The 65,968-nt window shown below is 39.7% G+C and overlaps 5 protein-coding genes across 7 annotated transcripts; 4 read left to right on the top strand and 1 right to left on the bottom strand.

The window, feature by feature from the left end:
• Positions 1-9,590: 9,590 nt before the first annotated feature.
• On the top strand, positions 9,591-16,085 carry LOC136367865 (parvalbumin, thymic). The gene is made up of 5 exons (XM_066329684.1): positions 9,591-9,659; positions 11,375-11,442; positions 12,211-12,343; positions 12,561-12,670; positions 13,945-16,085. Exons 2-5 carry the CDS (start codon positions 11,382-11,384, stop codon positions 13,968-13,970), a joined length of 330 nt encoding a protein of 109 aa, XP_066185781.1. The 5' UTR covers positions 9,591-9,659; positions 11,375-11,381; the 3' UTR covers positions 13,971-16,085.
• Positions 16,086-19,814: 3,729 nt separating this feature from the next.
• LOC136367781 (parvalbumin beta-like) lies at positions 19,815-22,933 on the top strand. The gene is made up of 5 exons (XM_066329576.1): positions 19,815-19,970; positions 20,290-20,360; positions 20,920-21,052; positions 21,805-21,914; positions 22,466-22,933. The coding sequence occupies exons 2-5, from the start codon at positions 20,300-20,302 to the stop codon at positions 22,489-22,491; spliced, it is 330 nt and encodes a 109-aa protein (XP_066185673.1). The 5' UTR covers positions 19,815-19,970; positions 20,290-20,299; the 3' UTR covers positions 22,492-22,933.
• Positions 22,934-28,121: 5,188 nt separating this feature from the next.
• On the top strand, positions 28,122-33,207 carry LOC136367780 (parvalbumin, thymic CPV3). Of its 2 annotated transcripts, none has more exons than XM_066329575.1 (5): positions 28,122-28,213; positions 30,270-30,337; positions 30,739-30,836; positions 31,318-31,427; positions 32,939-33,207. In XM_066329575.1, exons 3-5 carry the CDS (start codon positions 30,748-30,750, stop codon positions 32,962-32,964), a joined length of 225 nt encoding a protein of 74 aa, XP_066185672.1. In that variant the 5' UTR covers positions 28,122-28,213; positions 30,270-30,337; positions 30,739-30,747; the 3' UTR covers positions 32,965-33,207. The 2 variants fall into 2 exon arrangements, with proteins under 2 accessions (XP_066185672.1, XP_066185671.1); XM_066329574.1 differs by having other exon boundaries at positions 30,704-30,836.
• Positions 33,208-40,868: 7,661 nt separating this feature from the next.
• Positions 40,869-52,994, top strand: CCZ1 (CCZ1 homolog, vacuolar protein trafficking and biogenesis associated). 2 transcript variants are annotated; one of them, XM_066329679.1, is made up of 15 exons: positions 40,869-41,090; positions 42,653-42,750; positions 42,869-42,962; positions 43,060-43,134; positions 44,141-44,188; positions 44,451-44,534; positions 46,499-46,674; positions 46,897-46,978; positions 47,134-47,195; positions 47,702-47,813; positions 48,375-48,408; positions 48,761-48,878; positions 50,382-50,540; positions 51,425-51,552; positions 52,649-52,994. In XM_066329679.1, the coding sequence occupies exons 1-15, from the start codon at positions 40,992-40,994 to the stop codon at positions 52,702-52,704; spliced, it is 1,425 nt and encodes a 474-aa protein (XP_066185776.1). In that variant the 5' UTR covers positions 40,869-40,991; the 3' UTR covers positions 52,705-52,994. The 2 variants fall into 2 exon arrangements, with proteins under 2 accessions (XP_066185776.1, XP_066185777.1); XM_066329680.1 differs by lacking the exon at positions 40,869-41,090 and adding an exon at positions 41,927-42,453.
• Positions 52,995-53,042: 48 nt separating this feature from the next.
• LOC136367863 (radial spoke head 10 homolog B-like) lies at positions 53,043-65,541 on the bottom strand. The gene is made up of 19 exons (XM_066329681.1): positions 65,115-65,541; positions 64,283-64,358; positions 64,003-64,071; positions 63,626-63,799; positions 62,998-63,083; positions 62,255-62,375; positions 61,358-61,534; positions 60,557-60,698; positions 59,983-60,104; positions 59,329-59,515; positions 58,518-58,626; positions 58,352-58,431; positions 58,106-58,254; positions 57,217-57,324; positions 55,918-56,166; positions 55,725-55,776; positions 55,133-55,234; positions 53,884-54,076; positions 53,043-53,502 (listed from the first exon to the last, which is right to left on the bottom strand). The coding sequence occupies exons 1-19, from the start codon at positions 65,357-65,359 to the stop codon at positions 53,301-53,303; spliced, it is 2,643 nt and encodes an 880-aa protein (XP_066185778.1). The 5' UTR covers positions 65,360-65,541; the 3' UTR covers positions 53,043-53,300.
• Between the last annotated feature and the right edge of the window lie 427 nt (positions 65,542-65,968).

Raw genomic sequence — 65,968 nt, 5'->3', positions numbered from 1 at the left:
TCCAATTCACCACTAAGCAAATGTTGCCTGCAGAAATGTCAGATAATACAAACTATCTCAGAAAGACCTGGAAAGTGTTCCATGCTCCCCAGAACAGAAATAGCCATTACCACCAGGGAAAGATTCCTGTCACATATGATTCAAAGAGATGGACTTTATAATATTAATTGCAAATATGTAGAAGTTGATAAAATGCAGGCAGCACATTTGTTTGGGGAGGGAACCTAATTTTCAGTATTAAGAAGAGTCACTCTGCCCAGGTTTTTCAGCGTACCAGGAGTTATACTATGATATTTACAGAGAGATTTGTAAAACTCAGCATTTGGTCTTCAGCTCCTTCAAAAACATAACTCTAGAAGTCTAATGTTATCAGCTGTGAGAGAAAGGCAGAAATAGCTCTGTGCAGAGATGTGCTCTAGGCAACATCAGAAAATATGTCCTTCTCCTGAGCTTGTCAAGACTGCACGTTTTCCCTTCCATGAAAAGGAAATCCAAGGCTGCATTTTTAGCAGCACTATGGATAAAAGACACTAACTCCTCGAGAGTTAAAAATTGGATGCATTTTAAAAACCTATCTTCCATGTATTTACCTCAAAAACATACCTCTTTCCCTAAACAGGCACAATCTATTCAACCAATGCGTGGGATATGATCAACAGGAGAAGCTGGAGAGAATTTGGATTCTGGTGACTCTTCTGGGTACAGAAAGAGAGTGTATTCCCCAAACACAGAACTCAGTGTTTTTGTTAAATATAGCCCTAAACTCTCACTGTGCTGAAAATACGTGTCAGCTTTATCTGCATTGACCAGTTTGTAATTTTACACCCTGTCAAGGATCTGAAAAAACCATCTTAACAAAAACTAGGCTGAGAGCCTGTGCTTTTAGAAAACCCTGGGGCTGGAGTAAAATTCGTGGTCTTTTTTAATCTTGTGCTCTTGCTTTTGCACCAAGATCACATCACGAGGCTTGTGAGCAGCAGCACAAGCACAAGTTCTTGCTGCAGCATTATTCAGCTTTGCTCAGTTATGAGCACAGTGGGAGGAACATACATGAACCTTAGAAAATAGAATTTAGAAAAAAAGCTTTTAAGGGTCATAGAAAGATATTTACTTCATTATTTGGGTGGAGAGACTTCCCCACCAACATGAAGGAACTATTAAACTTCTTTTGTTTTCTACTGAATTGTTACTAATAAATTGTGCTACTAGCAGCAAAAATAAAGAATATTGGATACATCATCCTTTAATTCTGAGTTTTTTAATACCGATGCCAATATCCTTTAAACTAAATGCTCTGCCATATTCAGGTAAACAAGTCTGTTATTCACTAAGTCTGCACGGTTCTCTTAAGAATGGTGCTAAAACCATCATGGGGATTTTGGGTCAGCTGAGACACAAGATATCTGATCTAGCAGTTCCTTAGTTGGAATTTCCTTAGTAGCTGAAACAGTAGAGGACAAGCTGAATTATCAGATTCATCAGACAACTTAAAATGTTCTAAATTAAGTGGTGGTATTAAACACATTGATTTTCCTCTGCTAGGCTGGAGTGAATGGAACAAAGATAATTTTGAACAGCATTTTTGAGTCAAATTAATTTGATTGTAAATGTAGTTAACACTAGTTTTTGTATGTCAAGCCTTTTTCACCTGAACACCTTTCAAAATAACCGGGAAAGTGTCTACAGAGAAATCTCTTGTTTGTTGCTTTAATTGTAAACATTTCTCTTCTCTAATTCTATGTTTTTTTAATCTCTTCCATCTGCTCTGCATGTGTTCAGCGTTCCCTGGACACAAACAGACAGTTCAGTAACTATATTAGCTCAATTCTGTATTTCTTACACCCAGCACATGTCATGCCAAGCCAGCAGGTTGGGACACTCAGCCTTACTCCTGCTGCTTATGGCAGGGCTGGAAATCTGTTGTAGGGACTGAGCCACAGGCACAGCTCAACTTGGACAGCATCAGATCTCCTCAGGGGAACAAATGGCTGCTCTATTGCAGTGGGGCTTACCCAGATTATTTTAAATAAGCCAGAAAAATCTCCAGCTCTGCCCAGTCACGAGGCACTGTTTCCAAAGGGGTTTTGCTCTTTTGGGAGAGCTGAATTTCAGGCTGTTTTCCTCCCCAGAGGCACAGTTGAGCAGGTTGTGCAGTGCTGGCTCTGAGCTGCCCAGGGACGGCTGTGACTTTCCTGAGCCATGGGCTTCAACTGGGCTCAATGGAGAACCTGAGATAACACGAGCCAAAGCACCACGGCCTCATTCCCAAGTCTGTACTCTCAAATCCCACCTCTCTGGCAATGTCCTTACACAGGTGATACCCCACAGACTGCAGCCTCCAGGAGGTTTATGGAGGTTCCTTTTGTGGGAAGGTTGTTACAGCATTTTAACCTCTAAAGGTTGCATCTTTATTCTCCGTTTTATTAATTGTGTTTGTTTCTCTAAGAGCAGCCTTGCTATTTTTGCCCTTGTTGTTGTTTATGCAGTTTTCCTTGGAAAACTCTAGGGGGTTGCTAAAGAACTGGCAGAATTAGGACACCAAGATGCAAGTGCTGCCTGATTATCAGATCATGTTTTTCATACCTCTAGTTTGAAAACTGGGTGAAATCCAATTCCACTCACTCAAAGGAAATCCTCCTCTTGGAAGACGACCTGGTGGCCATATCAGCAGGAGATAAGTTTCCATATTTTCCTTTTGTTAATAACACTGAGCTGTCCATATACTCACAGTCTAAATAGAAATGTATTCTGCAAAAAAAGGTGATTATAGAACATGCCCCAGCAAATGCCCCCGAGCAGTGGCTCACACTGTGCAGTGAGTCACTGTCCCTCAGACCCAGCAGAGTCACTGCCCTGAAACCTCCCACCACTGCCTCTGTCAACAGGGAACAAATTGATAAAGACCAGGCTGATCATTTCAGTTGCTTGCATCAATAAAGGCACTGACATAACTCCTCATAGAGAATTTATTTTAAGAATGGTGGCCTTATGTATCAACTTTCAAACCTTATTCAATGGATACTTCTCTGTTTTGTAATACCTACATATTTAACAGAAAAATCTGTTTGTTAGCCAAATATTCATGAATGTTAAACCATGCCTAACTGTACTTTTCTCCAAAGCATGACTTGAATTCTTCTACTAGTTCTAATAATGCACACTCTTTAATGCCTATGCCAAAAAAATCCATCATTCATAACCAGAAGCATTCATAATTTAAATGACTGTCTCTGCTGTTGATGGCACCATCAATTACAGGGTGAGGTGATGGGGAAGATCTGCACTGATTAACATGCATTTTTGCATTTTTCAACATCACTGTTCAGTAAGGTTTTATATAGCTGCAACTTTCAGGAAGTAGCTGGGATCTGGTATTCTGAAATTACCTTGCCATGGTATTCTGAGATAACATCTTTGGAGCATTTCTTAGTAAAGGCTTCACACTTCATTTAATAACCAAATTTCAGTAACATCATATTGGCCACAGAAGTAATTAACTTTCCAGAAAAAATTCTACGTGACAAATTGTGCCCAGAACTGCAGCTTGTACAGCCCAGCTCAGCACAGTGTAAGACATAGAATACATTTGCAAAGTGTACTTACTTCTCAAAATCAGCAAAGTACTTATACATTTCTTTCCTCCTTATCTCCTGATTTCATCTACCTCTACTCAGAAAAGGACAAGCCAACATGGAGAATTTGGGAGTCACCAAGACACCTTCTGCTCTTACCATTTGGATTTTCAAATCTGGATGTTGCTGTATGATATATCCAAATGCAAAAGTCAAATAAAGTAATAAATCAAACTTTCAAAAATTTCGAGGTTGATGTAAGAACCTCAATATATTTTTGCACCTACTTGTTGTCTCTGTATTATAAAGTTACTCTGTGAGTTATCTTGGAGAATCAAAAGTGCATCAAGCACCTCCCCATTTACCTCCTGTGTGAGCAGGAGCTCGAGCTCAATTCCTTTGCAATTCAAGGGCATTTTCTGCTCTAACGATGAACCAGGCACAGCCAGGCTGGAATTCCTGTTCCAAAGGAGACAGGCCTCCTGCTCTAGAGATTCACCTAGACTTTTTCTCCTTAGGCTTCCCGTTTAGTAAAATTCCTTTTTAAATGTATCCTTTTTAGCAAGGTGCAGTCACTGCTACAATTCAGCTCAGATGGAGGCCATTACGATTCAAGGAAAGACTGTAAGGTGAATTTACTATTTGAATATAATAAATTTAATTTTTCATCCAGAGCAACAGATTTGAAGTAAAAGCCTGACTGGAGCATTTTGCCCATAAAATCCACAGTGAATATAATGTGGTTTGTCCATAAATAGAAAAGGTGAACTTACATTTGCTGTCTGGGCTGTCCTATGCTATACAGTAAAGCTTGAAATCACTGGACTATCTGGATACTGATATCACTCAGGAGCTACAGCACAAATGCAGCACTGTATGGGGAGAACAATGCACGCCTCTGTCTTTTCATCCCACTGATCCTTCAAATATTTGAACAGTGGAATCACTTCATTGATGCTCCATTTGATTAAACCAGGCTTAGCTCTCAAATGCTCAATGGATTCTTGTTTGTAAAGACTTAATGCTCTCATATCCGATGCTGTTATGTCTCTAGTACCAATTTCCATATTCATTCAGCTGACTTTTCTCTAGTTCTCATTCGAATTATTGTCAGTGTTGTTGGCAACGTCTAATGAGGGACGAAGGAATGTTTCTGAGCTCCTGGGTGGGGGTGCTGTGCCCCGGAGATGTGAACTCCACATTTGGACAATGCCCAAACACACATCAGCCCCTTATTATGCTCTAGTTCGCATAGAAAAGGAGCCCTGCACACCAGGCTGGAAGGAGCTGGGACAAGGCCCAACCACTTCCCAAACTCCCAAATGAAGGAGAAGGGAATTAAGTTACACCTTGCTGGGCACCTCTAAGTCAGACTGGGTCTGGGCTTTGTGCACAGAGGAAACATCTCTCAGAGTCAGCATCTCAGGATTTTGAAACCTGTATATCCTTGGAAAATATATATATATATATATACACACACATCTCCTTTAAAAGCAACTCTGGCAGCAGAATCAGAGGTCCTGCTTTATTCAGCAGCCTCGGTACTAGATCAGCACAAACACAGATAATGACCCTGTTCTTACTTTGTGCTCCTGCAATCATACAGCCCGAGGAGCTGTCTCTGTTTATAGTGGGACCCACTGTTTACACGGTGGGATGAGGACTACAGGAGAACACACAGACAGGCAGAAAACATCTGAGTTCAGTTCAGACACATCTATATGTGAAAGCTTGCTGCAACTGAGGATTATTTATAGTGCTTATAAACCACAGTCACGGAGCAGGACTGCACCAGGCTACACAGTATAAACACACAGACTAAAGTTACAATTGCTGTGACAAGGATCCCCTTGAGGGATTTTACCACACGGGATTTGAAGAACACAGCTCAAGAACAGAATACGGTAGATCAAATATTGAATAGAAGTTCTGTTTTCAGCATGTGTCTTTGCTTCCAACTTAGCCAAAGCAGATTGCCTTGCAGAATTGATTTTATTTTCTACTTAAAAACCATTATAATCCCCCACATACCTTGTTATTGCCATTTTTATTGCCATTTTTATTTGAACTCTTTCAATATAGTAAGCTTTTTGCTTCAGAATTAAGGCAAGAAAATTGATTCTATATGTTTTTTGACACTGCAAGTAATTTCAGACCTATGGAAGGAGTCATCTGGAGGTTTAAGTAACTTGTCTGTTTATGAATGATTGTATCAGATTTAACAGACCCAAGAATCTACCATTTCAAAAATCAGTCTATGATAATATCTTTCTTTAAAAAAAAAAAAAGCCTTTTTATTTCTGCATCACTGGATGAACATTTTTAGAAAGAAACATAAATAAAAGTGAACTGGAAAGGTTCAGGAATAAAAGTTTTGAGCTACAGCTTCAGAAATCACATGAAATTTACATCTGGCCCATAGTCCTTTCAAATTTTGGAATCAAGATTAAAATTCCCATTTCAGATGTGCAGGACCAGAAATTGTCAGATTTATGTACATAATCTGCTAGGCTTAAAAATTATGTTTATGCATGTAAGAAAAATATTACTAAAAAGGTTTTGTATGTTACCATTTTACAGGGCATTAGGAACTGAAAAGCTGCATTGTAAATGTTTAGAATCTATGGAAACCTACCTCAGATGTTGAGCCCATGTGACATTAGAATGATAGCTGGTGAAAAATAAACTATTTAAATTCTGTGATTCATTCAAGTTTGCAAAAACAAACCAGATGTTGTTTGGTCTATTTTCCCTATACAGCCTCCTCGCCCCAGAGCAACCCTCCCAGCATATTTCTTTATTCACCATTTTCCTGGGGGTAGGTATGAGTGTCTACAGATAGTAGGTTAAGTAATATAAACCTAAAACCACTCACAAATGTCCCCAGATCACTGCAGGAGTTACATTCCTCAAATGACTGGAGCATGATGCATTATTACAATTACACTAAATTACATCTCTGCAATTTCTTTCATCTAATATATTCCCAAAGCAAATTACAAGTTGCATGAATATTCCACTCTCACTACTCACATGTCATTTAACAATAGGTTAAACACATTTTGTCAGGTGATTCCTGTTCCCTGACTTGTGACCATGGATACCCCAACCAGAAGCATTCATCTCATTCATCTGAAAATGATCTCAGGCATGTACAAGGCACTAAATCACACTTATTTAAATTAAAGCAGACACTCACATAACTCTTCGCTGCTCTTTTGTTACTCTCTTGCACATGATTCACATCAGCACTCTAAGAAGAATGACAAGAATAGATTACAGAACAACCACAGAACTTATGATGATCCAAAATGCAGCTTTTCTACCTGGGGAGGTAGCTTCAGATGTTAAAAGAATTAAGGTTAAAAATGGGAAGAATAAAACAACTCCGTGCCTCAATAAGGCAAAGAGCCTTTCGCAAAGATAAATGCTCAAGCCCAAGGGTTCAAAACTGCTTTTAGTGGTAACCTGACAGCCTGAAAGGGATATATTTTCCTTACTTTTTCATACTTCCCCAGTTCTTCCCCCGCCAATTTGGATGGCAGCGGCAAAGTTCCTAACAGTATTTGGTTTAAGAAAGTAAAAATGACCAGACAGATGTTTATGCAATCTCTAATGTAAGGCTTGCAAAGAAAATGGTTGTTGGAGGGTTGTAAATAGTTACATGATCCCCGTGCATTTAATCAGTGCACATGTTCTGGATCTCTAGCGCCTCCAATCCTACTGCAAAAGTGACTCCAAAATTTGCTGGAGTCTGAATACAGCTGAACAGACCAGAGCCATAAATCATTTGACTACATGCTTTTCCCTTAAAATCATGGGGCACAAAAGGAATTACCTTGTCAAAGCCTCTTAGAAAACAGAGCACACTTTTAAAGACTGCATCCTTATGTGCTTCACATAAAGTTCAAACTAATGGCAGCAGCCCACAGGCATTAAGGGAAATAACAGCAATCAATGCTATTTTTAAAGGGAAGAGTGGGGGCGAGGGGTTAACATATGTGGAATTAGCTCTGGGCAAAATGAGAAGCCATTGCATCTAAAATCAAATGCATTCTCTGAAATAGACACCAGGGATGAAATTCCCATGCAGACTCCTGCAGTCCAAGAGTTTAAGCAGAATTTGGCCTTACTCTTAACTTAGCTTCATTAGGTCTTATCATGCCATCAGTTTTTATGTCGGACACCCTACGTAGTCCACATCAGTTGTTGGCACTATGTAGACAATTTTCCAAATTGGAGGGGGAGAATAGGGTGGTGTGTGTAAAAGGGAGAAGCATTTTTTCCCATTTAGAATAAAAATCTTTTCTCAGAAGAGTTTGAGGGGGGGAAAATGGTATTTGTGCCCCTTCTACCAGATGTCACCAGTGACAACAAGACCCGGTATTAAATATCTCTCCATCAAATTCTTCTTGAAATTTTTCAGCGTCAGCTGGTCAAGAACTCATTCAGAAAAAAGGGAAAGCTGAAATCTTCCAAACCCATTATTAACCAATGGTTCTTCTCTGTAAAAGAATTATCTGTGTCTGAAACTGTTCCATGGAGGACAGACTCGCAGAATTTTTAATATGAAAAAGCTTGTAACAATAATTTTTCTTATGCTTATATGCTGCAAATAAAATAACACCTCCTCCACAGAGAGAATCTTTTGCAATGGTCTTTTGCTGCCTTTTGATCAGCTGCCGTCAGTGCTGGATGCACTAAGGTCTCATAGGTACCCTCCATTTGTCCCTTTTCCGCCTGGCACCCCGATTTATTAGTGGCTGGATTCAGTGACTGGCTGCATCTGTCTTCCATCTTAGAGGGAAATGCTTTGGAAAAAAGATGCTGTCTCTGACATTAAAACAGTCTCTGCACCGTCACCTCTCACTGAGGCACCACCTCAAGCTGTGATAGCAATTGCACTGTCATCCCTTGCCATCCCTTAATCCTGGCCATAATGATACCTTGTGCTGTCATCCATATGACTTGTCTTTCACTGTTCTGCTACCTCAAGGCACAAGTGAGATCCAAGCTGACAGGCTACTCACCCAGTTAGGCTACAACATTCGTGAAAGAAAATTGAGATGATCAAATTATATCCATGAAAAAAGTAACTAGCACAAAGGAACACTGGGAAATAGCACTGGCCAAACAATCCTAGAAAATAATCACTTCTCTGGAAGAGACTGAAGAGAAGCTGAAAACTGAAAAGACACTCTTCAGATATTGTTATAGCGATGATGTTGCTAATGAAATTGTTCTCTGCATTCTGAAAGCGAAGATCCTTCATGTAGGGCTCAGGGACTTTTGTCTCAGAGACAGCTGGGCAGATCACAACCCCTTTGCCTCATACACACCCAACGAAACAGGTTGTCAGAATCTTGCAGAATTGTAAGATTTTCTCTGGAAACAGAGCGGATGAAACACCCTCCCCCAACCAACTGTTCCGATGGATTGACATAATATTATTTTACCTCCTATAGCAACGAATTCACTGTGTGGTTTGGGTTTTTTTTCCAAACAACAGCAGATCAGACATTCTGAAGACAACATGGCTATTATTTCCCCTGATTGGTTGCTATGCAAACAATACCTGAACAGGATACTTTTAATTTTTTCTTTTTGTTCAGTGCTCCAATGATGAAATTGTATCACACAGAGATCTACAGATAACAAGTTATCACATTTAAACAGTCATTAAAGACACCTCTTCAGAAGTTATTGTGCTTCATTTCATCTGACTCCTCAGATCAAGCATATCAGATAGTGGGGGTTTTTGTCTTGCCCTACATCACATCAAGAAGCTGGTGTTTTCTGCTTAAATCAGAGGAAATTTTACATGACTCTGTTCTTTTTGCCTATCTGGCCACTTATCTTGTTTCATTTGCAAATATCATGTATTCTCTTGAGATAAAAATAGTGCAAGATGATTAGTTAGGCAAGTTCATTTGACACCATTCCCCCTTCGTGACGCTGAAATCTAAAATCTGTATATGGTATACAACTTAAAGTATATATATGCAAGCTCAGCTCTGCTGGAGACACACAGCAAGTCCCTTCCTCCCAACCTGACTGCTTCCTTATCCAGTCAAGAAGACCACAAAGGTAAGCTGATTAGATCTTCTGCTTTCAAAGAAACACAAAAGCAAAATGCTCCCTAAACGGAAAGCAATTAAAGTATCTATTCTTATCTCAGCTTCCAGTATGCTTTATCTTGATAAGCTTACACAATAGAATCAGCATTTGGATCATAGGATGGAACAAGACAGGAATGATAGCTCTTGTAAAAAATGCTGTAATTTTTAGCTTTTCCTTCGACTCTACCCCTTTTTAATCCTGTCAGCAGTGCGAATTAGGTGAACGGCGGAGCTCAAAGTTGTCTTGCCTAATGCTGAGAGGGGGAAGTATTTTGTACAAGAACCCACTGGGAAAAAATAACTTCTAGTAAAAGAAAAGTAACCCAGCTGCCTGAGGCAAGGAAGGATCCCTCGCCATCAGTGGGAATTTATGCCATCACTTTCTTAACCATTTCTGAGATACTCAGAAAGGAACTAAAATGGCTGATAATTTCTTCTGCTGAAAATCAACAGAGGTACAGAGGCAGCCCTTTCATGTTTTAGAGGAAATCCAAACCTGTGTTTAGATCTCAAATCAGTACACAGACTATAAAACCACCAGTTGATTCCTTCTCAGCTGTGCTTAGACAGGAAAAATGATGTTGTTGAAGACCAGTTAGGGATTAATGAAAAGATATTTCTTTTCTCTTGTGGCTTTCAAGAATAACTTTTCTATGCCTTAGCCCCCTTCTTTCACTAACATGAATTAAGAGCAATGTTTCAAGTTTTAAACTGTATCCTGTCTGCCCTGGTGTGTGCAGTTTACCAAACTTTAAATGCATCAATGCACTAATAATCGATTAGAAATCCAGGCATTATAGCATTTTGTTAAGTGATACACATTGCACTGGTAAACTATTGCAGCTGTTGGTGGCTGAATTGAAAAAATAGAGTATTTTTTCTCAAATGAAATGCTGCTGTGTCAGAAGAAAACACCTCCTCCACTCGACTAAGAATGAATATTAAGTCATTATACTTCTGTTCTAAAGACAACAACCTACTGAAATGCCAATATCTGGGCAAAAATATGGTTTATGATAACCTGTATGGAATGCAAAAAGAAAAGAATCTCAGAAAATACTGACAAAAACTTTTTTGCGAAGCTCTCATGAAATGTAGTCTTTCTGTGATGCAGCAGCCCAGCAAGACACATTTATTGTTGCAACTAAATGGGGAGGAACTTTCCCTCCAAATTTACATGAGTAAAATTACTATTACTACTTCTACACTAATATTTTCATTCTTTGTGAAGGCCACTACATCTATTGATAATAATACTAGATTTTTCACATTCCAATTACACTTACTCCAGACACAGTTCTAGGGACATACCAGCCCCATCTCTCATGTGTGCTGTAAATACACTCTGGGTTTTACTGAGCGATAATCCACCTCCAGGCAAACCCACACAGAAGTCATGAAGTTCTGTGGTGCTGGACACCTTGGATTTGCTCTCCCAGCACAAGCAGAGGCAGCAGATATTCCTGAAGCCCCACGCTCCCGCGGGCAGAATTCCTCCCTCATTCCCAGCTTTCAGTGGAAGCACCTGCTGCAGACATCTGTTCCAGCGTGCTCCACTTGCCATCAGATGAATAATGTCTCCCCTATCACACACTGTCACTGCAGCAACTTCAAATAGAGCCATGAAAGTAGGAGAGAAGTCATTTTAATGACTAAGTAGCTCACATTTAATTTATTTTACAGTTCAACAATGGCCATCACTGACATCCTCTCTGCTAAAGATATTGAATCTGCTCTCTCCAGCTGCCAGGGTAAGGAATGGTCGTTCTGCAGACAGAAGATGCATATCATTTTTATGTCTTAAGATGACATGCCTATCATTTTCCTCTTAGATTCCTTCCCTGTGAGATCTTTCTAAGCTACATTACAGTATAGCCCCTTCAATTCAAAAGGTCTAACAAATGGTGAGCAGCACTTAAAGAGCACACTTTCAGTTAGGGCTGGCTTGACACTAAGCTGTCAGTGCCTAAACCTGTAAAAACTTAAATTTGAAGTTAACTTTGTCCTTCAAAATTTCAGAAAAAGCCTCAGCTTGCAGAATGAGAGCATCGTTTGTGAAGCAATGATCAGTCTCACTTCTCTTAAGAGCTGTTCAATAAGATCAAGCCGATTTTCCAAATACTCAGAGATCTGTGAATTACTTACTCCTCCATCAAATTCTTCACCTAAGTAAGGACTCCATGAAAATGAATTAAGAATTACAGGAGTTGTTTGTAAGTCACAGTAGCACCCTCTCAATATTTATTATCAATTTCATGTGACACATTGCATAAATCCTGATTTAGCAGAATGTGCATTGTAGTGGAAAACTTCAAACTGGCTGAAAGGAGATATGACCACAGGCACAGAGTGATTAAAAAGGGAAATGGTTATCCACTGTATCTGCTCTTTTGCTACACCAGGGAACAAGAGAAAGGGAAGCAGGCTCATGCTCAAGAAAAGACATACATATTCACAAGGAATACACACAGTAGTAGCGACTTCAAGTGAGAATATTTAACAACTTCTGTTTCTTCCAGCTGATGATTCCTTCAACTACAAGTCTTTCTTCTCCATGGTTGGTTTATCCAGCAAAACTCCTGATCAGATAAAGAAAGTTTTTGGAATCCTTGATCAGGACAAGAGTGGTTTCATTGAAGAAGAGGAGCTGCAGTAAGTACTGTTCAGCTGCTCTATTCCTTTAAACAACAAAAGCCTTTGGACTTGCTTCATGTCCTTGAAGAAACCCTCGATGTTATTTTTAAAATAAAACACAAATCCTTGTCTTTCCTTGAATCTGTGTGGATTCCCTCAGATAATAAGAGCAGATGTTACTTTATGGGACATTTCAGAGAGCAAAACTCAAGCATAGCACCCTGTTCTATTTCAGGCTGTTCCTGAAGAATTTCTCTTCAAATGCCAGAGCCCTCACCTCAGCAGAGACCAAGGCTTTTCTGGCTGCAGGAGACACTGATGGTGATGGCAAAATTGGAGTGGAAGGTAAGACTTCAGAAAATTTATAGAAATTGTGGTTTACAGTGCACACATTTTGGGCTGCATTTAAAGTAGGGCATGAAGAACACACAGGAGTACTTTCTGCCTGATACTTTCTGCCACAATTTTGAGATAAACAAATACTGCTTTATTTCATAGCTTTATTCCCATTTGGTCTCTGTGGCAGCAACAGAATATTTAGGCCCAGGGTAGAGTCTGGTCTTCCAGACAATGGCAATAGCTTTGGGGTTAATCTTGCTGTGTGTCTTATCCATAGACTTAATGTGCCAGGTTCTTAAAACACAGAACACCTGAATTTCTCTGAATTTCCGTTTCAGCAGTTGATGCTCTGCACTTCTGGCCATACAACACTTCATTTTTAAACATATTTCTACCTAAAGAAACTTATTTCTTCATTTCCCACTATCAAACATTGGCCACTATTACTGGGTACTTAATTCACTGATGTCAAATATGCCTGGTATTAAGGCTGCAACTGCAGCAGTGCAGCAGGATTTTGTGCTGGAAAATTATCTGATACGCACTTCACTGGGCAGTCCTGTGAGAAACTCAATCGAATTCTTGAAGAAAACCTCACAAGGATGATGTGAACTAGTCAGGATATTTCTTTTAGAAACTGCAGCACAGAAAAATAGGACATTATGCATCATGTATTAGAGATGAAGTCACTGAAAACAGGGCTGTCTCAGCTGAACTAGGACAGGTGCAATAACTCAACAGACACACGTGCTAATCTTAGCCAGATTTGGGAGCAGAGAGAGATATACTGTTGGAGGAATTTGCTTTAGCAGCAGCTTTTGGAGCTTCTGTTTATGAGCCCCAAATAGGGCATTATATTATGCAGATCTTGGCCCTTAACCATTGAATCTCTCATTCTGGAATTACTTCACTGCAGATATTTTTCATTTGGAATATCAAAACTCAAAAAAATTCCTCTCACTGAGAGCTACAGGCTTTTCTTCCTTGGCTATAATCAGAGTCTGTAATGGGGTAAAGATGGTTTACCTTTAAGTCAGGATTTCCCACAAATACGAATTTACAGACACTTCTCCTTTCTGCACTTACTCTTTTTAAGGAGTGAAAAATCTGTTACGCCCCCAGAATCTCAGTTTAGCAGTAGTTTGTGCAGTGTTATTATAACTTTGGGAGCCCTCCATGCCTAGGAGTTTTAGTAATTTTTATCTGTCTTTTTAAAGATGTCAAAAAAACTACTTTCAACGAGTTTTATTCCCTGCTTTTCTCACTTTCTTCTTTGACAGAATTCCAGTCTCTGGTGAAGGCATAAACAGCATTAGACCAAAGACAACCTTGGACTGACTCTGCCAATTACCTCGTCCAGCAAGCACTTGGCACTCAGCATGTGTTTGTACATTTTTATATTGTTTCAGGCATTAACAGTTCCCCACACATGAAGTTCACACACCTGATTGCTGAGAAATCTTGCAATGTTTTGGTCACATGGCATTGTTACATTTCCATTGTAAAGAAGGCACTTTGTGATTTTCCATCACTGTTAATGTTGAAATTGTGGCTGGGAGAGGGGAGAAAACAATTAAAAAATCAACTAAACAAAAAGACCCTTTGGGGGGAAAAGCTGCTTTTACAAATTTTGTTTAGGTTCTCCATTCTCATACCTGAGCATGCTGACTCGCTAGACACAGTTCTGATGATCTTAAACCATATGATATCTTCTCAGGCTTAATTGTACTCATTTAATGCAGATTTATTTCTGATTAATTCTTTGATACTTGAGGAAAAGCAATGCTGAAAAGATAGCTAAAAATAATTCATATGAAGTCCCAGCCCTGCGAATATGAGAAAAAAACTAAGACATTTAAGAGGCGTTCACACATAGCTCAAAGCACAGAATAAGTTTGTAGGTAATTTTACAAAATAAAGTAGTAGATTACAGTGTAATTGTATTGTCAGAAAGTGTTTATGGCCTAAAATGTGACTCTCCCTTAAGAAGATTTATCTCTCATGAAATCTAAGGCAGCTGTGAGATAGAGGAGAAGGGTCTAATCCTACTCTGACACTGTCACAAGTCCTGGTTCCCTGACAACCTGGGCCACAGGCCTGGAGGTTTTTCCATGAATTATGAGCCTGTTGCTTACTGTCTCATTACATGTACAAAACAATAATATTTGCCACATCTCTGAATTTTTGTGTTTTTTACAGATGAAACTACAGCCAGTCGTGCTGTTTGATTACCCTAAAGCTCTTACATTGTTAAATAATGGCCATTACTCCATTCCTTCATTTATTATATGAATTATTATTTCTATGTTCCATAATATCAGCAGGTTTCTTCAGTCAGAAAACTAAGAACTAGTCTTCCCTTTGATAAGCGCCTTACAGGATTTATAACTGGTTATAGTATTGTCTTCATTAAAGGAAGAAGGAAATAATGTTCATGGCTAAATGCAGACACCAGCAGGCTGAGTAGATGTTGTGCATCTCTGGCTGAGTGTATCAGAAATTTCCCCACACCAGTTTTGCTTTTTTCTTCCCCATGTCCTATGCTGTGGCTTCAGCACACAAGCAGACTGTCATTTTAATACTCTGCTGAAACTGAATGATAATTATGATTTGGCAGCTGTTTTGAAGAAGACCAGAAACGAAACCTTCTGGAGCTTTTATGTAACATCCAGTGTTGGCATATCCATTAATTGCAAGATGATCATGTGAGGTGACCACACTCCCTCATTCCCAGCAGTGTAAGAGAGCTGGTCGACAGGTTTAAGATGGCTAAGGCAAAAGAGGAATTCTAGCAATCAGAATCACTGAAGCCTTGACAGAATTAAAATGAATATAAATACTAATTCTAACCCCACTGCCTTTGATGTTAAATCTGGGTTTAAATTATAACTTCTGTTAATTGCAGCACTGAGATATTTTGCATAATGATGAGACCCTGTTGGTTCCTTTTACCTTAATTATTTCCCTGCTGAAGAAAAAATCCTGGGGCAACCTGGATCTGCAGCAATATCCAGATGTAATATATATATTAGCTCTTCACACTGCTGATCACCAAACTATCCTGTCACTGGCTCACAAGCAGATGGCACATACAGTAACAGAAGTGACAGACCTGACACCACATTCCTTGCACCTCTGAGAGTCTCATGTGGAATGCAAGATATGCAAGACTGCACAGTGGCCCATCCTGTAATTCAGAGATGCTGAACAACTGCATATCACTGCCTTGTGCTGCCACAGGCGGATGAACTACTCCCAAGAATCAAGAAATCCTTGTGTGTGGTGCACCTATGCTTATAAGAAAATCTATTCTTCTTAAATAATGGCAAGAAGATGTGTTTGAAATCTTATTAAAACCATCCATCCATTTCATTCAAAAGAATTACAATAAAGCTCCAAGAAGTCCTCAATTTAAAAATAAGCCCATAGGCTTCAGCAAAAATATCACCTACTCTCTATTAAGGTTTCTCTTGGCGTTGGGATCCACACTTTAGATCCACATTTTAACCAAACGAGAAAAGAGTATTTTTCAACTAAAGGAAACAAAATCAAAAAAATGAGACATTTTCTGGCAAGATTTTTTAAAATTAACTTAAGTCGGTGGAAGGTTTCAGTTTTTCAGGGAGTATTATGGAGTGTTCTCAGAACTTGACAGTGCCATCATGCTAGAGAAAAACTCCAATGGCAGGATGTCTGTGTGAACACAAACTGAAGCACCAAAGAGAGGCACAGCTGGTATCACAATGTTACCATAATTAAGGTACAGAACCAGAGAGTAAATCCTGATGGAAAGGACTTCCTCTGGAGGTCTCTGGTCCAATCACTCCCTCAGAAGGGCACGTTGCTCTAAGAGGAGTTTGAGTATCTTCAAGGATAGAGGCTCTGTAACCTCCCTGGACAATCTGATAAGTAAGGATTAAATCCTCTGCATCAAGCTGTTACAAATTAATTAAACAAATAAAACACTGCTGAGTACACAGTTAAAAAGTATAATTCTGTTAGAAATGGTTTATGCTACATCAAATCAGACAGAATCTAACAAACTCTGGCATTTCCACACTGATCACCTGCTCTCAGATTTAGAGTAAGATCATCCTACTCACTATAACACTCAGTGTAAGACTGCTTCATAATTCCCAGCATAAAGGAGATGTGGTATGTGTGGTTTACCTTCACTTAAGATAATTAAAGAGCAACCCAAATTGTGAGTGGCAGATCTGAGTTCCACTAGGTCTGAAGACTGTGAGCTCTCAGACACCTCAGTCCCTTCACCACCTTGTGTGAGCTGTTTAATCTTTAATCCTCCCAATACTTCTTATGAAATAAAGATGTACCATGATCCCTTTAAGCAGGAACAAAACATAAAGAAATCTATTGTCCTATACAGGCTCCTAAAAAAAAGGATATAGAGGGCCAGGGTCACAATTCCAAACTCACCCTAGTGCTCTAGCCACTGAATTCACCATTTCTCTGAAACCAAAATTTTGGGTTGCCCTGAAAGAGGAGCAGAACCATGCATGAGATAAAACCTCCTGCTATTTAGTGGAAGCTGGCTGCCCCCTAACTTGATGTTCCTTTGGAAATCCCAATCCAAACTCCATTTTAAACCTGAGATTCAGTTTCAGCTCTCCAACTGTTTGAAATCTCAGTCATCTTCTAACAAGTAGAGAGCACAGAAAGGGCAAGGGGATGTCAGAACATTCATTGCACACATAGACTGGTACAGTTTCTTCTTTGAGTTAGCAGCCAGCCCATGTGGAAAATCTTTGATGCAGCATCATCAGAGGCCCCTGGAGCTCTTCACACAAACAGTGTGGGCAGAGGGGGGCAAGGCCGGATTAATTTCCTGGAATGGGTTACTGAAATAGATACATCTTGATTAAATCCCTGAACAGACACATACCTAACATTTTCATGTTCAATTTTGCATGTCTTTTAGAACATTTTACTAAGAGGATAATGTAGAGCATGAACTAAAGTGTTCACATTTTACAAAACTTTTTAATGTGTAAATTTTTAATTTCCATGTTAGTTTTGATTGTAAGAACAGACAGATACCTTTATATTGGTCTGGACCTCCTGGTGCATTTTCTGGATCAAAGATCTATAGAGCACATCAGCAGCTGAGACATCGCTGCTCCAGTACTTTTGATTCATTTGTTAGCATGTCTTACACTAATGAAAACAAGAAAATCAGTTTTGTATATCAAGCTTCATAAGAGAAAAACAGATTACCACACCAGTTACAATAGAAAAAGAAGGTGCCCTTAGACAGTGTCATTTTGCCTGCAGTCACAAAGGCATTATTGACCTTAAATCAAAGTGAAACTTCTGCCCAAGTAGAATATGCAAGTACTCGACTCAAAGGGAACATCAGTTCCATCACAACCATATGTTGATCAGTTGTGTTTTCTAGACATTGATGTCCTGCTTTAACTCCCAGGCTTCCAGAACTAATTGATTTCATATTTGTAATGATCTCCATACCAGATTGTAAAATTTAGCCAACATAAAGATAAAACCAGTAAGCCCTGATTTTGTTAGGCAAATGAAGTAACCTGTTTTTCTAAATCACCATGAAAGTCCTCGGGAATTATCTCAGATTTTTAGGTTTAATCTGTTTATATTCCTGTTCTTTCAAGTGATCGACTTGCTAGGCTAGACTTTCCTTTTAAATCCCTGTTCCTTGCTCTCTCCCCATGTGATGAACACCCTCCTGTTCCCTGTTCTCACCCTGGTCCTGGCTTTTCCCTCGTCCGCAGTCCCGCAGAGCTGTCACTTGCCTGTCTGTGGTGCCACCTTCGGGTGCTTTGCCACAGAAATACTCACCAACTCCCCGCTAAAAATGCTTTGTTATCTCAGTGTGAGGTCCTCGCAAGGATTACTTCTTGAATGTTCAGTAATTCCCATACAATTATCAAATTGTCTCTGATCCCGGGCCATAATGTGGATTATTTCCTGGGTGCTCGAGCCAAAGGCACAGCTAGATTCCCTATAGAAAAACTGCATCGTTTAATTTAGATTGCCACCAGTTCTTGATAAAATGCCTTTAAAAGTAACTTGTTCATTTGATCTTATATGATCCAGAAAAGTTAGTTTTTAGTTAGTTAGACACACAGCACGGGTTTAGAATAACACAGTCAGCGCTACTCTTAAAAATTCTTCTGTGGAAGAAATCAAGCAAACTGAGATAGATGAGGTTTTGTCTGTATTTTCATATATGTAATTTTTGAAAGACAGCAGCTTTATGCTATAGTGACTAGGGGATAGGCTTTATTTTAAATGTTCTCATTTAAACCTAAGCAATACTCCAGCCATGTTTACTTATGTGTCAGTGTGAAATATTCTCCCAATCGCTTTTTATACCACTGGGCAATTTCAACTATTCTCAAGACTATTAAGTTCCAGTAAATTTCATGACATAACTGACAGGGGGTTTCTATTAATATCCAGTAAGAGAAAAGCCGCGTTTTGATCTTAGCTGCTGTTTGAAACCTTACAGAAGTTTCATCACAGCAAGGAAGAATCAAATATCACTGATTTCACTGCTCTGTTTCCCTCCTGGCCATAACTGATCCACTCTCCTGTGTCCTGCTGAGCAACTGACAACCTTCATTCTGCAAATGGACACATTTAGTTGGATACTTTTAAAATGTGCACCATGCAATAAATTACTGCCGAGCAAATGCTGTCAAGATTAGACTTTTATAGCTAACCAAAGCTTATATAACAACTTATTAAAAGTAATTTGAAGAAGTTTTGTCTTTGAGCTTGTACTTGTATATCAGATATATCTATTACAAATCAGTATTAGTATGTTTTGAAGACTACTAGGGCAACAGCAGGAGTAGTGTTTCATGGGTAATTCATATCAGAATTGGGCACCTAAAAGTCAAAGTCCACTATGAAGATGTCCATTTCTTGTTATCATTAAGCAAGCAATAAAAAAATATATATTTCTTCATTTACATACTAAAAAAAATCATTTCACTAAAATAAGTGAGAGGATTTACTTCATACGGGCACTAAATCTTATATATTGTCTGAGACACCATGCACATTCCTTTGGGATATAAATATCAATCTGATTAGCTAGCAGGTCTTTTCAGCCACAGTATCCTATCCCCTGGGGTATCTGAGCCATCACGTGCCTCTGGGACTTCTGTAAAAGGTCAAGAGGACTTAACTAAGGTCTATATAAGTCCTTCTCTATGTCATTTAAAAAATAATTACATCAAGAGGACTCTGCAGATCTTTTACCTGACAATATTTTCTGTTCTTGGCTTGGGGAAAACTAAGTGGCCAGGTGAGTTCAAGCTTTCCTCTGGAGCTTTAGAAGACATCACAATAATTCACACCAAAAACACATGGAAATAACCAAAGAGGCCCAAATGCTGGGCAGTTCTATAAATACCTTTGGCTTTGTCCCCAGCTCGTACATCTGAAGACTTAACTGGAAATACCAATGGCTCAGATGCACAATGTGTATCTGAAGTAAAGGATTGGCTCCTGCAGGGCAGCCTGCCTGCTCTGCCCTGGGACCTGGGCTCACCTCGGGGCCACCTGCACAGCTGAGAGAGCAAGAGCAGTGGCAGCTCTACCCAAGAGTATTTTTCATTTTGCAGTATTCTTGGCATGGCTCTTTCCAGTATCCTGACAGAAGCTGAAATTGCTGCTGGTCTACAGAGCTGTCAAGGTAATATTTACGTTTTTAACTTGGCTTTGCAGTTTATCTGTCAAATTCCTTTGTCCTTGCTACCTCCAAGTCCCAATTCCAATGGAAACAGAAAACACTCAGATGCAAGTTTTAATCTTGGCCAGTGATGGTACTACAGGTACCATCATTTGTGCACTGTAGCAATTTTAAGGATGAGAAATCCAAAGGCTGAATCCTGCGCCAGAAATCTTGTTTTTGTCAGAGAATAATAAGAAAACTACTGCTGATTTCAAAACAAGAAAAATATTTATTTATCAAGTTCTACAGATGTGTCTTTCAGTGAAGTATCTATTTACAAGGGCATGTTCTTGCATGCTGAAGCCCACAGTCATTGTAACCTCCTAACTGTGAGACATTATTGATGGAAAAATCTCATTTATCTGGTATAAACTCAGGAAAATCAGAGACTGTTACTTGGGCTTTGTAATTATCCTCACTGTACTGCAGAATAGTTTGCTGCTTTTTGATCAAAAATTTTTTGTTCCAGATTTTTGAGTACTTTTCTTCATCTGTCCTTGTTTCCATCTGCTTATTTCAGCTGCTGATTCATTTGATTACAAAACCTTTTTTGTCAAAGTGGGTCTCAACTCCAAGTCCAAAGACCAAGTTGCCAAAGTCTTTGGAATTCTTGACCAAGACAGGAGTGGCTTTATTGAGGAAGAGGAACTGAAGTAAGTAAATAAAAGTTACCAACAGGGTCATGTCTTATCATCTAAAAATGCATGATAAGATCAGAAATATTCCCTTTCCTCTTGTCCCTTTGGATGGGAGAAAATCATGTGAGTGCACCTGTGTGTGAGTGCTGCTGCTGGAGGACCTGCAAGTCAAATAACAAAGGCAAGGCTGGATCACAATGGGGAAACTCTCTGACAGCACTGAAAATACTCGTTTCATGTAGCAACAACTGACAGACTGTGAAGATAAAAATAGCAGTTCTGCTATAGCTGCTTTTTATTATTGTAAGATTTTTTACCAGACTGAATTGAAAGAGCCATTTTTTTCTCTCATCTTTCTTCTTGTCACATGAATTCTACCTTCCAGATCATATTCATCTGACTTTGAAGTTAAAAGTAAGGTTAGAGAAATTCTTGCTACTGAGACTCTGCATCTTAGGAGAAAGAAGGGAGATAACAAGGTAGGGAAGAAGAATCCTGCTACTACAGAGTCAGCATTAATTTTGCCTTTTTTATCTAATGAATCAAGATGTCAGCAAGGGTTTTCGTAGGCTATGAAGCAGCATCCTCTTACTTCCTTACCCTCACTCTCAATGAAGGTAGAGGAAGTTTTGAAATAGTTTTGAAAGGAGCCATTGAAATAGTTCTCAAGAACTGAATCATGCTTGAAATTTTGCAGGTATTACCAATCCAAACCCTGAACACTTTCAGTACTATGTCTCACTCATTTGTTCTCTCACCTTTACCAGACTTTTCCTGAAGAATTTCTCAGCCAGTGCTAGAGCTCTGACTGATGCTGAGACCAAGGCATTCCTGGCAGCAGGGGACAGTGATGGAGATGGGAAAATTGGAGTGGATGGTAAGACTGCCCTTATTAAAATGATAATACCTGCCTTTGGGACTTCCTAAAGGCAGCTCTAGGCAGCTGCCCTGCTCCATGTATTGGATGTTATGGATCTGATCCCGAGGTGCTCAGATCTGCTGTGCTGTAGAGGGGATCTAACACAGGAACAGGTCTCTATTCTGCCCCTGGCTAAATTGGTCAGTCCCTTTTCTCATGTGTGGAGAATTTTTAAAACTGGAACCTAAATTCAGTCTATAATTTCACTGCTTTTTGCTTGTGAACTGTGATACAATGTGACACTTAAATGCAACACTTCCTTTGCCTTAAGTATCTATTATTATGAATACACAATGTGCTGCCTTTAAGGAATAATTCTCAGAGGAAGTAGCACTAGTTTCCCATTTTAACTTTAAAAATTAGGAGAGAAATTTTTGACTGTATGATTGCAAACAGAGATCCCATTTTAATATTCTTTTTTTCTGTTTTTTTTTTTGTTTTGTTTTGGTTTGGGTTTTTTTGTTTTTTGGGTTTTTTTGTTGTTGTTGTTTTGTTTTTTTTTTTTTCAGAGTTTCAAGCACTGGTCAAATCATAACCAGCAGTCAAGATAAAGACCAAGATATACGTGCCATAAACAATCTTTCCTATTGCAAACCTACCATTTATTTATTCATTTCATATCCTGAAAGGTCATGGACAATTGTTGGGAAGTGGTTTCATATTGCTGGAAAACATCTGAAGTGGTACAAGCACTACTCAAGCCACGCTGCCAGGTGTTTAAGCAGAAGGTCTATGCCACTGAGGGACTGAAGTGGAATCCACTCTTCACATCTGAATTTAGGGCATTAAAGATACAAACATAAATATTAAGAGAAGATGTTGAAAGAATCCCTGTGGGCCATTGAATTTTCAATATTTGCATAAATAGCTAGCATATGTTGTAAAAAAACTAACAGAATTAATAAAATGTCCAGGTGTAAGACCTGTTTATGGTAACTGGTATCAGTGGTATTTAATCAAGAGGCATTTTAATATTCCATATGTTTTTCTGTCATTCTTTATGCAAGTGATTGTGTTTTAGAGACAAACTATATTGCAGACCCTTTCACTAATTAAGTCATCAATTTAAGATAAACTGGATCCAGGATGAATTTAGATTACTGAAATAGCAATAGACTCAAAATTCCCCAAGGAATTGCTCACCTTCATGCCCACCCGATGGCACTATTGTTCCACTGCCGAGAAGCTAAACCAGTGTTCTGTGTGCTCGAATGAATTCCAGAACACTCCTCGTGTCCCGCCTGCCACTTCTGCCAAAAGCACTTCAGAGGAACAAGTCTCCGGCGCTCCATAAGAGAAAATGGGGGAATGCTGCCCAAATAATCAACATTCTGGTGCTTTTCTCCTCAGCACTGAGAATAACATTATGCCCACATCTCACAGGGTTGTAAAATGCATCATTGTTTCTGAGGAAAGTATAATAAAATGAAGAGTGCCATAAAAAATTGCTAAGAAACTACTCTTTTTTTCTTTACGGACAGATTGAAGTAGCAAGACAGACATACGGAATGAGGAGAATGCAAAATCCTCAGTAGCTGCACATGAATTGAAGTTCATTTTGTGCACTAGGTTAGGGTTCTGGTTGAAAAGCACTAGTGTGATGCTGTCATCACAATTTTGTCATAGTTTAAATGCACAGAGCAATCAAACTGGGCTACAGAAAACTCATTGCTAATAGTGTCTAATGAAACACTGCAGTGTATTGGGGTTTTGTCTTAGATATGTGACCAAAATAAAGACACAGCTAAACAGCCTTTAAAAAAATCTAGATGGCTTTAACCATACCAAACATTGTACTTCCAATACTACAGTTGCTCAAATGTACTCTTTTTTAAAAAATTGGAGCTCTTGAAAAGTCTGTTCTTGGACAATAATCTTGCAAAAACTGGTACGACTGTCTCATACTGCATTTTTTGGGACCTATTTAAGAGGACATTTCAGTATTTCCAAATCAAAAATCTTAATTTCAAAATTGCCTGCTGAGGTTGTCATGGTGCTGATGCACAATGTTTTTATGATGAGACATTATGGAGAAGGAAGGAAATATCAAAACAATGTTGGGGAAATCGTCACATTACACAAAGTTGAAGAAATCTACAAGAATTTAATGAATACTCAATAATGCGTTCATGCTCTATACATTAGCCAAAAATACATTTCCATTAACTCTAATGAATGAATCAGGTCCTAATATTGTAGAATTTTCTATAAGAGTGGAAAAAGAATTATCCATCAAGCAAATTGACATTCATTATTTCAATGTCATCTCAGGAGAGCAATTTAAAAAGGAAATTTTGCAGAATTAATGACTGCAGCCTAACTTCAGGGCTAAAAGCTCTCATTATTATCAGAAAATGTTGTGTCTCAGCTGATATGATATTCTATGTTTTCATCGTGCAATATGGGTCACCCAGACATTTCCAAGCATTGTACCACCATTAATGGCTAAATAAGAGAGAAAGGCACAGACAGCTCAGATAACTTCTGAGATAGCAGGCAGCTCCTTTATTTAACCACACTTACTTCCACCCTGATTAGCCTGCTAGGCCTACAAATCTAAGACAATTTCACCACTTACCATTCCATTAAGAACAGTAAAAAATTCATGACAAGGTAAGTCTGGTATCAGCTTCAGTGATCACTCCAGAAAGTTAAGAAGGGCTTGTGACTAGACAGGTTTTTAGATCTTTCCAGCATTACCACTAAGCAGATCAGAGCAGAAAATGCTTTTGTCTATGCACAAGGATACACTCACTTTCTTTTCCTCTCTGCCTCTCAGTCACACAGGCTGTCAGGTACTGGGAAATTTCTGTAACTACTTACCATGGGATTTAAGAAAGCTCTTCAAATATTGCCTCAGCTGGAAATACTGCTGCCTGATCACAAACATACATTCCCAAACAGCTCCCTTAGAGCAAACAACATTCTGCTGGAATCAGACATTCGGAGGTCTGAGACCCTAAATATGGGACTGCCTCTTATCAATGGAATTTTGTCACATGTTTGGTGCATGTGTTTTAACAGTTTGTCTGAATCTCCTTTCTTTAGGCCACTTCTGTTAAGCAAACGACTTCTGATCATTATTTATGATAAAGTTAACTCTAATTACAGAGGAATTTTGCTTCAAACCTCACTAAGGGTTACACATCCTCCTACTGCTGAAATTAATGGCCAAAATCCCACTGAAATCAACGAAGACAGGGAGTGAATACAGAAGTAGCTGCACTTCAGGGTTATTTGGTTTCTTTTGCCACGGTTCCTTACACTGTGGGGCACAGGGAAATGCAGCCATGTGCAAAGACACTTTGGTAACAGTAGAGTAGGACTGTACTTACCTTTTACATAGCACAATAGGCAGCATCCAGATTATTTCACAGCCTCCAACATTAGGGCAGAGTTATTCCTAAAATAGACAGAAACCCTGAACAATGTAGATTTGGAAAGAACACTCCATCTGACACTGCCTATAATGCTGACAGCAGACAGAAGCATGTTAGCCAATTACCTTTAGGGTCAGAGACAGAAAATTGCATTACTGATTCTCAGAAGAATTTTCAAGTGCTTTTAAAGACAAACACATATCAAATGCTGTCAGAGATCTTCCAGGACAGCTTTTTAAGTGAAAAAAAAAAATGTTTATCAGATCAGACTCTATGAATAAGTGACACGATTACTCAGCTATGCTAATCTATTTTGCTGTCATTTACAAACAGAAATCAAATTAATTTCCACAGAATGGTAAGAACATAATTTGAACTGAGGAAAGTTCACATAGTATTTCCCCTAACGTGAGAAAAGTACCTGTTTTCCTTTAGCTCCAGACCGACAGTGCTGCAGAATCTATCTTGTATCTTGGCTTCTCTAGTCCAGATCTCTGCTCAGTGCTTTGGGTAATATTCTCTACCTGCTGCAGGGAAAGAAAGTTTTGCACTGGGGCCTGGCTTTTCTCTTTCATCGTAGCAAAAATGTCAAATACTACAGCATGTGCTCAGACTTCTCTGTTAAATATGGCAAAACAGTATGGCCCAAGCAACAATTCAAATTAAATGCTGTTATTATTTCTTTATTTCTACATGATTAAAGCATTTGCCCTAAGAGACAACTTGAAGTTGTAGGATATAATACATTTTGTTGTAAAGGTCCTTTGCAATGATTATAGCTGTAAGCACACTAAGATTCTCTGCTGTCACCACTGAGACATCAACACTGCCATCAGCCACAGAGGTTACTGAGTATCTATTTTAGTTACTTCCAAACTCATTACTAAGGCAGAATCTGTTATCCAGGATCATGATACAATTGGCCCTGACACAACCAGGGCTGAAAGATGGAGTTGTGTGGGTTTGAGAACAGCTGCTGCAGCATCTCTTTACACTGTTGTAGTTGGTCTCAGGTTAATACCTCTCCTCTGATCTCACCTGAGACAACTGCTGATGTTTCTTTTGCATCTGCTTGAAGTTATGGCTTTGGTTGATTGCCACTGCTAATTAACTCTGTACTTTATGCCAAACAAAACACAAAGGGTAAAAGACTACTCCACAACCTGCCGATGTTTTACCAAAGCACAAATTTCCTCTGATACTTAAAGAAGTAAACAGTGCTTGATTTGAAGACAATTGTTTCATATGTTTAAATTCCTAACAAGGAGTTATCAGTATGAATATTCGGTATTTCTCAGAATCACAGCTTCAAGTTTAATTCTGGAAGTCTGGGAAAAAAAAGTTCTAATATTATTTAATAGGGATATCTAGGTGAAAATGACACTAGGTATGCAAATACATAAATATTCAGATGATCAACCCAACAGAACTTTCAGATGTCTCTCGTAGAGCAAAAAAATCCCAAAACCAACCAACCAAAAATTAATTTTTTTTCTTGAATTTCATAGGAGCAAGTGCTAAACATTAATGGAAACTGTGCAATACTAAGATTTTGTGTCAGATTTTGCACTGTTGTTAACTGCCCATTACTTAGCAGCTGGTTGAATTATTAGGGATTTTCTTTGTAGTGTTACATTGTTTGCATAGCATCTTTTTAAAAAACACTTTCACAGCTCTCCATTTTTGAATGCATGAAGTAATTAAAACCACCTGTGTTAACACATAACCAAGAAAGAAGGAAAATAGGCCGATAATTCAGATGTAAAATAGATTGTCTTGTTAATATATCCCTTAATATATTAACCCCTGATTATTGCATTCTAATTGTAGTGGAGGGAAACCTGTACTTCAGATGAAGTGTCATTAATAAATAAATAAAACCCAGTAACCCTAGATTCCCACCTGTATCAGTGTACAGTGACATCAACTTGATTCTGAAATTCAGCTCTTTTAGGCTTTTGTAAACTATCTTTCAGCCAGGATTAGCATCACTTTTGTTGTCAGCATTGAATTTCAAACACTTAAAGATCTCTTCAAAAGCAATCATAGCAATTATTTCATTTTTATTTGAGATCATATTCTAATATGATATACTAATTCTGGCTATTTTACAGCTGTTGAACAGACATAAAACTAGCTCAGCACTCTGTGCCACGGCAGAGGGCATGAGGTAACCAGATGTCATTCTTTGAACATTCGGTGCTTATGCCCAGATCAGTTGTAGACATATCTTGAACTTGAGCATTATATGCTCACCTTGATCTTGTCATTTTCCTCCATTTCAATTCCCTTGTTCTCATTAGCTGCCAATATTAGAGGCATATGGCAAGTCAAATGCTTAAACAAAGAGAGCAGTTCCATGAGTACCATGCAGGAGCCAGCAGAAACAAAGGAAGTCTCCTATAAAAGAACATCTATGGCACTGTCACAGAGGACTGAAAAAAACCCTTTTCTCTAGAAACATCTTGTTCAAACTCATATCGACTTCAGATGATCATAAAGGAGAAAATGCAACAGAGTGTAATAAAGATGCCAAAGAGAATGAAGTTTTTTCAGGATGATTCTGGAAAAAGCACAGAATGAACTTCATCCCCATGCCCACTGCCTGACAGACACCATGGAAATCTCAGGCAGAAAGCAACATGAATATATAGAATGAAGAAGATAAATGGAAAGAACACCAAAAGACATATGATCAGACTTTCAGCTTGTACAAATCAGCACTGTTTAATTTGCTTTAATCACACAATACTAATTTACAGCAGCCCAGGATTCTTACGTAAAGTGTCCTTCCAGGTCACTATAACCAGCTTCTCTACTGGAAGCAATAGAAAGAGCATTTGTATGTTCATGGACAGCTGGTATTTGGGACCAAAGGTAAGCCTGAATATTTGTGATTTATACCATGTTCCTTCACATACAAAATAGGTAGCAAGAAAGTTAAAAGTATCATTAAATGATGTCTGCTTTTTGTATTACTTATACTTTACATTTCTCTATCCAAATTCAAACGGTGCTATGGAAAAAAAGGTGTCCATCTGCTGTGATGGACACTTTTCTCACTGTCATTAAACCAAGCAGGAGTGAACACACTGTAGTTCATTAACTTACATCAAGGCTTAGATATACCTATTACTCTGCTCCACAGTATAATTTGTAACCACTGCTACTATAAAAATATTACCTCTTTGGTGTGCCATGCTATTTCCATTTGTTTAAAAATAAAACAATGTTCATGGATTAAGAGAACATCAGTTTAGATATCATAATTGATTTCTACACAGTAAATACTAACCAAAATTCATGTGAGTTTTATTGGTCTCTGTCCTAGAATTTTGTCCATATAAACTCCCTTAAAGATGGCAAACAGATTTTTGTCTGAGAAGGAAAACCTCCCATCTGCTGTTATGAATTTTCTCAAGGTTTTTTTGTTCCCAAAGGAATACACCTGAAATATATAATAAACCCTCATTTATTTATACATATAATTAAAACTTAGTTATTGGTGAAATAGATTGTGAGAGCGTGTTATAAAATCTATATAAAACTATTTCCACACTAACGAAGTCTGATTCCTACAACCTGTAGAACTTGCTACAATTAGTAAGCCTATTATTGATTTCATGTCATTTAAAATATTCAAAATTTATTATTAAGAGGGCAAACTGATTGTACATAATTTTCCAAGGAATACTGACTACAAGATTAGTTTATTCAGCTTTACCTAGTTCATCATTTTCTGTCACTGAAGACACTAGTTTCTGTTTCTTTAATTCAGAAAATGAAATACAAAATGAAGCTTACTGCAGAAAGATCATCCAAATTAGAAAATGCTTTCTCTAGCCTAGTGACAAGTTATCTTTGTCAGAACGACACATTGTCACCTCTGATCTGTCATCTCCAACATCCTTCATACATTCCAAAGGATCAACACACCCAGAGGGAAAAAAAAAAAATCTCTTTTCACAAGGATTTGGCTGCTGGAGTCATCTTCCGAAGAGTGACTTCCAGGTGCAGAGGTTACCTGTTAACATACTTGGAGGCTGAAAGGCTGCTCTGATGGCAGAGTTGTACTTAATTAAGCACTAGTGGATTTATTTTAAAAAAAACTGTTCTTTTTGTCCATATTATCTTAGGATATAAATAGAAAGAAAAGTTTAATTAGTTAAGGAAGAAATTTAAGCCAGGTCTCAATTCAAACATTTGATCCATGGAAGTGTAACCTAAGTAGTGGTTATTGTCACCTTTTGAATCCTTTATAAGACAGAGTGGCAAGCCAGAGCCAACATTACTATTTTGCCTGGTATCTCCTCAGCTATTTTTCCTTTACCTAGCTGAGAAAACTCTAAAGGTGAGCAGCTGACTTGAGATCAATTAAATAAAATTACTGTGCAGAACTGCACCAGTAGTAAGTACAACCATTGTTCTAAGGTTTTTATTTTAATTGCTGAAATACATATGGATGGACTTTACATAGATAAGTATCAGTTTTCTTTTTATTCTTCAGAGCTGTTTGGGGAGATAAGAGAAGGGAACTTTCTTACTTTTCCTCTTTCAACTGCATGTAACGTAACCTGTATTGCCAGATTCTGTGCATTCCACTAAGACTATTTACTAGAGTAACAGTTACATAGAGTTTAAAAATATGCTGTATTTATATAGGTTGCAGGTAAATGATAAAATATTGATCATCAACTCACAATATGGTTAATGTAATCTATCTCATTAGCAAGCATTATTTCTGCACTGCTATTTTTAAGGAATGTACTAAATCTTGTAATTTGTTAAGGAATAGCAGAGACGTCACTTTGATCAATGAGATTCATCTGCTTTTGTTGACCTTATAGTAATCTTCAAAACACAGAAAAACCCAATTTGTTTTAAGATGCACTTGCATTTCAAAACTCTGTTTGCAATATTCTATTTTGCACAGGTTTAAAATGAGCCTTACAGACATTCTAAGCCCTTCTGACATCGCTGCTGCTCTGCGGGACTGCCAAGGTGAGAAAACAATTAAAACTGTCAAAATCTCTTATTTTGTGTAACCCATGGCAAATTTAACTCAGTCCCAAAGGAATACTGAACAAGTGCATACTTTAAACAGATTTCTGTAATCTCTGTACTCAGCTGTCACAGTACCTTTGTTCATAACTGGTTTATATTGTCAGTTTGGAATTTATCCCCACATGATTTTGTTGGATGCTTAGGAGGCTATGGGGCAGTATTGCACATTCACTCATTCTTTGACAGGCTTCACCTACTGATCATGTTTAGAACAATTAAAATGTAACAAAGTATTACCTCAGACCATTTAGGAACATTGAACACAATGGTCTGGGGTTAATTTCTCTATTAATTTATTTTCAGCTCCAGATTCCTTTAGTCCCAAAAAATTCTTTCAGATCAGTGGGATGTCTAAAAAGAGTAGCAGCCAGCTCAAGGAGATCTTCCGGATTCTCGACAATGATCAAAGTGGCTTTATTGAGGAAGATGAGCTCAAGTAAGGATTTTATTAACTACTTGGAAGATATCAAAAAAATAACCACTCTTTCCATTCCAGAACTTTCAGTAAATGTGAACACAATTTATGCTAGATGTTGAAAAAACCTTCAGCAGATTGTGAAAGATATACTTAAATAGATCATCCTTACAGAGAAAAGCAAATTATAATAACTGCCTTTTACGCTCAGTACAGAAAAAAAAATAGCACTTTAAGGCTGGATTTCCATAGTGAACAGAATCAATTCAATCAGGGCTGCACTTGTAAAGCAGAGATACATACAAATAAGATTCAGCTTGTCAAACAAAGCAGTGTTTTAAGGACTTGGTTATTGTGGTAAATTAGTTAGATATAGTTTATAGAGATAACTCTCTCTAAATAGTTTACCACAATATGATCTAGTTTATACCTGTTTGATTCTACAACAACCATAAAAAATACTATGGTGTGAAAATCTAAATCCAAGTTGTTTCCTCCCAAGGTATTTCCTTCAGAGGTTTGAGTGTGGAGCCAGAGTGTTAACCAGCTCAGAAACCAAGACCTTCTTGGCAGCTGCAGATCATGATGGGGATGGTAAAATCGGGGCTGAAGGTATTGACTCCTTTAAGTGCAGAATGAGCCTCCTCAGGATGTTTGTAGCTATGTGGAATTCTCTTTTATGTTGATGGTACATTAATGCACTCCCAGTGATTTTACTGAAACCTTTGAGTAGCAACTTGTTTAAGGGTGGAAATGGTCCCTGATCTTACAGGTTCAGCTCTGCAACTCTTTTTGCACGAGCAATTAAAAAACTCTAAGGAACTTTCCTGTTGCTACTCACTCCTGTATTTCAAGTTGTTCTGAAAGGAACTGCCCCTTATCCCTCCTCCCACTTACTCTAATGTAAGGCACCAGTGGCATCACTTAGAATAGACAAATGTAAAATCAAGGACAAAAGAACCAGCTGTACAAAGGAGAACAAACAGCTCATACATCAGCTTGTTTACAGCAGCCTCTACCCCACAGAAATTCCACTGGGCACTGAAATCATTCTCAATATGCAGCCTGTAGTTCTGTGTTCATTTTGCATAAGGACCACAGAATGGTCAAGTGTCACTACCCCAGTATGAGACCCCACAACGGGATCTGTGCAGGGATAGCTGCTCTTCATCTTCCGTGGCAGGTTAAGGACCAGATGGGAAGGAGCAGCTGTTTAAGGAAGCACATACTGCACTCACAACGTGGAAACACTGGTGTGATTTAATGGCTGCACAGTGCAGAAACCTCCTGATCTCCTAGTTCCATATTTCTGTGCCCTGTTTTGGAGACAAAGCACACACAAAAGGCCTGCAGCTAATGGCAACTCACCCCATGAGAGCAGTGAGCCGCCTAGACAAGCATGAAAGGGGCTTAGGGAATAGCATGCAGGGAATGTGCTGGCGTGCAGAATCCCCAGCTCACTGCACTGGCAGGACAGAACCCTTCTGTTTCTTTCTTTAGAAGGAATTAAATCCAGTTCCTTAGGAACTATGCCAGAATAAACACACATGATTTATGAAGCAATCTGTATATTAATACAGTCACTCATGGATGGGACTGATCAGATACTCTAATTCACAGAAGCCAAACATTTTAAAGATCTTTAAAATAACAGTATCTTATTACACAACTGATCACCACAGGATCATACCACGTGGAACTGCACAGTGATTTTAGCTTTAGACTGTGCTCTAAATCAACACTTCTCAATGTCTGAAGCATTACAAACAGTTCATAAAACACATGGATTCACTTTTCATTTTTTTTACTTGAGCTCTTAACTACTTCTTACTTAGATTCCATATAAGGCATTTCATTATTTTTGCCTAAGAATAGTATTATGCAGAAAGAAGGACAAAACTACCCTGAATATTTAATTATTCCCTGTAAGTCAGCAAAACACACTGCCTTTCCATGTGTTGTTTAGAAGAGGATGTTTAGGTGGTGCCTCTTGCCCACACATTTCTTCTCTGGTCATTGATCAGATGTTCATTCTGTTCATTCCTCTTCTAAATCTCTTCAAAAGCCCCTAATCCTTTCATGTTACTATTTCTTTCATGTAAATATTCTCTTATCTTTCACAGAATTCCAGGAAATGGTGCAGGCTTAGATGTTGAAAAGGACCAAACAAGATAGAATTGGGATGAATCTGCACAAGACACTCCCAAACCTTGAAAATCAGGAGTCCCTTATTTATCTTGACAGTGTCTGTTATTTTTTTCACTGCCTCAGCAACATAATGAAACACTGATTACTGATTTTTTCATTGTGTGGACTATTTACCATGTTTTAACCTCTACTTTAGCAGACACTACCCTTAAAAATATCCAATAAAAATTAATAACATACTGTATGTAGCCTGTGTCCATTTTTTTGACTCTTATATTGAAATATGAGAATTCTTAAACCAAAAGTGTTAATCCCTCCAAGATCTTGAACTTATCCGCTCTTCATAGATGGAGTATCTTTTGAAATGAGTAGTTCTGTTTATAATAGCCCTTCTGGATTAAGTTTAGGTTCTCAGAACACTCAGATCATCAAAGATTAGCAGCTCAGATACAGTTGTGAGATAGGTGAGGGTAAAATCTCTCACAAGTGAAAAGCAGTTATATATTTTTGCTTAAGAAGTGGCTTCTGCATGAGGCTGTTGCAGTTTTAAACCACTCTTTCACATCAGTCAATTAATAGATGAGGAAAGCAAAAACCACAGGCTTTCCTGCAGAGAGAATTCAAAGGGAAGCCTATGAGGACTTGAGGTTTCAGATAACTGTGAGGTTTTAAGAAGCAGAGAGGAAACAAGATATCTTCTTGGTGGTATTTTCTCGTTTTCTCACTAGGGAGCACTGCAAGTGTGGAGAAAGAATTCGTATAAATGTGTGTTGAGAAAGCTCCAACTCTCCCTGATGGGCTGGACTGATGTATTAAAATGTCCCTCACAAACACATCCATATCAGGGAATGCTGAAGAAATGTCTTTTTATGAGCAAACAATTCATTCACTCGTTAGAAAAGGAGATATTCAGATGCTCTGATGCTGTATTTATGCCTTCACTTGCTTTCTAAACATTAGTAAATTGCAGGCCATGCACATGCAGCTTGCAGAGGCACCACAACACAACAGAAGCCTTTAAGCAGAGTGAACAGTTCAGTCACTGCAGTTTCAGTGCATTTCTTCCTTTGCTGCAGAAGACTACATTCAAAATTAACTGCAGTTTTTCCTTATCGAAAGTCTCTATGAACACTGGTAATTGTGCACAAAACCACCAACCCCAGAAAGGAACTGTTTCTGAGATAACCAGCTGTTCCTGGGCAAGAGACTAATGAGTAGGAATGGACTTGTGAAAAGGACCAGGTACCTTTCAGAGCACCAGAGTCACAGAGTCCATCCAGTTAATGCTTTCATAAGCTGGGCCTCTGCTCTCTCCCAGCCTGTGTGTTGCAAACCTAACAAAGCGGTACTTTAAACATTTCTGTTGATTACAACATCCTCATCATCAAAGCAAAAGCAGTTCAATAAATTAAAATTCTCCTGAACTCACTGTGAAGAAAAGTTCATGCAGTGCTATCCTCTAAGTCAGCCTAGACACTTTAACCCAAAACACATTCCATAATGATTCCTCTCTGGTTCTTCCTCTGTGTTTTCTGCAGCAACCTACTCTTTTGGGAGCCAAGCAATGGCAAGCCAGACAAGAAACATCCATCACCTTTAAAAAAGGTGTACATATTGATCCACAGTTCTCAACAGCTGACAACTGAAAACAGAATTTTTGTATCATTTCAAGACGTTTTCAAGCAGATTAATGTGATATACAAGTTGTTATATACAAGTTGTTTGTAAGCTGGTAGACTCAGTACATTTAATATGGTCATCACAGTTTTCCTTTTACTGGAGAAAAATAATATAAACTGATAAAAAATTAACAGTGGATTTTGATACTACTTCTTAATATTATGAAATATGCTCTAGAATATAAATCTCTAGAATATCAGTGACTTAAACAGAGCTATTCAGATTTACACATGCCGAGGGTCTGAGCCATGAGGAACTGAGCCATGGCCACTCTCCGAACATAAGATGGGTGTCACAGGACAGTCACAAGAAATAAAATGTGTTCTTGGCAAGGAAATCAGTCTGATGACAGAAGGGTCTTGGAGTAGTTCACATGTAAGTAACAAACAAACTGCTCTCCATTTCACTGACAATTAAGTGTCCTGACCTTGACTAATCATCTTACATCAGGCAGGCAAATGCCCGTAAAATAAAGAATTTTCCAGGTGTTGTTGCACTCCAAACTCCAATTCCTTTAAATGTCTCAGCCTTTGCACTGTGGACCTCGACAAAGAAACCCAGAGGCAAAGTACAAATTCTGTTGCTCCCCACTGAGATGCAACAGGATGCTGGAACAGGTCTCCAAACAGAAAAATACACTTGCCCTACTCAAGATATTCTGAGATCTCTCAAACATCCGAAATATTGCAGTTAAAGAATCTTTCTATGCTTTCCATCAGGAAAAAAAGTACCTTAAAAACCCAAGTAAAAACAGCACCTACGCCAGCAGATTCAAGTCAGGGAACACTTGTTGACTTGTAGGAAGAAACATTAAAAATTAAAACTTCTTATCACTTCCCCAGGATCCTTGAAACATTAAATCATACTTTTGAATGCTCTTGTAAAACATGTGATTGTGATAACTCAAACTGAATGTACTCACTGACAAAGATACTTGTCTGCTCCCTAGCCTAAAACAAAACAGCACTGGTAAAGCTCCTAGAGACATGGTCTGTGTCAGGCAGGCTCCTGTAGTTGAGAAAGCTCCTGGGCAGGGTTTTATTGACTGACAAGGAAGGAAAAACTAAGTATACTGGCCATGTTTAACTTCCATTTAACATATCATATGGGTGCTGACTCTAAATATATATTTAATTAATTGGATGGAAATAATAATTAATCTATTGCATTCACCACAATTCGACCTGAAAGGCAGCAGTCAAAAATCAGCCATCACTGGCAATCATCCTTACAGATTGCAATAGAAGTTGCAAGTGGTTATCAGAATTGCCAATTGTACATTGCATACAATTATTCACTAGACACAGCTACTAAAAATAGTAGAATATTTATGATTCCCTTAAAATACAGGTCTCGAAAGTGCTATTCCATGTCACATTATGTGCCTCACAAAGACTTTGTGCCAGTCTACCCTGTCTGTGAACAGTTAACATTGAGATATGAAAAAACCCCAGCAGCTTTATTCAACCTCTAAGCCGAAAAATGCCATGCCTTAAATGTGTCAAACTGTGACATAATTCTTAATGTAATTCTCAGTTTTTGCAGTGCTCAGAATGGAAATAATTAATATATTAATATAATCCTGAAATTCTTTTAACTGCCTAGCCCCTTCTTCATCTTCTCTTCTCAGCTTTCCTTCATATGCAAGCTAGTAACATTAAACAAACAAAAACATTTCAATATCGCAAGTTTTGCATGAAAGCAGTTTTTCAATTGCTACTCATTAACTTTGTATTCTTAATCATAGCCCAAGCTAGGGTAAAGTTATTGCCTTCCTTTATGAAATCTCTGGTCCTGCAAAGCAAATGCATCCATTATTAAACCATTACTCACCACAACACCCCCAGTGCTGCTCACATTCCCTGACATCACACTCAGAAGAAGTCTGGGGGATGTGGAGGCTGTCTCAGCAGGAGCCCAGCTCCAGCTGCACTGTTGTGTTTTCCCACACAGCTCCACAGGCCTGTTGCAGTGCTAACAAAGCGTGCAGACCAGAGATACACAGGCATTGTGCTTTTTGCTGGATCACAGCATTATTTTGTAATTTATTTGCTAAACTAATCCCAAACTGCTGAGTCTACGCATTTGTTAACGCATTTAGACTGCATACTGTCAATGGAACAGCTATTCGAGCTGTCAGCTGTATTTATTTAAAGCTGTCAGCTCTAACACCCAGAGTGATTTATAGTACACCTTTTTGTGAAGTCTGCTACTATGCAGCTGATGGAAGTGCTCAAAATAGTATCCAGAAATAGGCTCAAGAAACCAAAACATATGTCTACGCAATACTATTTCTTACTTCTATGTAATTATAAGAGCAAATTGGAAAGCACTCATAAAGCTGTTAATTGGTTGTCCCTTGATGCAGGGGTTGTCCTGCAAATTCCCAATGTACTTATGCAGCAGTTTAATTTTACATAATCATGGGTTAGGAATCACATTTCAAACTCGGGGTGATCTGATGCCACTTTGAAAATGTCAAGGTGTGGTGTTACTGCACATACAATTAAGAAGATGGGATGAAATTGAAACCACAATCGAAGTTTCTTCATGCCCTGTTAATGTGTACATTAGAAATGTAATAATTTAACTGAATCTGTTATCACTTGCTCATTGTAGAGTCTCACAAATACTTCCACCAAAAGCAATGTCAAGTTACAGATGAGGTTGCACTGAGCAGAATTATATGTTGGCAATCACTACACATACATTAATTCCCTTCCTAAGGAAAGCTGGACATGGAAGAACCTTCCTCAGCAATCCCCCTTTACAGTAAGTACCCAGTGTCCAGCCCCATGTACCTCCACAATACATCTCTTGCACCAGTGTTTGTATTGCAGCAGTGAACAGGCCCCCCACTCACAGCCCAGGATCTCCATCTTGCAAAGTCCTGAACACACATCTAAACATTTTAACCAACACAAGCAAAAACCTACAGTCAGTGCTGGTTTTTAATTTCTTTGGTGAGAAATTATTTAACTTGCCCATCAATACTACCAATTTTAAGAATTTCCTTGTTTTGCTTTAAGTGAGTATTATAAGCAAATTAACCTCCCCTCTGGTCCGATCACCACCTCACCCCTGCCTGCAGTGGAGCACAAGCAAGAAAGGGAATTTGGCTCCTTTTGTTTGAGACATTCAATCCTGACTGGATTTTCCCAGAAATTTTCTCAAGTGTGCTGCACCCAAATGGACAGACCACAATGAAAGGGTCGATCTGCACACACTGCTGAATTTTAACTCGGAGCTGTAGCATAGGAAACAAGAAATACTGTACGTGGATATCTCATCCTGACACATTTGGCCTGATCCTTCCTCAGAGCCTGCTCAGGGAAATGCTGGGGGGCTCAGCACAGCAGGACCTTCCCCCAGCCTGCCTTCCTGACAAGGAGAAGGAGTCACCTTCGGCTGTGACCTCCCTGAACACACCCTGAAATGATAATGCAGATTCTCTGTGCAGCTTTGGAAGAATTTCCTACAGCAGTTCGAGACCTGGGCTCTCTGGAAATGCTGTGTCTGTGGTGTGGCACAGCCTGTCGTGTCACTCCTGCCTGTCCAGGCCACACGGGAGGAGCTGCTCTCTCTTGAGTGGTCTGGGTTAAACGCCACTCACGCGGGCAGGAAAGGTGACACCCGAGGTGGTGATCTCTGCACCATGGAAAGGAGCCTGCACGCATCCACATGAACTCACATATCCAAACTCCAAGCTGAGCCATGGCACGGGGCAGGAGGGATGGGATGGAGCTGAGTCCAGTGGGATTTGCAGCCATGGCACAAAGTAGAGATGGGATGGAGCTGACTCCAGCAGCCCAGGGGGAAACAGCGGTCATCCTTCTCAGTTTGGGTGGCCTCAGAGGGGGCTTTTTATTTCTGTGGCTTGCTCGAGACAGGAGCCCTGCGAGCTGTCTGTGCTCTCCAGGAGCAGAGAAAGCTGTGGACCATCAGTCGTGCCTCCAGTGGCACGCGAAGAGGGAGAATGCTGCAAGCTTACGCCTCTCACTTTTTGAGTGCACACATTAAATATTGAATTGCTGCAGTGTTAGAGCATCTCTATTCCACACAGTGCTCCTACTGCACTGGGTTGCATTCTCTAGAAAATATACCAGCTGCTGAGACTGAGGAGGACTACATAAATGATGCTACTGGTAATTAAAGTAAATATAAACTAAGAGTGATGATAGGAACTGAAATAATAGCAAAAGGGAAAAAATTGAAAAGCTCAAGAAATCCTGTGTTTGTTTCAGATTCAATTTGACACCGCTTTAAGAGAGTTCACCAGTACATTCTTCTAAATGACTTGTTGGAGTAAGATATTCAATTACATCTTTTATATGTTACCCAGCTATTTATTTAAGCAATCTTATAACCTTAGCTTATTCATATTCTTAATCGCCACACTCCTATGGAGAAGAAAATCATACCTACCACCGTGTAGGTGTTTTTACTTCTAGTTTCGCTCACACTGAATTTTATCATAACAGCAATTGAAAAGTAATTGAAAAGCTTATTTTATTAGTTAAATGCCACCATCTTAAATGTGCCAGACAGAAAACAGACAAAGAATTGGGGTAGACATAATATATCTACTTATGGCAAAAGGATTACCTACACTAAGTGATGCTGCATGCCAATTCCTTCAATTTACTCAAACTGGATTTCATCTTTCAATTCTTGGGTTCTACCTGTAAAAATAAAGTGTTTCTACTTTTTGCAGCTGCCAGAAAGCTCTGAACGAGCAAGAGGGGAATTAATTGCTCGTGGTTTTGCTCTTCGAACAGGGGTGCGATGGCCGGGGCACCGCAGAACCGCGGGGCCACCAGCCAGAGTTCCCACCTGAGAGCGGCTGCCGGGCGGGCGGGGATGGCGGTCCCGACCGGGCACGGCCACGGCTGAGGGAACACCGGGCACGGCCACGGCTGAGGGAACACCGGGCACGGCCACGGCTGAGGGAATGAACACCGGGCACGGATGAGGGAACGAACGCCGGGCACGGCCACGGCTGAGGGAATGAACACCGGGCACGGCCATGGCTGAGGGAATGAACACCGGGCACGGCCATGGCTGAGGGAATGAACACCGGGCACGGCCACGGCTGAGGGAACACCGGGCACGGCCACAGCTGAGGGAATGAACACCGGGCACGGCCACGGCTGAGGGAACAAACACCGGGCACGGCTGAGGGAACACCGGGCACGGCCATGGCTGAGGGAATGAACACCGGGCACAGCCATGGCTGAGGGAACACCGGGCACGGCCATGGCTGAGGGAACAAACACCGGGCACGGCTGAGGGAACAAACACCGGGCACAGCCATGGCTGAGGGAACGCTGGGCACGGCCATGGCTGAGGGAACAAACACCGGGCACGGCCATGGCTGAGGGAACACCGGGCACGGCCACGGCTGAGGGAACAAACACCGGGCACGGCCATGGCTGAGGGAACACCAGGCACGGCCACGGCTGAGGGAACAAACACCGGGCACGGCTGAGGGAACAAACACCGGCCATGGCTGAGGGAACACCGGGCACAGCCATGGCTGAGGGAATGAACACCGGGCACGGCCACGGCTGAGGGAATGAACACCGGGCACAGCCATGGCTGAGGGAATGAACACCGGGCACGGCCATGGCTGAGGGAATGAACACCGGGCACGGCCACGGCTGAGGGAATGAACACCGGGCACGGCCATGGCTGAGGGAATGAACACCGGGCACGGCCATGGCTGAGGGAACAAACACCGGCCATGGCTGAGGGAACACCGGGCACGGCCATGGCTGAGGGAACAAACAGCGGCCATGGCTGAGGGAACGAACACCGGGCACGGCCATGGCTGAGGGAACACCGGGCACAGCCATGGCTGAGGGAACAAACAGCGGCCATGGCTGAGGGAACGAACACCGGGCACGGCCATGGCTGAGGGAACGCTGGGCACGGCCATGGCTGAGGGAGCACTGGCCACAGCCATGGCTGAGGGAACGAACACTGGGGACGGCCATGGCTGAGGGAACAAACACCGGCCATGGCTGAGGGAACGAACACTGGGCACGGCCATGGCTGAGGGAGCACTGGCCACAGCCATGGCTGCATGGCTGAGGGAACACTGCCCACAGCCATGGCTGACGGAACGAACACCGGGCACGGGCTCCCCTCCCGCGGTTCCCGCGGCCGCCGCGGGGGGCGCTGCGCGGCCCCGGGCCGGGAGCGCTTCCCGGCTGCCGCTGCGCTTCCGGGGCGCGGAGGCGGAACCGCGGCCGGGCCGGGGCCGCTGGAAGCGCGGCGGGGCCGGTGCCGCAGCGGCCTCGGGCCGATCCCCGATGGTGTCTGGCGGCTGCCGGCCCCAGGCTCAGGATGGCGGCGGCGGGGGCGGCCGGCCAGGAGAAGCAGCTCGCTCCGACCCTCCTCAGTTTCTTCATCTACAACCCCAAGCTGGGGCCCAAAGAGGGCGAGGTACCGGGGGATGTCGCGCCCGGGGATGCGGGGAAGGCGCGGCGTTCTCTCCGTGCCCGAGGACGGGCCGTGTCCCTGCGGAGCGGCCCCGGACAAAGGCGGTCGGAGCTGCGGCTTTCCCGGCCCGCGGCCGCCGCATCCCTGCCCGGCGTTCGGGTTCCCGCGGGGCTGAGTGCCGCTCCCATCGGGGGCTGTCACTGCTTCACGCCGAAAAGATACAGTAACCGGGGCTCTTGTCAGCGGCGGGGCGGATGTTGTAGATGGGGAACTGGATAGTCAGCAATTGTTTTACTGATGCTCTAACTATGTCTAAAAATAACTTTCTCGAGGTAAGTACAATATGGCAGGAAAGGTTGCTGTTTAGCTTAGTTACGGTCAAGTTAGTACTAGTGTTTATTCGCCGTTGTGTCCCTTAGTAAGGAAAGCCAAGAAGCTCTGGTCACTAGCTTTAGGTAACAGCGCGTTGTGTGGTTCATCCCCAGCTTTAATAGCTTTTGAACAGAGCAGTGTCCTTGCATACTTGGCGGTGACAGGATGAGGAGGCTGAGCGTGCCCTCAGCACGCCCCGGGGTGGCTCCGGGCCGGGGGCAGCTGTTGTTCCCCGGAGGATGAGCCGGGGCTGCTCGGAGGGACCCCGGCGAGCTGGGCCCTGCGGCGGCACAAACCTCCCGGGGCTCAGCAAAGGGCCGTGTGTGCGGTGCTGTAATCGGCTCACCGCGGCGGCCGGGGCACTGCCTGGCAGCAGCGCTGCGGAACAGGACCAGGGAGTCTCAACAACAGTCCGACGTGAATCAGCAGCGAGCGCTTGTGGCTCGGGAGGGAGGCCGGCTCGGCAGCTCCAGCCGAGCCAATGCTTCTCCTCTGTCCCGCGCATGGGAAGGTGCTGCCGAGTGCTGTGTGCCACCAGGGATTCCCAGAGCAGGAAAAATACTGGCAAACTGAAGTAGCCTAGTGGAGAACCCCTGAGTCAGTCAGGGGGATGCAGAGGAGCCATTCATAGCTGCATTTGTGCAGCCTGGAGGGGAGACAATATGGAAAGGAGATAGAGGGCAGTCTCACCTGCCTGAAGGATGCTGGTGGATGATGGAGTTGGGTTCTTGAAGTGAAACAATGAGGGTGGATGAAGAGAAATTGTGATGAGATAGAAAAGAAAATTCTTCACGGTAAAATGATCTAACATCAGAGCAGGGCTGGAAAGTTGTGAGATTCCCGTCTCTGGAGGTATTGAACACATGACTGGACAAGGCCGGGAGCAATCTGAGCTGCTTTTGAAGCTTGCCATGCTTTGAGCTGGCTTTGAAGCTCGCCTTGCTTTGAACAGGCTGAGAAGTGACTGTGATTTCAATAGCCTTCAGTTTACAAGGTACTTTGACTTATCATGGGATGATTGACTGCTTAAGTGTGCTTAGTATGCTTTTTATCCATTCTTACAGAAGCCCATTTTGGTACAAAATAAAATTCTGACTAGGTTATTAAGGGATTAAAAAACAAGCAGACCATGAACTCAATATTTGTTGATTTTGTTAAAATGCATTTGCTTGGATTCTTTTTTCAAATTTTAGGAAGAAAAGAAGATTCTCTTCTATCACCCAAATGAAGTAGAAAAGAATGAAAAAATTAGAAATGTGGGGCTGTGTGAAGCTATAGTGCAGTTCACAAGGTAAGAAGTCTACATGGGTAATTGTTTCGGCACAAACACTGTATTTTAAATATCTCAGTTATGTGTCTTCTTGTGAATATGTATATATCTATATCTACATATATTTTTTTCTTTCCAGGACATTTAGCCCAACAAAACCTGCAAAATCACTACATACACAGAAGAATAGGCAGTTTTTCCATGAAGCTGAAGAAAACTTCTGGATGGTCATGGTACTTATGCACGTGATATGCATATACCTAAACCACCATCCTGCAATGTTCTCGATGCATTCTGCATTGTCTAATACCAGCCTGCTCCACTTCCTAGGTTGTACGGAATCCCATAATAGAAAAACACAAAGATGGAAAGCCAGTGTATGAATATCAGGAAGAAGAATTGCTGGTAATAATGAACTTTTTTTTTTTTTTTAATGAGTTATGTTGTACTTCAGAATTATCTTAGTTTAATTCTTGAACTGCTGTCAGATTGATTTTATATATATCTATACCTATCTCCATAAATGAAAAAAGGAGAAAGTACTTTTCAGTAAAGTTTAAAGAAGATCACAAGATAGAGAATTATCCAGAGAACAGTTTAAGATCATTCAATAAACATTGATGAAATATACAGCTGTGAGACTTTTAGCTTGGAATAGGTGAATATTTCTTAGGATCTGTCTGTTTAATTAAGTTCTTAAATCTGTGTATTTTTATTAGGTGCCAGTATACATGCTACTACTTTCTTAGGACTACTGGTAATACTTACTAATAGTCTGGAAAATGAAAAAAGCTCGTAACTGTGATGAGATTTCTTGTCCAAGCTGCAGTATCGTTAGGTCTGTTCAATTGTATACAGGAAGGGTATTTGGCAGGGTGGAATAATAATTTAAAAGCTGGTTAGTTAATCCTGCATCTGTTTATTACAGTGTGCATTACTTTCATTCCTCTGTGTCCTAAGAAAAGGATTGGAGTCATGGAGACTCTATTTTGCCAGATAAAATAGCCTTTTTTTGATCTGGGTTAAGATCTCAGCCCCATGAAACCTGCTGCAGTGTCCCACATTCTTCAGCCTTTGAGTTGGATGAAGAGAGAGCTGTCAGAGGTTCATTTTCACTGACCACTGGCCTCAGGGAAGGGCACTGTTTGTAACTGGAATCCTTGGCATGAGTTCTTAAGGTGCTTTTAGTACTAAATGTGAGGGGGGAAGGGACTCTTTTTATTGAAATCATACTTGATAAGTATAGAGACATTTCTAGATGCTGACTGAAAATGCCATTTAACTGTTCAGAGATTGATTTCTCAGATTTATGTTTTTGTTGGCCCTTTGAAAACACGTTTTTGTGTAGCTCAGCCAAAATACTTGTAATTCTGCCTCTGCTCCTACTGATGTGCTGCTCTCTTTCCTGCAGGACAAGGTTTATAGTTCAGTCCTCCAGCAGTGTTACAGCATGTACAAGGTAGGGTTGTACTGGAGGCTCAAGGCCTTTTACAAAACAAGAGCATGAGATACTTCTGTGACACATAAATACTTGTCTCTGCTGTCATATAAACCTGGACTCTGCAAATCTAAATGTTTTTTCAATAAAGAAGGGATACATCTGGGTTGGTGTAGAGTATGTCGAGGAATGGGAGCTGTGTTGTAACATACGTTCATAGCCAAGTTACAAGAAATTACTGTAAATGATTGCCCAGCTGATTTTTTTCTCTTTGAACTGCTAGCTTTTCAATGGCACGTTCCTGAAAGCCATGGAAGATGGGGGTGTGAAAGTGCTAAAGGAGAGACTAGAGAAGTTCTTCCATCGGGTAAGAGCTTATTTTTCAGGCACATACAGTGTGATTCTACACTGGAAGTAAAACACACACACACACAAAAAAAAATGGCAGCAATGTGACTATAAAACACAGGCAGTGGAAAAGATGTAGAGTCAACACAAAGTATGTGGTTACTCATTTTGTCAAATACTTTCTGCTTTTTCTGGCAGAGTGAGTTCTTTAAATGGAGTTGAACCACAAGTGTGGTTATGGCTTGATGGAATAACTTAACAGTTGGATCTTTTTTCTCATGGAATTGTGTTCCTGCTTTCAAAGTTCTGCTTTAATGTTTGAATTGGTTACTGTGATAACAGTTTGTACAGACCTATTTGAGTGACTCTTGAAGATTTATTGAGGTTAAAAGGAATTTGGGGAGGTCATCCAGTTCAGCCTCCTGAAAGCAGGGTAACATTGAATTTAAACTCTCCTGCCCAGTGCTTTGGGTGGTTGAGACTTGAAAACATCCAGAGGTGGAGATTCCACAACCTGCATGCACAGGCTTAGTCCTGTAGTACTGTGAAATAGTGGATAGATGAATTTTTTAACTTCTCACTACTCCATGCCCCATGTGGAATTAGTGGCCAATCCTGAGAAGGCTTCAGGAAATATTGCATGCATTATAAGTAGTCTTCAGAATGTCATTTCATAGCTGATGTTTTAGAGAAAGGATGAAAAGCAAAACCCTTTTTTCTATTACATAAAGTAACTGACTGAGTAGTGTCATCTGACAGAATTTTGAGTTCCTACATGAAAAGTTTTATCAGACTTGAAAAGTGCCTGTCTGCCTCCATTTTTCTTGTTTGCAAGCAAGGAAACAGTTTGTGCTTTTGTGGTATTGAGTTCTCCAATAATAATGGAGTGTAGACACTGCATAATGGTGTTTTAAAATTTTGTTCTTTTAGCAGATTTTTAGAATGGCACAATGTTGTGACAGTGTAAACAAAAGTACAGGCTTTGCTTGTGGATTTGGGGAGGGTCTTGCTTGTTTTTTGTGGTAGACTCCAGAGTAAACACCACTGGCACAAGGAGTACCATGACGAGCTGATGTGTGCTACTGTCCAGACTAAATGAAAAGTAGATCTTTGCAAAAAAGAAAGTAATGAATTTTTATTGCTAAAACTTAGAAGCTGTGACAGAGATCTGTCACCCTGTTGGTCTTGTGGGGATTTGGTAATGTGAAGTGACTGTAGAGGGAGCCATTGGATAAAGCATCTTCCACAGACCACTTGACAGTGCATTTGAAATCTCTTGCTAAAGAGTTTATCAAGTCTTTAGCAGTCTTATCAAGTCTTACAGTCTACCAAGAAAGTGAATAATGGAAATGATTTATTCCATTACACCTTGAAAGCATCTGTTCCTATTTCTACAGCTCAATCTGAAGTTAAGTGTCAGTATGATAGGCTTTGCTTGCTTATACTCTCAAAAGATCTTGAACTTTCCTTAAAAGCTGTTTTCATAATGATTAAATAAAAGCAAAGTGACACCTGGAATTACATTCATGCACTCACACGTGGAATCACAGAATGGTTTGGGTTAGAAGGTACCCTTAAAGATCATCTAGGCCAACCCCCTGCTATGAACAGAAACATCTTCAACTGGATCAGGTTACTCAGAGCTTTGTCCAACCTGGCTGTGAATGTTTCCAGGGATGGGGCATTCACCACCTCCCTGGGTGAGCTATGCCAGTGTGGGAGCACTCCCATTGTAAAAAATTCCTTTGTTCATATCTAACCTCAACTGAGGCTCCTTCATTCTGAAATCCCTGTCCTATCACTGAAGCTTTGTAAAAAGTCTGTCCCCACATGAAGGGGTGTGTCAGACAAGCAGCGCTGGAAGGACTTTTTTTTCTTTGATTTTTAGTCCAGATTGTTGGGGATTCAACTCAAATTTGTCATTTAAATCTACACCTTGGCAGTTTTCTGAATTCTAAAAGCCAGCTGTTGTTGTTTTCTCAGTACTTGCAGACACTGCACTTACAGTCTTGTGATCTGCTGGATGTGTTTTGTGGAATCAGCTTCTTTCCACTGGATAAAATGACTTACTTGAAAATTCAGTCATTTATTAATAGGATGGAAGAAAGCCTGAACATAGTCAAGTACACTGCATTTCTCTACAATGACCAGCTTATCTGGTAGGTGCTTCAGTAATTCTTTTGTGTGTCTTCAACTTCTAATCCTATGAGTAAGTGTCATAATAGAGGAGCTTTTAAATTAGTGACAGAGTGAAAATGTGAAAACATGAATCAGGCTACCATTCAGTAACAAAGGCATTGGTTTGAGCTAGTTAGAGGAAAATGTGTGGTCTGAACTGCGGCACAAACATAATTTGTTTGTTTTTCCCCACAATGTTGTAGGAGTGGACTGGAGCAAGATGACATGAGAATTTTGTACAAATATCTCACAACATCTCTGTTTCCGAGGCACATGGAGCCTGAGGTAGTTGGGCTGGGGGTTTTGAGGGGGAAGGTGGTTGGGTGGTTTTGGTTTTTTCTTCCTGTTTATCTGGTACTAAAGGCTAAAATACCAAAGAGAAATCTCTCTTCTCTCTGCCTTTAAGCTGTTTTTTTCCTGTATGTTCTTTTTCCCCTCAGTTAGCAGGAAGAGATTCTCCAATACGTGCTGAAATGCCAGGAAATCTCCAACACTATGGAAGGTAGGTCTTGTTTTACTGTGACCATCTTCTGCTTCTTCCCCCTGGGCAAAACATTTGGGAGGAGTGTGTGTATTTTGAGTACATATTCCACACACAGTTCAGTCCAGAGAGTTGCACAATAGCTGGTGCAATGTAAAACTTGACCCTTGGAAAAAAGAGAAAATGCTTCATTAACATTACTGCATATTTATTTTTCTTCCCATTGTTCTTAATGCACTATATGACAAATTTGGGAATGGTTCCAGTCATTTCTTTTCAGTCAAGCACTCCAGACAAAGGTGTAGATTTAATCTAGAATTTATCTCTTTGTTCTTCCTCTGTACTCAGCATGTCAGTACAGAAAAATTCTGTACTTAAGCAAGTGGGCAACATTATTTTGCATATCTGTGGGTTTGGACATCCTTAATCACAAGAACTCCTAATTGCAAGTTTGGACATCGTCTGTTAAATTCAAGAAACTGAAATACAAGAATTCATCACATCTGACCTGTTGAATTATTTTCTAGGTTTCTTACTGGACCTTTAAATCTTAATGATCCAGAAACAAAATGCCGTTTCCCCAAAATATTTGTTAACACTGATGACACCTATGAGGAGCTTCACTTAATTGTTTATAAGGTATTACAGTTTCCTCTGCAATTACTGCACAGAATTAGGAATCTCTGTGCAATGAAGGTGACAATCATGTGAGGTACTTAGGAATTGTATAGAAAGGTGCATGAATAAGGCCAGGTTAAAGCAAAAAGACAGAAAACTGGCATTTCTAGCAACCAGCTTTAATGCCTGAATTCTCTTTTCCAAAACAAAGAATCATTCTGTTAAAACAAAATACCAGCCTTCAGTTGCTTTAAGTAATTTCATGCCTGGCTTTATATGAGATTAATCAATAAAACAAAAAATATTTTGTTCTTACATTAAGTGTGAGTTTCCTGCAGTTATCTTTGTATCAAGTCCATTTTTTCCAAGTTTTATCTTTCCCTTACAACTTTAACTGGGCTGAATTTTAAAATCATAGCTAACCTGTGTTGTGCAGGACTGCAAAAAACATTATCCTATTGAAGTTTTACCTTTAAAAAATATTTTAAATCTCTTCTCACCTGTGTGTGACCTCACTGAAGTATTGCCATTTATTTGAGTTAATCTGTTGTAAATGGGGTTTTTGCTTTTGTTTTGTTCCAGGCCATGAGTGCAGCTGTGTGCTTTATGATTGATGGTAAGTAGCTATTGGCATCAATGATTTGTCAAGACTTTTATATGTAAAATACTTTGAAATGCAGCTTGTTTTACTCTTGAAAAATACTTTGATTTGTTATTTGAGTCTCTTTTTCACGAGTGCTTTTTTCAGTCTCTTATCTTTGTTCCAGTGGTACAAGTAACTTACTTTACACAATAAAATGACTAAATACTCCTTCAGTTAGCCACATTCAAAATCACCCCTGAGGTTTTAATTATGGGAGAAATTTGTCCTCGGACTCTTGCTGATGTTTAAAGAAAGCAACTACAGAAAATGTACCTTCAGCCTTGGGGAGAGAATCTCACCTCTCCCTTTTCTCTGCCCGATACAGCTTCAATCCCACCCACGCTGGAGTTTTGCAGAAAACTGGACAGCATTGTTGGGCCTCAGCTCACGGTGTTGGCATCAGACATATGTGAACAATACAACATCAACAAGAGAATATCAGGGTTTGTACCACACTTCTTTTCCTGCTGCATTCCCTCGTTAGTTCGTGAAAAGTTTGGTTAAATGAACTGCTTAAATAATGGTAACATGAGCCCAAATTCTGAAAGCATTAATGGTGTACTTAAAACAATGCTTGTGTACTTTTCTGCATCTTAAGTGTTTATAAAGTGCACATTATTGCATATTTGGGTCTCCCTGAAGTAAGGGTAGATGTTACTAATTTAGGAACAAATGTTTATTGTCTGGCTGAAATAGGAATTATAGCAAGTTACTTGGTTACAGTGGAAACTTTACAGTTGAGGACTTTTCCAGAATTACTGCTTCTTGAAATGTTGCCATGTATAGTAGGTGAGAAAAAAAGGTCTTTTTGTATTTTTCAGGACTAAGGTAATTACTCGAGAGGCAAAAAACAGTCAAAAGAAAAAGGATGCTAATGCTTTGGGAAATACAGTTCACTTAGAACTGCAGCTGACTTGGAATAAACTTGCATTTAGTTTTTGATAGATTTATTATTTGGGGAAACAGAACAGTATCCCATATGGCAACATTAAAGGAATTTAACCAGAGATAGGTGTGTGAGTGAACTCAGTCACACAGGATAGAATAGGATGTGCTTGAAATTGTGCCAGTCTACTAAATCATTAAACTTGGGGTTTTTAAATGTCATCTGGGACTGGCTTTGGCAGCTTTAACTCTTTAAAAGTTTAATGCCATGGTGTCCTGAAAACATGATACAGTCCCCTTGACACTAATGCATGTGGGTGACAGAGAGCAGGGGTATCTGGTTGTTTGCTGAGGTGAGTGGTGTCATCACAGTATCTCCTGCTTGTAAATAATGCATTGCCTCAAGCACCAAATGCTGCAGCCAGTTTTTAGTCAGTTTGAATTCGTTGTGACTTCTACAAAAAATTACAGCTCTAGATTTTTATATGAACTTCATAAAAGAGGAAATAGAGGAAGACTGCCAAGGCAGGAGTTTGAAAATAGTCTCTTGCTTGGCCCACACAAATGATTGGGGGAATATCTAATTGCCTGGATCAAGGAAGAGTTTGTTCTCTTCGTTGTAACAAATAACAAAGACATGAATAGAAGATGACTTATTGCTCAAATTAAAGACCCAGGATTCATTCAAATCAGCTTGGACTGGCATTGGGGAGAGCAGCAGGAACAAAATGGGGCCAGAGAAAAAACAGCTCATTAGAAAAATGCAAATGAGTTACTGTAGTGAAGTGGGACAAGGCCTTCAGACTCCTGTGTGTGTTTACTGGCAGCCTGAGTGGCAGGAGGGGAAACACGGGCCAGTTCTGCAGGCTCAGTTGTCTTTTGTTTATTTTAAAGTGTGTTAAAATGAATTTTAATCCCACAAGTCTCTTCAGTGTGAAGGTAAGTCCAGGCTGTCTCAGTTAGCTTTGCGCTGGCTCACTACCCAGCCTCTGGGAAGCCTGTGCTTATAGGGTATATTGGTATTCACAAATCACTTTTTTTTTCTTCTTAAATCTTCCTAGGGCTGAGAAGGAGCCTCAATTTAAGTTTATATATTTCAATCACATGAACCTGGCAGAGAAAAGTACCATTCACATGAGGAAAACACCCAGTGTATCACTTGCATCTGTTCACCCTGACCTCATGAAGATTCTCGGTGACATCAACAGTGACTTCTCCAGGTAATGCTGAACTGTTAAATAGTCTGTAACTTCTACTATCAAGCAGGATTTTTTTTTTTTTTTTTTGCAAAGGAGTGGCACTTTCCAGTCTTTGTTGATGGCTGGCTGTTCATGTTTGGTATTTTGTGTTGGTCTAGAAGTAGTCCATCTTGAAAAAAAAACCTTCTAAGGTCCTTTTCAACAAAAAATTAAAAGAGGACCAGGGCCTCTATCAAAGAAAAAAAATTCATCTGTTGGAGGCTTCAGAGTAGTCTCAGCAAATGGGCTGGGAAGCACAAGTGTGTGTCTAATCTGGGGAAGTGGTGTAAAGGACAGGGACACCTGTTTCTGCCTGTGTCATCCCTGCCCCAACACAGCTGCTGGCTGCTAGGGGTGAGACAATGGGTGAAATGCAAACCTTGCAGTTACTGCAGTCCTGCTGATAGAGAAGATAAGTGGTTTCTTGTCAATGGGTATCATGCTGCAAGGTGGGAGAAGGGCCCCTGGCAGTAGAAAAGTTTAAAAAGAACATGACAGTGCTGAATAATTGGGATGCCCCTAACTCTAATTAGCAAGATGCTTGATTTCTCACTCTCCTCAAGGACAAGGTTTCCATTTTTCTCTAAATTAAAAAAGTATGTTTCATCATATTATGGAAGTCCTGGGCTAGTGACAGCTTTATAGAATATATCCAGTTGTTGAGGATAGTTTAGGTCTAGGTGTAACAGTTCTGTGAAAGCTTACTATCACCAACCCATCTCCAGCTTTCAGTATTTGGTCAATGTGTAGCAAATCCTTGTTCTGTGAAGTGTGTCCTTACCAGAATGGGAGAGGTGTTCTTCAGAGATGAAGATGTTGAAGATGAACTTGCTGCCACCTTCTTTACTTTTTAAAACTTCTTTCAGAGTTGATGAAGACGAGGAAATTATTGTGAAGGCAATGAGTGATTACTGGGTAGTTGGGAAAAAGTCTGACCAGCGAGAACTGTATGTTATTTTGAATCAAAAGAATGTAAATCTGATTGAAGTTAATGGTAAGGATTGTTTCTTATTAGCTTTAAATACAGTTGTTCCTAAGATGTGTATCCTTAGAGAAGTAATAAAACCCATCTCATGAGAAATCTAGAGAGGGACTGATCTTCGATAGAGCAGGTGAGTTTGCCTAAGGTTTTAGTCTGCCTACTACCAGTTGTGAAAGGACAGCATAAATATTCAGCAAGCATTTTTAATTATTGATCAGTCATTCTTCCTCTTTCAAATAGTACAGGAGAGCAGAGCACTGTGACTTAGTTTAGGAGTAATTTAAAAGGTGTATTACAGATGAGAGATGAATATATTTACATCTGAGTTTTTATTTCAGTGAGGCAGGGTTAGTTACTTACATACTGTGGCCTGTCAGTGATCCTCATCTATCCCTGTCTTGTTTATAATGTGGTTCTGAGAATGATCTACTAAGAGTGAGAATTAACATCAAGATGCAATAAGCTTTTACACTGCTATTTCTCTACAATTCTGTTGCAATCTTACAGCAATTCCAGGGCTCTCCATTTTAACAGGAGGCAATGTGCTTGATTACACAATGGGAAAGAATTAATACTTTGCCAGGACCAAAGCCTAGCAACCTGCATTTTAAAAAGAGGAATGAGTTGTGAAACTTGGCAATCTTTCCATAACTGTCTTTCAGCATCAAACCTACCATACAGAAACAGTAAATGAGTGTTCCTGTGCCTGATAAACTTAGGCAAATAACACAAAGCAAAAATGTTGCAGACTTAATCTACTGTGACAGAACATCCCAATTCCTCCTTTCTCTGAAAAAGAGGTTGTAGTATACTTCCCTTAACTATATGTTAAGCCAAGTCTGCTGCTTTTGCAGTGTTTGATAAGAGGCCCATCATTTACACTTAAGCCACTTAGACACAACTCACCTTTCAGAGAGTGGGAAATATCAGACTTCATTTTCTCCTACTGAAGACAGAGTAATATTAAGTGTATTTCTACATAACAAACTCTTAGGGCTTTTCTGTTTGAATTTAATTATATTCTCCATGACAATCCCCAGCGGTTTTCTTGAGGAGGTTTCTGTAAAATACAATGCTGATACATCTTTCTTTTTTTTTTTTTTAACAGAAGAAGTGAAGAAACTTTGTGCAACACAGTTTAATAATATTTTCTTCTTGGATTGATCTGCAAAGGGCTGATTTATTGAAGATGTCAATGTCAGGCACTTGTTCAACATGAGACTTTATTAGTCATATTATTGACTGGAATAATGACAATAGTAAAGCAATACTTGCTTTGTAAGAATCAAAATTTCTACTAAAATCTGTAAACTCTGACCATAAAATTTTTAAATTTTAAAAATGTTTATGTGCAAACTAATTAAAAACCAGTCTGAATTCATCTGTACCATTCCATTCTGATATGTTATGTGAATATTTTGCTGAAAAATAAAACTAATAATTGCTACACTTTAGGAGCATCTGTGTTCATTTGCAGTATGTAACTTCCTGCTAGTTTACCCCAAACCCTGGTGTAAAAGACTGTTCCCTCTGAAACCAGCAATTCTTGTGCATACAGCTGAACCATTCTTACAGCTTCCCAGAAGTGTTGGTCATCTGGGGTTGTTTTGCTTTGGGTTTGGGGTTTTTTTCTTATTTGAAGAGTACTTGCTTGAAGCTTCAGCAGCTGCCAGCAGAGAATTTCTTTCTTTTTCTGTCAGCAGAAAAAGAAAATACCTGCCGTGGTACCTGTGGGTGATGCCTTCTCTGCCTCTTCCTCCTCAGGCTCTGCTGCCTTCTGGGCCTCTTTTCTTTGGTGAGGGTTCCCTCGTTTGGGCCTCTTTCTTCAGCTGGGGCCGGATCTGGGCGAGGACTCTCTCCCAAGTTGTGTATTTCCTTGAGACTTGTTTCTTGGCCTTGGCTTTCTCCTCTAAGAGAGCTGCTTCTCGCCTTTTTGCCTCTTCTTCTTTTTCAGCAATAAGTCTGCGTGAACAAAGTTTGAATTTAAGGTACTGTAAAAGGAGAGAGACTAAGCAGCTCCAGCTCTAGTCACAGTATGAGCAGTATAAACTGCCACAGTGTAGAGAAGCACAGTCTTCAATTACCCCCTCAGGTCCAAATATGCCTTAACTGCCTTTGCACAGAGCTGGACCTGAAAGCAGCCTGTATTTGTTACTCCCGCCAGTGAGCACAGGAGTGAAAGCACCCGAGTTACATTCTGTATGTTACTAATGAAACCTCTGTGAGTTTGTTTTCCAGGTACAGTATGCCATATTGCTTTCTTAAACACTCTTCTCATTTTCGGTAATTTTGTTAGCAGAAGATAAGGGATAACAGTACTGCCAGACAAGATTCAACACTCACCTTTCCAGCTCCTCAGCCTGGATCTTTCTCAGTCCAGCTAATTCAGCATCCTCCTTTTTGTTTTGTTTTATTTTATCCCTCAGCACTTTTTCATGCTCAAAAGCAGGGAAGAACTTAGTTGTTAAAAAGGTTTCCACCTGACATATCCAGAGACTAAAGAGCTCCTTTTGTTCATCTTCTTCTTTTGCTTCATCTGCAACATGTGAATTAAGTTTATTTAGCAGGCACTTCTCTTTCAAATGTGTTTTGGACTACAATATCTCAGCTCTGATACTCTGCAAAGGCAAAGTCTGGTTTCTGCATGGGACAGATGAAAGGTGTGAGACACTTGGAACTGAAAGGGGGTGGCCCTTTTGTGAGGCTTCAGTGACTTGGCCCTGGGAATGGCACAAAAAGACAATGAGTCTTCCTTTTAATCCTGTGATAAGAGTCTTCTGCAGTAACCTGATGACAGTTCAGTATCTGTGACTCCTGCGCAGGGGAAAGGGACAAACAAACATGACCGGCTGAAAGGACAGAGGTGTGTGCCAGTGTCCCTTGTCATGTTCAAGGCCCAGGTGATGGGCCTTGAACAAGAGTTTTTCAGACGTGTAACTTTTCAGCCATCAGATTTCAACAGAAGAGCTGATGACTACACCAAGATCCTTCTCAACCTCTGTCCTTGGATTTGAGTTCTGCAGCAGCACAAAACATTTAACAAATTTAAGAACCAACCCAGATGAGATCTGCTAAAGCTGGAAGGAAGATGGTGCAAAAAACAACCCTCAACATACCAAAGTGCTCTTACTGGCATCTCTTCTGCCTCACTGTTGGCTGTCCTGACATAAGGCATCTATCCCAGCTAGTGGTGGCATACCAATAATAATAATTCTTATTTTAAGCAGAAGAAGCAAGACGTGGCAGTAACACATTTTATTTGTCCACGACACTCCAAGGACAGGCTTGCAGCTTGAGCTTCTCATAGAGTAAATACAAATTACAGCTTATAGATACCCTACAAATAAAACAGGATTCTAAAACTGGGGAAATTATGTAAGTCAGTAGTTAAGTGTCTCATTTAATTATGAAATTTTATTTTCTTTCAAAAAATATTTTAAGTTTTTAAAAAATCTTTGTCCACAATTAATGCTCATTTACTGCCCTCTTGTGACAAGCTGACATCTGCCTATACAAATAAAGCTTCACAATTCAAGAGCTACAAGAGATCTGTGTGTGTGTGTTAAGTCCTAAAACAGCAGGACTGTTTTACCTGACAATTCCTTTTCTAGACAGGAATCTTTGTCTTCTTTTACATCCTGGTTGGGCAATGACACATCATCTCCAGGAGTTGCAGGAAATGAGAGAAGAGTTTCTGATATTGCAAAGAAAGAAAATTAAAATTACTCAGCCTTTAATCCTGTGCATGAAATTCCAAGTTTGATCCTCAGCATAAACAAATATAATTGTCATCTGACCTAAAAGCCAGACCTGTGGTTTAAATACTTCTGCAACAACAAAAATGAAGGCACAATGCAGAGTTCAAGCTCCTGTTTCCATGCCCATATGAGTGGGACAGGAAGAATTAAGGTTTAAAAAGCCTTTAAAGTTATTTTTAAGGAAAAAGTGATAACTTCTAATTAAAAAGCACAGAATATTCAGAGATTCCAACTTGCCCAGCTATCTGTGTACAGCAGGTATGAAAAGCTAAACATAAATTCTGTCATAATTGCCAAACTGAATGGAGCTGCAATACATCACCTGTTTCCATGATCAGTTCCTGTTTAATTGTTTTGAAAGTTGCAGAAAAAGTGAGTCTCCTGTAGCCACTTTACAGTTTTATAGCCACTTTATACAGTACTCACCCAGTAGAGAGGGTTGACGGGTAAGCTTTATTTCTTCACAAGGTCTTGGTGGCTGGCAAGAAGTTTTAGATTCAGTTACTAAATGTCTGAGCTTGTGTTCAAATCACACTGGTTTCCATGGTCAGGAAACAACATTTTCAGGGTTTGACTTTGCTCTCTAAGTGGACACATGACAGGTCTGCATCAGCTTTACCTGGGACAGAGAATGTTCTGTCTGAGACACAGCTGAGGTGTGTTCCTTGGAGAGGTCCTTGATTTCAAAGCTACTGCTTTTGTGATCATCTTGAGCTTCTTCAAAGCTACTTCTTTTGTGATCATCTTGAGCATCTTCAAAGCTACTTCTTTTGTGATCATCTTGAGCTTCTTTCTTCAGGATCATGTCCTCAGTTACATACACCAATGCACATTCAAGAAGAGCTTCGAAAAAATCCAGAAAAACCATCTAGAGTAAAACAAATACAGTGGTAAATTAGTTCATTTTTACAAAATCTCTTCATTAACTGGCCTATGAACCTGAGCAAGCAAAGAACTCAGAAGTGATAGTGAAGTCTCTCTGGCCTCATCTATCTAGTCAAACATCCCTTTTTCTGAAAAAAAAATTGAAAACAGCCAAAGCTCAAAAAATTCAGGAGAGAATATGTTTTACACTTTATAAAAGTCATATTGAGCTAAAACACTGCACTGACTTTTGTTGTATCTGGAGCTATGAGAAATTTCTTTAACAAGTAACTCACAACTACAACTATTACCTAAAACATCATATTTTAATTGCATGGGATGCTGCTAGAAAGCCCAAGAGTGGGTTTATAATGGATTCCTTAGTAAGACTTCCACTGTGTGTTCAGTTTATCAGATCCTGTTTAAAACAAATTTAGTCATGTCATTTACAAGATACTGTTGCTAAGTAAGAGTGAATTCTTCAAGGGTGAAAATCCTCTATACTAGGCCAGTTCTGAGGTAGCACAGGTCTTCTACAGTCACTACTTGACCTCACTGAGGTGGCAGCACCTCACATGTCACTAATCAGGTTTCTTGGATCACCAGATTTTCAGGATCAGTGGGTTCACATCTTAATTACTGACCCACTTTAGCAGCCTCAGCAGTTGGAAGTGCAGTGATTAATCCCTCTGTGATCACTCCATATCTATATTATCAGGCAGCTCCCCAGGGACACAACTATCACTAGCAACACTCCACTGGAAATAGGATTTCTCTGCAATGGCACTCCTAAGGATTTTTCTGAATGGTCAAATATGCTGAAACTGTGCTAAGATGAGGTAATTAAGAAAAACATAGAAGTACATGAGCTAAACTAAAATATTTAAGTGGAACAAGGAAGACAAAAATAGAGGCTCAAGTTTGTATTCTTTTTTTAAATAAATTAATTCCTTTTCCTCCTGTTCCAACAGGTAGGGCAGTATTTGCAGCAGTTTTTAAAAGCAATTTTAATTGTTCCTGTAGCAATGGACTATGGTTTTTTTTCTGTACACACCTCCAGCTCCAGGTTGATACCATGGATGCCAGGTAGGAAGGCACCAACTTTGACAAATATTCCCAGAACTCTTGGAGCAGTTAATTCTTCACTGAGAAGTTTAAAATCCTGGGTAAGAATAAATGTCACATGTTAACAGCACTAAAGGCATTCCCCACATGGACTTAATCTACCTCCCTTTCAAAAGGAGGAAATTTTTGCCAAAATTTCTAGTGGTTTCAAATGATATTTCCACATATGTAATTAACAGCAGAGTGAAATTCCAGTCCTATTGAAGCCAGTGGGAATTTTCCCTAGACTGCAAAAGCAGTGTTATAAAAGAAATTGTGAAAGCTTGTAAGCAAAAATATTAAAAAATTACAATTTTGCAATCTGATTTTTTCTTTATGAAAAAATTGCTCAGATTTATAAAGTGAAGTACCCGAACCTCAGGCATATCAGTGAGAATTGTTCTCTACCTTCATAGTAATCTTGATCTGTCCTCAAATGACTGAATTTCAGTAAAGAATCTCATGCTCTTCTTGTAGTAAAGATGGTGTTACTTCAATAGCTGTCAGTCTTTGAATTCTAACAACAGGATATGTTCATATATACATTTTATAGATGGGGCAGAGGCAGACACAGTGGGGACCAGCAAAAATGTTTAAATTCCCTTAAACACATTTGTCTAGGATTTGATAAAAGTAAAAAAATTAGAACTGAAATCCTGAAAAAGTGCATAATTAACTCTAGATAACTGTTCCTTTACTGCTCCTTGGACAGTTTGCATATATAACCTCACTCCCACCTTTTCAACTGTGCAGAAGCCATAGAGACAATTTTAAAAGGCTCATAAAAACTGAACAAAGAAAGCACATCAAATCACACAAAACAGAACTAGATTATTTACATCCAACATCCAGAGGAATTGCCTCAGCTTCACTGTGAGTTCAAATGGATGTCTAGGACATAGTCTACAAAAATCTTCAAATATTTCCCAGCATTTCTCAACATAGTTCATGGCAAAAGATGTGAATTCTTCACCAGAATATAAGGCACCTTTCAAAATGAATAGGGAAAAAATAAGTTACAATAAAACTGCAATGCATGTGATACTAATTGATGAATTCTGCACACAAGAAATAGCATTGCTTACATTGGACATGACAGGCAGAGGGCAGAACATTCCTGGCCATCATTTCAAAGAAACAATACTGCAGATGAGGAACTTTGTCTCTACAGTTGAAACAAAAATACTCTTGTCTGGGAAGATTCAAACTGATTACACCGAAATAAATTTCACCAAAAAAAAAGAAACTTACTTGTACTCTTCATGATAGATATAAAATGCCAGGTGAACAAGGTGGGATACAAATGTGCTGAATAGTAGTATTTCATATGGCCAATGTATTTTCTCAAGTGGTTTATCACCTAAAAAATTTTAAAAAACCCAAATTTCTACTGTTCTCATGTACATTAAAAGCTTATAGGCATATTGATTTGTTAGTCTTTTTTATCCTCTCCATCTGCACCTGTCACAGTGCAACACCACTCTTGGAAGACTGAGACAATGCAGCACTTCCAAACAAAGGTCAAGGGAGAACTGTCCACCTGTAGCTGGATCTTAGACAATTATCTTTCTAGAAGTGCTTCCACTCAACATATATAGAAATCATAGGGAATTCAAAGTTGGAGTTAAACCCTTCACATACTAAGGATACTGCAGGACTAAAGGGAATTGATTGATTAACTGGCTCTATAGAAGAAAAAAAATATACTACATGCAAACCAAAGTTAAGAACACTGAAAAAAAAAAGTATTTGTTTCTCCTACTCTCTCAAAACTCTCTCTCTTAAATCGTAATGGCAAGACCAGGGGTGAATACATACTTTGAACAGATGGCTCTTCAGTGCAATTCTTTATCTTGTATTTTAATTTTGTATTTTCTCACCTAAGGGCCAGAAGTGCCCAGAGAAGTGTAAATTGATCCACTGAGAACTCACAGGCACAGAGGTATGACTCAGGAGCACTTAACTCCCAGAGCTGAGCTGGCAGCAGAACTTGTCACTCCAACTCTCCACAGCTTACTATTAAAATTCCCCCACACTGGACCATGCTCACCAGAACACAAACCTCTGAGGAGCCGATCCATATCTGCGAGAGTTCTGGAGGAGAGATGGAACCCACAGTCCTTCAGAAACTTCCAAAACTGCATCCAAGTCAGGGGGTGAGCGCCATCAGGAGAACTGGTGCCTAAGGTACTGTAGAAGTAGTAGGCTCTTCTCAGACTTGAAATATGCTTCAACACAGCAAATTCTACCTAAATAAAGCAGGATATGTTTTCAGCATCATCTCAAAGCAAGCAGAGATCAGTTCGTATTGATCCTGTAACTGGGCAGATAATTATTTGACCTTGCAACTTGGAAAAGCATACCCCTGGCTAAGTGTTCACAAAAGCATTGCTCAAAAGTTGTTTTAATACATGGGTTTTGGTGACTGATAAAAATAAATCATCTTCTGTCAGCAGACGAAGCTCAGAGTAGCTAAAGTTGCTTGCTCAATGCCCTTCCAGATATGTTAACCTATTTTTAATTGGCCTTTTTTAGTGGAAGCTCAGAAGGGGAAATACTGTCTATTAGTTTCTTTTGCCTTTCTGTTTTCATGACCTTTAGATTTTCAAATAATTTTTTAATGGAAAGAGTTACTTTAACACAAATAAATCAGAAATAAAATAGTATGAAACACAATACAGGGGAAAACTGAAAGTATCAAACAGTAGACTTTTACTTGTTCTGCTTCTTTCTCTCTGTTGCGTTTTGGAAGCAAGACAAGCAGTGAAGATAAATCCAAAACAACATCTGATCCCAGAAGAGGAGTCTTTCCCAAGGAATTAATGATTGGGATTTTTCCTAACAAGCAAATAAAATAAGTTAGAACAAACTAAAACAAAGTTTAATTTATACCACACAGAAAACCAAAATGTGTATTATTCTTTCCTATATTACTGACTTGGAACAACAAATTCCTTGACACTAAGAAGTAGAGATTTCACAATCAACAGCATAACAACTGAAGAGCAATTTTGTCAAATCTGCCCCTAACCAAAAGGAAATGCAGACATTACAAAAGCTGTGAAACTTTCAGACAACAGTTCCATCCATTACAAGTTGTGGTGTGGATGTGTCACTCCAAGTGTCACTCACAGGAAACACAGCATGGAAGCAAAAGCCATGACTCCCATTTTTATCTGAGTTCTTTGAAGAAATATATCTGGTCCTTGAGTATGTACAAACAGTTTCATATTATAGTAAAATGGAACAAAATGTGAACTGAGTAAAATCTGTTTTGTTAAGCTGCTCACTAGTGGCAGAATGCCTTTTTGTGCTTGTGTCTCTCTGTTTTTTGGCTTTCACAGCAGGCTCTCGAAGAACAGGATATCGCACTGGACAATCATTGACAAACTTGTCTTGAAAAACACCACCATTCTTGAAGATAAACATGCCCTACAGACAGATTAATTATAATATAAGTATAAAACAAAGATAAAAACAACCCAAACCACTAATTCTCTCAGTCAAATTTCCTTTTCAGAATCTTGGCTAAAATGCAATATATAAAATAAAATACGGAAAAATAATCTTTCCTACTCTCTTTTATACTGCATTTTGTGACCTATTAAACAGGTATATTGCTGGGATAAAGGACTCACCATATATCTGTTTGATTTTGAAAAGTATTTCCCACCCCCAGATAGAAAGACTTGTTTGCACTCCTTAGGTTGCCTATGTGGCACTCCACTCTGAGTTTTTCCAAAGGTCTGTTTTATGAGAGGTTTTAAGAACCTCTCTGTGCAAGGACAGCTTGAAATCCATTAGCTCAGAGTGGAAGTGTGAAATTCTGACCAGCCACCGCAAAACTCAAGATGCACCTATTGCACTGAAAATCTCCACAGTGAAATACATCTTTGCATACCCAAAACATATCAGAGTCAGGCTATGTCCTTGGAAGGACAAGGCTGTGTCCTACTGCTTTCAGTGGACTCTCTGCCCTTTGTCTGGGGACACTACAACTGAATGTAGTTTGCTGTACAGAAATCTAAAGATCCACCATACAGAGCAGAACAGTTTGCTCTGCTGTTGTCTGTAGTTCTGACAATACTCACCTTGCCATGCTTCTTATTATGCACCCATTCTCCACTGTATATGTCTCCATTAGCATAAATAAATGTCCCAAGTCCATGGCGCTCTCCTTTGACAAAATCACCCATGTATTCATTCCGTAGAGGATACTGAGACCTTTCTCTTTTATCCAAAAACCATGTGTGGATGCCAGAGCCATGCTGAAAAAAAATTGTTTAAAAATTGAATAAAAAATAGGTCCAGACTTTGGCAATTCTCTGAAATAAAAGCCCCCAGCTGATGGCTGCAGCACTTCAAAGCAGGGACAGAACTACATCCTACAAAGGCGCATGGTAGAAGCACACGGTAGAAGCATGAGAATGCACTGCCTCACACCATACTTGGGCAAGCTCTACCACAGACTCCTAAAGATACCCACCCTTCCTCCCTGAATCCTTCCCTGTAGTGCTGAACAGCCAGGTGAGGAACATCATGCCACAGAGTCAGGAGGGTTCATAAGCTGGACTCCTTGACAATTTTAAGCAGAGTGAAAAGACAGAGCAAATAACTCACCTTGGTGGTCTAGTACTTTACAGGCAACACAGAAATAAACTGTCACATATACCTAGTGCTTAAGTCATAGCTCAAACTAAGTCAAAAACACTTTTTTTTTTTTTAATTGAAAAAGGTTTATATTTTCCACTAGGGAATGAAATTTTGATTTTATAAGACTAAATCAAAATCCTTGAACAATTTGAATATTGCGAACATAAGAAAGAATTTACAATAAAGAACATGTTTCTGCTATCTCACGTGGAAAACTCAGCTGGCAAAAATCAAACAAAGTTCCTTTGATACTGCACAAAACTCCCTATTTAACTTTCCTAGAGTAGTGAGCAGATGCTGAACTGAAGAAGGGTTTCTGGGGAAGAAATTAGTACCTGCACACCACACTCCCAGTGTCCTGTATACTCTTGATTATCTGTCACCCATCTCATTTGTCCATATCCATGCCGTAGATTTTGCTTCCACTGACCTTCATAGGTATTCCCAGATCTGTAGCTGCAAAAAACCAATAAAAGTTAATTCATACTAAATTCTATGCTGATCTTATGAAAGGTTTATTGCAAAACCTCATTGTTAATAAATTTATAATTTATTAAGGCTAAATATGAGCATTAAATTGAAAATTGACTCATTGTGACATGGACACAGAGGTTTCACTGTAGCCACTGTTTACCTCCTATTTTTAAATAGAAATCATTAAAAATATTAACCTTTTTAACCTAGCTCTTTTTCCCAAAAATTCTTTGCCATACTGTTAACAATATTTGTTTCTATATAATTCTATAGATAAGTCATTCATTCATAAGGCAGCTTCATCTGCTCAAATCAATTGAGTGTGTTTGTTTTTCAGTACTGAATTGTGGTTTACCAAGGCTAATTTGGGATTTTGTCTTTAGCTGCTCTTTTGTGTGATCAGTAGAAATACTTCACCTAAAAATAAACTTTGAAAGGTCTGTTTTGTTATCATAAAGCATTTCGTACATTTTTTATTCCACTGCAGAAGGTACACACTACTATGGAATGACAGCATTTGTACCTACTTTTTAAACAAGAAACTGTAACATAATATACAAAAATAAAAAACGTTGAGGGTAATAACAAGTGTTATCATATTTACCGTCTTGATCCCCATCCTTCTCTGACATTATTTACCCAATCACCTGAATACCAGGAGGTCTGCTCCTGATCATAACAAATCATACCCTGAAACAAAGTGCACAGTCAGTTTAAATACCTAAATATTCATCTACATGAAGAAAACACCACATACAAATGATATGATGTTTGCAATCATGTTCTGATACACAGGGTCACTTTGATTCACTGTACTGAAGGCAACTGAAGGGATACAACTAAATAAAGAAAGCAAGCTCTTATGATTAATATTAGGTAGGACCTTAGAAAACACCAAGTGTTCAAAAGAAAAATCCTATTACGTTACAGCAAAGCCCACCGTGTATTTCAAGCCCCTTGAAAAGACTAAGAGAGCTAACCTTGGCATCTTAATTACAGTACTCAGTCTGAGGTAGATCAGTTTTCTGACCCATTCAGACTTTTATTTCCAACAGTAATCTACAGTATTAACTGTATTCACAACCTCAGAAAACTCCCTAGGAAAAACAAATCTCTACACGGCATAAGACCATGCAACAGAAAAAAACACTTTTGCAAAACCTTTGCACAGCAACACTTGCTGTTCCTGAAGGCATCACCTGACCCCATGCTCTCATTTAGTTCTCACTGACCTTTCCATGTCTTTTGCCATTGCACCAATAACCAGTGTAAGAAATTGGATGAGTACCGCTCCTGAAAACTCCATATCCATGCCTAAGTCCATCTTGGATTGCTCCTTCATAAACACTGCCATCATTCCAGGTGTAACGGCCATGATGCATCAGCACATTCTTAGCAAATGTCCCCTGAAAGATTAAATTACATAAAAATGTAAGACTTTCTGTTTCCCAGCCTTCTGGGACAAGGCAGGCTTGTAACTGAAATCTCTGCCACAGCTCTGCAGTTGTCACCTGTACTGTACCAATGACTGCAACTCACCGACTTTCCTTCAATTTGCACATCTAACTACACACAACTGTGTTCAGTTATAACTTAAACTGTACTTTACCTCATACTTCACTCCATCAGCCCACGTGTAAGTTCCTTCTCCATTCATACACCCTCCAGAAAATAGACCCTTCAAAATGAAGAGAATAGCATCATATGCAGATTTAGTCTTACCCCAGCTGAAGCTGACAGTGACTGTAAGATTTTAAAAAAATGACATTAATTCCCCCCAACTTTCAAATCAAGAGTTTTAATGCCAGAAACTAAACAGAGCTTTCACTGCTTCTCAGTGCTCGAGAGACAACTTAGTCCACTACATTTTTTTAAATTTATATACTCACCTTGTATGTATTTCCTCCCTCAAAACAGATAAATCCTTCGCCCTCAAAGAATTCATCAACTTGTTTACCTTCATAGCTACAAAGAAAACAAACTAAAGATGAAGATCTCAAGTCACTGCCAACAGATCCAAATCACAAATGACCATATAATCACATAAATGATCATATAAACTATCATAAATGACCTTTGATTTACCACGGCCTACACACAGGTCAGCTGATGCATCTTGTGCAGAATAATGAACAAGAAAATTTCCAGTTTTTTCAATCTTCCTTGTGATATTCCACATAACTGTTGTGTTGCCTCACACCTGTATTTCCTTCAATTAAGAAAAAACCCATATTGGTAGCATTTTCTACCTTACAGTCAGGCATGCTGGTATATGAAACATTACATATAAATGTAATATTGAAATACAAAAGGATTTTGTTAACATTGCCATTCACCTGTTTCCTCAGTTTAGGATATTTTGAAGAGATATGAACAGCCTTAAGCATTAAAAGGCAGCAACAATTAAAGACATATTTTGATATATATACATGATATATTTTCTTCACCAGTTATCTGAATACTTTAATTAAACTTCACTGAAGGTGAATAAGGTAAAAGAATGAAGGTTTTAGCAGAGAGCACCGGCAGCACTACAGGATGCAAAAAGCAGCAGAACTCCACATGTACATCTCCTAAAGTGCCACTGCTACTAGGTCTGAATAACAACCTGATTCTCTGCTTCAAAGCCAGAGTCAAATCTGTGCTGGTATGACACTGGCTACAGCAGAGATACTTGAATGAGGGTTCTTGACCTCACTGCTGTATTTGTAACAAGTGTACCTTTTTATAATCACTTGAGCAAGAAGAGACTCCTCATGGATCCGGGGAACAGGTGGTTCCTTTACCCCTGGCTCTTTATCTGGTGCCTCTGGAATTGCCTGAGTTTCTTCATTCACTGCCTCATTCTGCACATCTGGCAGTGCTGTTAAGCTACTCTTAGCTGTAGAACCTGGAGAGTCTCCTGACTTCTTACCATCCTTCTTGGCATCTTTCTTCTTGACGTCTTTCTTCTTGCCCTTTATCATTGCTACTGAATTGTCTCAATGTGTACTTCCCTTCTGAAAAATGAAAATTTGTCTTGTGTACATAATTTTTACCTATAAACTAGTTAAAAACCCCAAAACACAGACAACTACCAAAATAAAAAAATCCAAACCAGTACTTCTGTGATTATTACACACGCATGTATTAAAGTAATCTCTGTAACAGCAATTCCTCAAGCAGTGGTGTCAGCTTGCGGCAGGCAGGCCTCAAGGTCAACACGGAGCAATGTCTGTGAATTACCTCCAAGTCTTCCATCAAAACCATAAGGAAAAACCCACTTCCAATGTTACGGAAGTGTTGTAAGCAGACTTACTTTTGCCACATGGAGATCTCCACCTTTACTCAATTTTTAGCTATTAGATTTAATTACGTGGAAAAGTTGAAAGCTATTTCTCAAACATACGCATTCAGAAAATTCTGGGAAGTTACACCAGCACTATGATTGATTTAACTCGCTTTCCAAGTTATGAGTAGCAGACTGAACCCAGCACTGCATAACCACCAAATCCTGTAGTTATTCTGCCAGTTGAGAGCTACTTGAAGGTTGCAGCACTACCTGCACGGCTGCAATCCCATCACAGCCGGGTACC

Source organism: Sylvia atricapilla, chromosome 15, assembly GCF_009819655.1.
Source record: "Sylvia atricapilla isolate bSylAtr1 chromosome 15, bSylAtr1.pri, whole genome shotgun sequence".
NCBI lineage: Eukaryota > Metazoa > Chordata > Aves > Passeriformes > Sylviidae > Sylvia > Sylvia atricapilla.
Note: the sequence above shows the minus strand (reverse complement) of the source record. Positions and strands in the feature narration are given on the sequence as shown.

Excerpts from the sequence above, each read along its gene's own strand:
- LOC136367863 (XM_066329681.1), bottom strand. The coding sequence starts at position 65,359 with ATGATAAAGGGCAAGAAGAAAGACGTCAAGAAGAAAGATGCCAAGAAG. Across the intron at positions 59,516-59,982 it reads GAGAGAAAGAAGCAGAACAA|GTAGAATTTGCTGTGTTGAA; the intron begins GTAAAAGTCTAC and ends TGCTTTATTTAG. Across the intron at positions 57,325-58,105 it reads AATTCCTCTGGATGTTGGAT|GATTTTAAACTTCTCAGTGA; the intron begins GTAAATAATCTA and ends ATTCTTACCCAG.
- CCZ1 (XM_066329679.1), top strand. The coding sequence starts at position 40,992 with ATGGCGGCGGCGGGGGCGGCCGGCCAGGAGAAGCAGCTCGCTCCGACC. Across the intron at positions 46,979-47,133 it reads CGAGGCACATGGAGCCTGAG|TTAGCAGGAAGAGATTCTCC; the intron begins GTAGTTGGGCTG and ends TTTTCCCCTCAG. Across the intron at positions 47,196-47,701 it reads AATCTCCAACACTATGGAAG|GTTTCTTACTGGACCTTTAA; the intron begins GTAGGTCTTGTT and ends ATTATTTTCTAG.
- LOC136367780 (XM_066329574.1), top strand. The coding sequence starts at position 30,277 with ATGAGCCTTACAGACATTCTAAGCCCTTCTGACATCGCTGCTGCTCTG. Across the intron at positions 30,837-31,317 it reads ATTGAGGAAGATGAGCTCAA|GTATTTCCTTCAGAGGTTTG; the intron begins GTAAGGATTTTA and ends TTTCCTCCCAAG. Across the intron at positions 31,428-32,938 it reads TGGTAAAATCGGGGCTGAAG|AATTCCAGGAAATGGTGCAG; the intron begins GTATTGACTCCT and ends TATCTTTCACAG.
- LOC136367865 (XM_066329684.1), top strand. The coding sequence starts at position 11,382 with ATGGCCATCACTGACATCCTCTCTGCTAAAGATATTGAATCTGCTCTC. Across the intron at positions 11,443-12,210 it reads TGCTCTCTCCAGCTGCCAGG|CTGATGATTCCTTCAACTAC; the intron begins GTAAGGAATGGT and ends TGTTTCTTCCAG. Across the intron at positions 12,344-12,560 it reads ATTGAAGAAGAGGAGCTGCA|GCTGTTCCTGAAGAATTTCT; the intron begins GTAAGTACTGTT and ends GTTCTATTTCAG.
- LOC136367781 (XM_066329576.1), top strand. The coding sequence starts at position 20,300 with ATGGCTCTTTCCAGTATCCTGACAGAAGCTGAAATTGCTGCTGGTCTA. Across the intron at positions 20,361-20,919 it reads TGGTCTACAGAGCTGTCAAG|CTGCTGATTCATTTGATTAC; the intron begins GTAATATTTACG and ends TGCTTATTTCAG. Across the intron at positions 21,053-21,804 it reads ATTGAGGAAGAGGAACTGAA|ACTTTTCCTGAAGAATTTCT; the intron begins GTAAGTAAATAA and ends CACCTTTACCAG.